This window comes from Aethalodelphis obliquidens, unplaced genomic scaffold (genome assembly GCF_003676395.1).
Source record: "Aethalodelphis obliquidens isolate GAN/ISIS:26980383/991018 unplaced genomic scaffold, ASM367639v1 scaffold2, whole genome shotgun sequence".
Taxonomy (NCBI): Eukaryota; Metazoa; Chordata; class Mammalia; order Artiodactyla; family Delphinidae; genus Aethalodelphis; species Aethalodelphis obliquidens.
In genome coordinates this window covers 92,280,154-92,352,242 of record NW_020837946.1, presented here as the reverse complement: position 1 = coordinate 92,352,242, position 72,089 = coordinate 92,280,154, and positions in this window count along the sequence as shown.

Genomic DNA, 72,089 nt, shown 5'->3' with positions numbered 1-72,089 from the left:
TAGAATAGACAACTATTATGTCTCTTCTCCTATATGTAGTGTGTGTGTAGTGTGTGTGTGTGTGTGTGTGTGGTGGGAACATTATCTTTCCTGTTGCAAATCATTGTAATAATGGGCCATGCCAATGAAGGGGTCTATAAGTAATGAAAATTTGTACATTACATAAGCAAATTTAATATAGAATTTGTATATTCAAAAGAAGAATGTAAAAAAGAAGATATGATTTTGTCTTCAGTCATGGTAGGGTTTAGCTGTCATTTTTATTTGCATTTCTTCTTTTCCATATCTACAGGTATAAATTTAAATTAGGGATCTTTAAATTAAAAAGACTTTTTTTTAATCTCAAAAAGAACTTCTCGAACCTAGGGGCAGGACAGGAATAAAGATGTAGACATAGAGAATGGACTTGAGGACACGGGGAGGGGGAAGGGTAAGCTGGGACAAAGTGAGAGAGTGGCATGGACTTATATATACTACCAAATGTAAAATGGATAGCTAGTGGGAAGCAACCACATAGCACCGGGAGATCAGCTCAGTGCTTTCTGACCACCTAGAGGGGTGGGATAGGGAGGGTGGGAGGGAGACGCAAGAGGGAGGAGATATGGGGATATATGTATATGTATAGCTGATTCACTTTGTTATAAAGCAGAAACTAACACACCATTGTAAAGCAATTATACTCCAATAAAGATGTTAAAAAAAAAAGAACTTCTCTGTTGTCCTGAGTTGATGACAAGTACATGGAATCCTGGCAGAGAGAGCTTCCATTCTTTGGAGACCTCATCCCAGGAAAGACTAAGTCGGGCAGTAATTTCCACCTCCTGTCTTGTTGTTCTCACCTCCTGGAGGCTCCCGGTATAATCCAGTGCTTTGTCTGAACACTGAGCTCCATAAGGCCTATTTATCGCCTATTTATCGCTAGCTCCTACGGAGCTAGAAAGGTTATTCAGAATAGTGTCCAGGCCTCCAAAAGATGGGCAAAGTCTGTGCATTTAAGCCTTGGTTTCTGCTTCAGGCATGAGCCAGGGCAAGAGAGGATGTAAATTAAAAAGGACCAGTCATGTGTTCATCAGTGCATTCCCTGGGCATTGGCCAGGAATTGAAAAGAGTAACTTTGTTTTATTTTCTTCTGAATACTTTTCTATGCTTTCTAATTTTTCTTTAGTGAGCATATATTCATTCATTCACCTCTTTACTAAACAGCTTTGAAGTCCTTACAGTGTGCTAGGCATGTGCTGGGTATTGAGTAAACAATAAGTAAAAAGAAGTTCCTGTCCTGAAGGAGTTTATCATTGGTAGAGCAGTCGTTTTTTTGTTTTTTTTTAAGAGCAGTTCATTTTAGTGAGCAATTACTACATGACAGGCAGGCATGGCACCAAACATTTTACTTACATGATAATTTATATCCTCACAAGAATTCCACGGTGTAGAAATAATAATCCTCGTTGAAAGATGAAGACGCCAAAGCTTAGAAAATATAAGCAACTTTGCCAGAAGCTGTTAAGTAGCTAGGCCAGGGTTGGAACTTGTGCTAGATTGTTTTTCTGATCACTCATATTCGGTGTCCCTTCCCCCATCCTCTTGACTTCGAGCAAGGCCATGTGAGAGACTTTGACCAGTGAGAGGAGAGTGGATGTCCTTTCTGAGCACCTTTAAGATCATCGTGCAGTTTGATTGTTCTCTGCCATGATGACAGTTCCAGGTAGAGGCTGCTATGTGAGTCTGGGTTCCAGAGTGAAGGTGACAGAGAGCATGGCTAGCACCCATCCATAATGGGCATGTAGAGTGAGTTTATTGCTGTTGGAAGCAAATCCTGGGGTCATTTGCTCTGCAGCATGACCTTCTGACTGGCACAGAACCTTTAAACCATTACAGCAGAGTATCTTCTTTTATATCATTTCTATAATTAGAAATCAAAACAGTAGAATTTGGAGAAGGCATTATCCGGCAGGATTTTTCAGTATAAAATATTTATATGAATGTCAAATATTTTTTGTGTGTGTGCCTTATCTGCTACCACTTCTCCACTGTTAAAATCTTCCATAATCAGGGATGTTGACTAATCATCTCCGGGACTCATCCTGCATCTTGCTGTCTTGATGCCCTTGCCAATGCCTCTTCCTGGAATGTCTTATAGTTGAATTCAATCCTACAAGCATTTATTGAGCATCTTTGAAATGTCCGTTATCCTGGTCCTCTGAAGTCCCAAACTCCTACCTCCTTCCTGAAGCCATCCCTGATGACCCCAGGCCCATGTGATCTCTCTCGCTCTCCCCCAGACTCTAATACCATTGTTTACTGTACATGATATGTTGCTCAGAACTGTTTACTATCATTTTTAATTGAAATAAAATTCACAGAAAATCTACCATTCTAACCTCCTTAGGTGGACAATTCAGTGATTTCTAGTGTATTCACAATGTTGTGCAAACATCACCACTGTCTACTTCCAGAACACTTCCATTAACCCCAAATAAACCTCGAACCCATTAAGTAATCACTCCTTGTTCCTCCCTCCCCACAGCCCTTAGCAACTGCTAATTTACTTTTCTTTTCTTCATGGAATAACCTATACTGGGTATTTCATATAAATGGAATAACATTTTCGTGGCCTTTTGTGTCTAGCTTCTTTTTCTAAATTGAAGTATAGTTGATTTATAGTGTTGTGTTAGTTTCTGGTATACAGCAAAGTGATTCAGCAAAGGACAGCAAAAAGAATATATATATTCTTTTTCAGATTCTTTTCCATTATAGTTTATTACAAGATATTGAATATATTTCCCTGTGCTATACAGTAGAACCTTGTTGTTCATCTATTTTATATATAGTAGTCTTATCTGCTAATTCCAAAACTCCTCATTTATCCCTCCTGTCCCCTTTCCCTTTGGTTTGTTTTCTATGTCTGTGAGTCTGTTTCTGTTTTTTAAATAAGTTCATTTGTTTAGATTCCACATATAAGCAAAATCATATGATAACTTGTCTTTTTCTGTCTGACTTACTTCACTTAGTATGATAATCTCTAAGTCCATCCATGTTGCTGCAAATGGCATTATTTCATTCTTTTTTATGGCTGAGTAATGTACCACATCTTCTTTATCCATTCATCTCTTGATGGACATTTAGGTTGCTTCCATATCTTGGCTATTGTAAAGAGTGCTGCTATGAACGTTGGGGTGTATGTATCTTTTTTAATTAGAGTTTTCTCCAGCTATCTGCCCAGGAGTAGGATTCCTCGATCATATGGCAGCTCTATTTTTAGTTTTTAAGGAACCTCCATACTGTTTTCCATAGTGGCTGTATCAATTTACATTTCCACCAACAGTGTAAGAAGGTACCCTTTTCTCCACACTCTCTCCAGCATTTATTGTTTGTAGATATTTTGATGATACCCATTCTGACTGGTGTGAGGTGATATCTCATTGTAGTTTTGATTAGCATTTCTCTAATAAGTATCTAGCTTCTTTTTTAGCATAATGTTTTCAAGATTCTTCTATGTTGCAGCATTTATAAGTACTTTACTTCTTATATGGCTGAATAATATTTCATTATATGGTCATACCACATTCTGTTTAACCATTCATCTGTTGATAGACATTTGGGTTGTTTCCACCTTTTGGCTATTGCACATGGTGTTGCTACTGTAAACACTGGTATACAAGTTTTTGTGTGGATATATGTTTTTATGTATCTTTTTAATATATACCTAGGAGTGGAAATGACTGAGTCATCTGGTAACTCTAGCTTTTTAAGTCTCTGCTTTTTATTTTCTCTAATAGATTATGATTATTCCTGGGATCATTAGATTATTAGATTATTATTATAGATTATTAGATATTATTATTAGATTATTAGATTATTCCTGGGAGCAGAAGTCTTCTAACTCTCTTTATCTGTGCTGCTGCAAACATTCATTCCTTTTGCAAATGTGTGTCGTGTTGAATGCCTACTTTGTGCCTGGTACTTCCCTAGGCGTTTGCAGGTTGATTATCACAGAGTCCAAGCCTATAATCTGAGAGGTCGAATGGTCTGGCTTTCCATCCAGTAGAAGAATCGTATATCTGGATTATCTAGTCTTTGTATAAACATTTATACAGCTCCTTAAAAAATAATTTCTATTGTATTTTGTGATTACAGAAACAGTATATGTTTACTGTAGAGAGCTTGAAAGTACAAGAACATATTTTTTAAAAAAACACAAAAATAACCCATAATTCTGTAGCTCAGAGATACACGCTGCTAGCATATTATTAAAATGCCTTCCAGACTTTTTTTTCAGTCTGAGGCATGCAGTTCATGTTATTAGAATGATCCTATATTTATCAGCTACTTTTTTTTTTTTTTTTTTTGCGGTACGCGTGCCTCTCACCGTTGTGGCCTCTCCCGTTGCGGAGCACAGGCTCCGGATGCGCAGGCTCAGCGGCCATGGCTCACGGGCCCAGCCGCTCCGCTGCATGTGGGATCTTCCCGGACCGGGACACGAACCCGCGTCCCCTGCATCGGCAGGTGGACTTTCAACCACTGCGCCACCAGGGAAGCCCGATATTTCATCTTTATTTTCTCTGCGCCTTCTTCGCTGTTCAATCCTCCTACTCCTCCATTCTTGCTTCCTGGGGTTCTATTCCCGAATAAACCACCCACAGGTCAGACTTTGTTGTAGATGTTACTTTTGGGGGATTACAGGCTAAGGCATTAGATGTGCAGTTTCAAACACAGAGTTTATTTAAACATTATGCCATGAGTTTAAGATGGATATATATATGTAATTTTATGTTAATTATAATGTATATGCATATGTGCATATGTATTAATATATATATACATACATATAAGTTTTATATTTATATATATATTCCTTCATCCCTGCTGTCTTCTAAGATCTCCTTGTATCAGAGGGGCATGTCCCAGAATCCTTCGCCAGCCAGGTTCTGATTTAGACTCTCTCAATGAGAGGACTCATACATGACTGGAAAACAGGGAGAAGCAGAAGAAAGTATTGCTTCTCTAGCACTGATGAGCAAGGGTGTGTAGGTGAATGTGAAGTTCTGCACCATATGGTTATTGTAAAGTTTCGTAGCAGCTTCTGTAGAGTCACATGCAACTGCAAGAAATAGTACAGAGAAATCTTGTGTATAGTTTACCGTTTCCCCCAATGGTAATGTTTTGTAAGATGGTAGTATAATATCACAACTACGATATTGACATTGATACAACTCACCGATACTATTCAGCATTCCCTAGTTCTGCTTGCACTAATTTGTGAGAGTGTGTTTAGTTCTATGCAATTTATTAACATTTAGAGTATACAGTTCAATGGTTTTTAGTATATTCACGGAGCTTTGCAACCTTCACTACTATCTAATTCTAGAACATTTTCATCAATCCCAAAAGAAACTCTGTACCTATTAGCTGTCACTCCCCATCCCTCCCTCCAGCTATACTTTCTCTATGGAATTGTTTATTCTGGACATTTTATATAAATGGAATAATACAACATGTGATCTTTTGTGACTGCCTTATTTCATGTAGCATGAATAACATTTTTAAGATTCATTCATGTTGCAGCAGGTATCAGTACTTTGTTCCTTTTGATTGCAGAATAATATTCCATTGTATAGGTATAGCACATTATTTTATCCATTCATCAGATGATAACATTTGGGTTGTCTCCACTTTTGGATTACTGTAATTAATGCTGCTATGAACATTGATGTGCAAGTTTTAGTGTGGACTTAACATTTTCATTTCTCTTTGGTGTATACCTTTGAGTCGTAATTGCTGAGTCATGTACTAACTCTATGTTTAACATTTCCAATAACTTCCCAACTGTTTTTCAAAGTGGCTGTACCATTTTACATCCCTACCAGCAATGTCTGAGGGTTCGAGTTTTCTCACATGCTGGCCAAAACCCGTTACTGTCTGCCTTTTTGATAGTTCTGTACAATCTTATCACATACGTAGGTTTGTGTATCCACCACCTTGGTAAAGATCCTGAACAGTAGCATCACCACAAAGATCCCTCATGTTGCCTTTTAAAAGCTTATCCACCTCCTTTTTGTGCTGCACCCTCTTCATCCCACCACCTGGCAATCACTGATTTGTTCTCAATCTCTAAGATTTTGTCATTTCAAAAATGTTGTATACAATGGAATCACACACTAATTAACCTTTTGGGACTGACTTTTTTCACTCAGTGTAATTCCCTGGAAATTCATCCAAGTAGTTGCATGTATCAATACTTGGTTTCTTTTTATCCCTGACTAGTGTTCTGTGGTCTGAAGGCCTCCTGGTTTAAGTAGTCACTCATTGAAGGACATCTGGGTTGTTTCCAGTGTTTGGCTATTATGAATAGTGCTTCTATAAACATACATGTACAGGATTTTGTGTGAACATAAGTCTTCATTTCTCTGGGATAAAGGTCCAAGAGTGCCATTTCTGGGTTGTATGGTCAACAAATGTTTAGACTTATTAAAAATTGCTGAATTGTTTTCCAAAGTGGCTGTGCCAGTTTACATTCTCACCAACCATGTATGAGTAATCCAGTTTCTCTGCCTCTTCAGTAGCATTTTGTACTGTCACTCTGTTGTTTATTGTATCTTTACCTAACCTTTGTTTCTTGTATTTTTCTCTATGTGAAATTTCAAAAATTTACCTTGTTAAAAAAAGACCTCTTTTCATTCAATGGCAGTGATCTTATGTTATGGTTAGGAAAGTCTTTTAAACTCTGATAGTATGAAAATGATTTCTTCTGATATTTTTATAGAGAGGCAAGTAGGCTAGAGGAGTTGAGAATGGTTGGAAGGCTCTCTGCAGTGAGATTTGCTCTTTTCCTGTCCTGGCTCCACCACTTGCTGTAGCGCCCACTTTTGTTGACATGCTCCTCCAAACTTTTCTCTTTTCTTGAATGATAACTCCTGTCCTTCAGCTGTTACTTAGGTGATATTTTTTCATTCTGTTTGCATCCTGGTCAATCTCTGCTAGAGGTTCTCCAGTTTGGCAATGTCTATCTCAAGATGACATACCCAGACCTGAGTACTCCACTCCAGATACGTTTTGACAGTGCAGAGAAAGTGGGTCTTAACCTGAGCTGTTCTGCACACCATCAATGTTAGCCAAATTTCCAGTGACTTTTGGAGGCAACTGTGTTAACCGCTTGGCCATTGTTAAACTTATAAAAGCAAAACCTCATCATTTTCACGTGAACTGCTGTTAACCTGAACTCTTCCATCCTACATTTCTGCATATAATTCTGAACTCTTCCATCCTACATTTCTGCATATAATTACTACTGGGGTAGTTCCTTTGATTAATGTATAGGGGTCCTAGTTATTCATATTAATGCTTTTCATCTTAAATTCTATTTTGCCTTATAAAAACATTACTGTATTAGAAGTTTTCTGTGAAGATTTTTCCTGCATTTCTTTTGCTTTTACATTATTGTCAGATTTCCCAGTACTATTTGGGGATTACTCTTGTATATAGTGCATTGCTGTTTTTTTGAAAATACTATTTGATACTCTGAATTTTAACAGGTAAGCTTATTCATTTATATTTGCTGAAAAACTGGTATAATTAGACTCATTTATGTCATCTATTTGGGGATTTTGTCATTCCTTCTTTTCTCCTTTCTTATTTTCTGCTTGATTTTAAAAGTTCCCATTCTTTTCTCTTCCTGTTTGCAAATTACAGATTATATTTCCAGTTTCTAAGTGCTTATCCTTAACAGTGTTAACATTTCTTCCTAATATTTTAAAGCCTAAATTTATTTAATATCTTTATGCTCTTCCCATTCTACATTTCTTCTCTTCTTTCTTTAACCTCAGGGCAGACAGAGCTTTATATTTTTCTAATTAAAAATAATCTTATTAGTTTCGATTCATTCTGCTAGGCTGCTGAGTGATTGTGAGGTCCTGATCCTGTCCTCTAAGTCCTCTTTCTGTTTTGTGTGGCCTTCAATTTTAATATGCATGAGTTTATTGAAGTCAATAATAAAAAAAAACCTTAAACAGTCAGAGCTGGATTCAGGGCCCTTTGTTTCCCATTTAGGAACTCCATGCCTCGCAGATGGAGGAGTGGGGAGTCACACATGAAAATCCACTCTCCTGAATCCTATGAGCTGTGTCTGACTGTGACTGGCTTTCTGTCCCTGGACTAGTACAAGACGATTTCATCACTTTTCCCCACGAAGTTCTTATCACAGACGCGCCATCGTTCAAGGCTGACTGTTGATTAAAATTAATTGAGGGAACGCTGTGCCTCCAGTTTCTCCCTTGGTCTTCTGAGTGATGAACCTGTCAATGATGCAAGGCAGCGATCCATCAGAATCTCAGCCTTTAGTTGAATGAGACAGCTGGCCGATGTCTGGATGAGTCATGTAGCTGTGGTGGGGTGGGGGGGGGGGACTATGTGAGCACAGAAAAGACACAGGTGCCTTCCAGCGTGGTGTGGGCGAATCGTGACAAACGGGAGGCAGGAAACCTGGGTTCTAGTCTTGGCTTCTGCTGATGGTATAAAATATCGGGTGGAAAATTCTGTACACTTACACACATACGGATGCTAGACGTGATTTCGTTACCTTGGAGATTTCCCCCACTTTTTAACCCCTTGCAGTCTCTTTTGTTGTCACTCTTCTGTTGAACCTGTCTTCTCCTCCTTGACCAAAACCCCAGAGATGTTTTGGTTTTTTTTTTCCCTAATTCTAGAAGTTCTCTTTTGTGTTTAGCAGCAGGGACCCTCTGCTTTCTTCCTGAAATTCCTTTCTTTTTTGTTTCTCTGTTACTGCTTTGTCCTGACGTCCCCTGCCCCTTTCCTCTGCTGCTGCCTTCTATTCCTTCCCCTGTTACTTAAATGTGGGCTTCCCCCCGGCACAGCCGCAACTGCCTGCTGGGTGTCTTCCTTCTGCTCTTTAGAAGTCAACATCTGTACCACTTTTTTAGATTCCACATATAAGCAATATCATATCATATTTGTCTTTCTCTGTCTGACTTACTTCACTCAGAATGACAATCACTTGGTCCATCCATGTTGCTGCAGATGACATTATTTCACTCTTTTTTATGGCTGAGTAATATTCCATTGTATATATATACCACATCTTCTTTATCCATTCCTCTGTTGATGGACATTTTGGTTGCTTCCATGTCCTGGCTCTTGTAAATAGTGCTGCTGTGAACACTGGGGTGCAATAAGAACCTACTGTATAGCACGGAGAACTCTTCTCAATACTCTGTGATGACGTATATGGGAAAAGAATCTAAAAAACAGTGGATATATGTATATGTGTAACTGATTCACTTTGCTATACAGCAGAAACTAGCACAACATTGTAAATCAACTATACTCCAATAAAAATTAAAAATAATAAAGGTGTGACTGTGGACAAGCTCCCTAAAAAAAAAAAAAAAAAGAGTCAACATGCCCCACATGGAATTCTTCACATTATACCCAAAAGGAGTTTATCCTTGATTTCTCTATTTTTCTTGAGAGTCCCATCATTTCCTCAGTGATGCTGACTCAAGATCCCAAGTCCTAGAGTTGGATGCTGACCTGTCTCCAGTCTTCCTAAATTAAATAAATAGGTACTGAGTGCTGGGTTGTAGGCTTTCCCACTGAAAAGCTCAGGGTCTGGAGGATTGGTGTGAGAACCATGGCTGCAGTCAGTGGGTTCATGTGTTCTGGTAGCCCAGAGACAGGAGAGAGGGGAAGATGGCTCATATCCATGGGGGGTCCCCTAGGTGCCATTTCCTGAGCCAGGCTCTTCATATAGAGCATCTCAGTTGAAGCTTATGACCCTCTGAGGTAGATATTACAGCCAAGGAAATGTAAGTTCAGTGGGGTCAGGGTTATATGACTAATAAGTACTGGAACCAGGATTCAAAATTAGATCTGTTATTTTTTCAGGACAACATTGTTCTCTGGGCTGTCACAGAGGCGGTGACAAAATGAACTTTTAATCATTTACAGATGAACTCTTCTTAGTAGTTCATATGTGGAAAAGAATTCCTATCATAAGGGAAAAGAATAGATTCAGAGGTGTGAAAGAGTGTGCCTGAGAGTTCTAAGTAGAAATAAGAAACATAAGTGGGGGAGGAAATTAGCAACATGGATGGACATAGAGATTACCATACTAAGTGAAGTAAGTCAGACAGAGAAATATCATATCACTTATATGTGGAATCTAAAAAAATGATACAAATGAACTGATTTACAAAACAGAAACAGACTCACAGACTTAGAAAACAAACTTATGGTTACCAAAGGGGAAAGAGGGGGGAGGATAAATTAGGAGGTTGGGATTAACATATATACACTACTATATATAAAATAGATAATCAACAAGGACCTAGTGTATAGCATAGGGAACTCTACTCAGTATTCTGTAACAAACTATATGAGAAAAGAATCTGAAAAAAGAATAGATATAAATATGTATATGTAAAAATAAAATAAAATAATAAAATTTTTTAAAAAATAAGTGGGGGAGGAAGTTTAGGGAGAGAGACGACATGTCAGCTTTTGGACATGTTGAGTTTGGGGTGTTTATAGGTCAGCGAATAGTAGAAAAGATGAGTCTGGAGTTTAAGAAAGAGATAGGGAATTAGAAATTTAAATTTATGTCATCAGGGGTTAGAGCCATGGAGGCTGTAAAATTATCTAGGTGGGATGGGTAAGGCCAAAACAGAAAATATACGGGCAAGGAACTACGGAGAACAGGAAGATTGAGAGGGAACTGTCAGAGAGGCAGGGGAGCTGCAGGAAACAGCAAATGATGAAAACCAGAGAAGAGTGTCAAGAACGTCAAGGCCAGCAGGGTTCTCACAGGGATAAATGGGATCAAGACTAAAAATGACAATTGAATCTGGCGATTTAGGAGGTCAGTGGAGAAACTGGCGAAAACAGTTTTAATTTGGAGATGGGAGGTGGAATGTAAGTTTCAGGGGGTTGGGACATGAGCAGGGGGTAAAGAGCAGAAAGAATATGGCGGGGGGCTACTCTTTTAGGGTGAGAATGTCCATGTTCTTCTCTCTGTGGTGTCTCCTGCGGTCTTCAAGGCCCAGCTCAAAAGCAATTTCATCTATGAAATTTGCCCCGGCACCGCTTTCCCTCTCTGTGTTTCCAGGTCCTTCTTGCCATCATTGTAACTATAACCACAGTCCGGTCTGTGTTTGTTATCTGAGTCCAGCTTCCAGGACTAGACTGTAAGCTCCTTGAGATGTGAGACCCTCTTCTTGGTGCCACCCATAACATCCAGTCCTGAACACAGTGGGTGCTCACTGAGTGCTTTGTACACAGTAGGCACTCATGAAATGTGTGCTGAATTGAGTTATTTAGAGACCAACACATCACAGAAAGCAATGGAAATTCTCATAATAATTCTGGTGAGGTTTATATACATATGTGTGTGTGTATATATATATATATATATATATATATATATATATATACACATATATATATTTGTTTTTTTGAGAGCAGGGAATATATGCTGAGTAAATGAAATGGAGCTAGGTTTTCTGATTGGTTTATCTTGACTTAGATAGCAGGATCAACGATTGTTTCAGTACTTTAAATATTTGGTCTACACGGAAGCACACAATTAGCATGAAATTTTGTTCGATTGTTGTTTTGTTCAGTTTGCTGAAGTTTGTCAACTGATTTATCTAGGAATTTTGCCTTTGTTGAGACATGAGTTTTCAAGGGTTCCCACCAACCTCAGTGCTCTGGATAGATCTTAGAGGTTAGAGGTTATATAGAGGTTATAAAATGGAGAAGGGATACTAACTGAAAAGAGGTGAGTGTTGGTACACAGTGTTCTAGAAGACGCTGGACTTAGACTCAGGATATTTGATGTCTGGTCCCAGCCCTGCTCACGATTAGCCGTGCCGCCTTACTCAGCTGCTTCTCTGGGCCTCGGTTCCACATATTTACTGCAAGGCAGTTTAGACAAGATGTGTCTAAGATCGCCTTTCCTATTTTAACACTGTATGAATCTGTGAAAAACATTTCTACGGTCATATTCTACAAAATCTTTCCACCTCATGCTTGCTACTTTCCAATATCCATGTGGCAGTGAACATGGAACTATTGAGGGAGTAAAGCTCAAAATTGGTTCCTTGCCTCCCTCCCCACCATCTTAGTCCTGTCTTGCTGTCATTCTAAAGAACTAAATGCAACTTGATCGTCCCAGCTTGGTTGTTGAACTGAAAGCTCTGCAGGGAAAAGGACTATGTCTAATCTCCTCCATGTATCACCCCAGCACCGGTTCTGGATCCCACACGCACTGTTCAGCCTGTTTGCTTAACGGACTGTTTGATTTGCTTGACTGTGTCGAATCTGTGTGGGAACCTCTTGAAGGTGAATCTCTCAGCTTGGCAGGTAATTCATGATTCCTATTTGTTGCTATTGATTTTAATTATGTACTGTATTTCTCTAAATATTCTACATAGACTCAGAAACTTCCAAAAGCACAAGGGATAGATATAGACATAGATACTTAAGATTGAAAATAAAAACCAGAAGAACAGAAGAAAATCCCCAGCAGTGACTCTCTCTTGTATTTTTGCAATCACAATTTGGGTGACAGCTCCTGCTGCTTCTGGCTTCCTGAGTTCTGAGCAATTTCTCAGTTGGCTTCTGGGAGTTAAGTAGGGGTGAGTGGATGGTAAGAGCCTTCTTATCTGATGTGACAGAACTGGTAGTTGTTTTAATGTAAGGACCGGTTAAAAATGGGCATCTGAGGGCTTCCCTGGTGGCGCAGTGGTTGAGAGTCTGCCTGCCGATGCAGGGTACACGGGTTCGTGCCCCGGTCCGGGAAGATCCCACATGCCGCGGAGCGGCTGGGCCCGTGAGCCATGGCCGCTGAGCCTGTGCATCCGGAGCCTGAGCTCCGCAACAGGAGAGGCCACAACAGTGAGAGGCCCGCGTACCGCAAAAAAAATAAAAATAAAAAATGGGCATCTGAAAAAAATGATGCACGCACAGCTCAAACATTTTATTTCAGTCTAAAAACCTGTGAATGGGGGACTTCCCTGATGGTGCAGTGGTTAAGAATCCGCCTGCCAGTGTAGGGGACACAGGTTCGCACCCTGGTTGGGAAGATCCCACATGCCACGGAGCAACTAAGCCCGTGTGCCGCAAATACTGAGCCTGCGCTCTAGAGCCCACGAGCCACAACTACTGAGCCCACGTGCCTAGACCCATGCTCTGCAACAAGAGAAGCCACTGCAGTGAGAAGCCCATGCACCACAACGAAGAGTAGCCCCCACTCACCACAACTAGAGAAAGCCCGCGCGCAGCAATGAACACCCAATGCAGCCAAAAAAACCAAAAGAAAACAAAAAAAAACTTGTGAATGCATATTTCTTTCTCAATCTTTTGACTGAGGGTCAAGGCCTTACTCTTCCATACACATGCTTTCTCAAGGGGGAGGGGAAACCTAGATCGTTGCAAAGCAGTCTGAGCACAGAATCCTGGATATTTATAGTAATTTCACTAGGCTTTTTTTTTTTTTTTTTTTTGCTTTACAATGGTATGTTAGTTTCTGCTTTATAACAAAGTGAATCAGCTATACATATACATATATCCCCATATCCCCTCCCTCTTGCATCTCCCTCCCTCCCACCCTCCCTATCCCATCGCTCCAGGTGGACACAAAGCACTGAGCTGATCTCCTTGTGCTATGTGGCTGCTTCCCGCTGCTTCCCACTAGTTATCTATTTTACATTTGGTAGTATATATAAGTCCACGCCACTCTATCACTTCGTCCCAGCTTACCCTTCCCCCCGCCGTGTCCTTAAGTCCATTCTCTAGTAGTTCTGTGTCTGTGTTCAACTTCATGTAATTAAACACAGCTTGAGAGTCTTTCTATAGTTTTCAACCTAATTTTCATAGAATTAACTCTCTTTTGTAACTCATATTTCATCAATGTTTATATTTAGTTATGTAATTCCCATAGCATTTAAAACTGTTAACAGCAAAGCAATCTACAGATTCATTGCAATCCCTATCAAAGTACCAGTGGCATTTTTCACAGAACTAGAACAAAAAACTTCACAATTTGTACGGAAACACAAAAGACTCCGAAGCCAAAGCAATCTTGAGAAAGAAAAACAGAGCTGGATGAATCAGGCTCCCTGACTTCAGACTATACTACAAAGCTACAGTAATCAATACAGTATGGTACTGGCACAAAAACAGAAATATAGATCAATGGAACAGGATAGAAAGCCCAGAGATAAACCCATGGATATATAGTCACCTTATCTTTGCTAAAGGAGGCAAGAATATACAGTGGAAAAAAGACAGCCTCTTCAATAAGTGGTGCTGGAGGGGGGAATCGGGAAGATGGCAGAAGAGTAAGATGCGGAGATCACCTTCCTCCCCACAGATACATCAGAAATACATCTACACGTGGAACACCTCCTACAGAACACCTACTGAACGTTGGCAGAAGACCTCAGACCTCCCAAAATGCAAGAAACTCCCCACGTACCTGGGTAGGGCAAAAGAAAAGAGAATAAACAGAGACAATAGGGATGAGACCTGCACCAGTGGGATGGAGCTGTGAAGGAGGAAAGGTTTCCACACACTAGGAAGCCCTGTCGTGGGTGGAGACTGCGGGTGGTGGAGGGGGAAGCTTCGGAGCCGCGGAGGAGAGCGCAGCAACGGGTGCAGGGGGCAAGGAGGGGAGATCCCCACACAGAGCATCAGGGCCGACCGGCACTCACCAGCCCGAGAGCCTTGTCTGCTCACCCACCGGGGTGGGCGGGGCTGGGAGTTGAGGCTCGGGCTTTGGTCGGAGCGCAGGGAGAGGACTGGGGTTGGCGGCACGAACACAGCCTGCAGGGGGTTAGTGTGCCACGGCTAGCCGGGAGGGAATCCAGGGAAAAGTCTGGACCTGCTGAAGAGGCAAGAGACTTTTTCTTCCTTCTTTGTTTCCTGGTGCGTGAGGAGAGGGGATTAAGAGCGCTGCTTAAACAAGCTCCAGAGACGGGTGTGAGCCGCGGCTAAAAGTACAGACCCCAGAGACGGGCATGAGACGCTAAGGCTGCTGCTGCCGCCACCAAGAAGCTTGTGTGTGAACACAGGTCACTATCCACACCTCCCAGCCGGGGAGCCTGTGCAGCCCGCCACTGCCAGGGTCCCGGGGTCCAGGGACAACTTCCCCGGGAGAACGCATGGCGCGCCTCAGGCTGGTGCAATGTCACGCCGGCCTCTGTCACCGCAGGCTTGCCCCGCATCCGTACCCCTCCCTCCCCCCGGCCTGAGTGAGCCAGATCCCCCGAATCAATGGCTCCTTTAACCCCGTCCTGTCTGAGCGAAGAACAGATGCCCTCTGGCAACCTACACGCAGAGGTGGGGCCAAATCCAAAGCTGAGCCCCAGGAGCTGTGAGAACAAAGAAGAGAAAGGGAAATCTCACCCAGCAGCCTCAGGAGCAGCGGATGAAAGCTCCACAATCAACTTGATGTGCCCTGCATCTGTGGAATACATGAATAGACAACGAATCATCCCAAATAGAGGAGGTGGACTTTGAGAGCAAGATTTATTATTTTTTCCCCTTTTCCTCTTTTTGTGAGTGTGTATGTGTATGCTTCTGTGTGAGATTTTGTCTGTATAGCTTTGCTATCACCATTTGTCCTAGGGTTCTATCTGTCCGCTTTTTTTTCCTTTTAAAAAATTTTTTTCTTAATGATTATTTTTTATTTTAATAACTTTATTTTATTTTATCTTACTTTATTTTATTTTATCCTCTTTCCTCTTTCTTTCTTTCTTTCCTTTCTTTCTTTCCCTCCCTCCCTCCCTCCCTCCCTCTCTCTCTCTCTCTCTCTCTCTCTGTCTCTCTCTGTCTCTCTCTCCCTCTCTCCTTTTTCTCCCTTTTATTCTGAGCCGTGTGGATGAAAGGCTCTTGGTACTCCAGCTAGGCATCAGGGCTGCGCCTCTGAGGTGGGAGAGCCAACTTCAGGACACTGGCCCACAAGAGACCTCCCAGCTCCACATAATATCAAACGGCGAAAATCTCCCAGAGATCTCCATCTCAACACCAGCACCCAGCTTCACTCAATGACCAGCAAGCTACAGTGCTGGACACCCTATGCCAAACAACTAGCAAAACAGGAACACAACCCCACCCATTAGAAGAGAGGCTGCCTAAAATCATAATAAGTCCATGGACACCTCAGAACATACAACCAGACGTGGACCTGCCCACCAGAAAGACAAGATCCAGCCTCATCCACCAGAACACAGGCACTAGTCCCCTCCACCAGAAAGCCTACACAACCCACTAAAACAACTTTAGCCACTGGGGACAGACACCAAAAACAACGAGAACTTCGAACCTGCAGCCTGCAAAAAGGAGACCCCAAACACAGTAAGACAAGCAAAATGAGAAGACAGAAAAACACACAGCAGATGAAGGAGCAAGATAAAAACGCACCAGACCTAACAAATGAAGAGGAAATAGGCAGTCTACCTGAAAAAGAATTCAGAATAATGATAGTAAACATGATCCAAAATCTTGGAAACAGAATAGACAAAATGCAAGAAACATTTAACAAGGACCTAGAAGAACTAAAGATGAAAGAAGCAATGATGAACAACACAATAAATGAAATTAAAAATACTCTAGATGGGATCAATAGCAGAATAACTGAGGCAGAAGAACGGATAAGTGACCTGGAAGATAAAATAGTGGAAATAATTACTGCAGAGCAGAATAAAGAAAAAGGAATGAAAAGAAATGAGGACAGTCTCAGAGGCCTGTGGGACAACATTAAATGCACCAGCATTCGAATTATAGGGGTTCCAGAAGAAGAAGAGAAAAAGAAAGGGACTGAGAAAATATTTGAAGAGATTATAGTTGAAAACTTCCCTAATATGGGAAAGGAAATAGTTAATCTAGTCCAGGAAGCACAGAGAGTCCAATACAGGATAAATCCAAGGAGAAACACACCAAGACACATATTAATCAAACTGTCAAAAATTAAATACAAAGAAAACACATTAAAAGCAGCAAGGGAAAAACAACAAATAACACACAAGAGAATCCCTGTAAGGTTAACAGCTGATCTTTCAGCAGAAACTCTGCAAGCAAGAAGGGACTGGCAGGACGTATTTAAAGTGTTGAAGGAGAAAAACCTACAACCAAGATTACCCAGCAAGGATCTCATTCTGATTTGATGGAGAAATTAAAACCTTTACAGACAAGCAAAAGCTGAGAGAGTTCAGCACCACCAAACCAGCTTTACAACAAATGCTAAAGGACCTTCTCTAGGCAAGAAACACAAGAGAAGGAAAAGACCTACAGTAACAAACCCAAAACAATTAAGAAAATGGGAATAGGAACATACATATCGTTAATTACCTTAAATGTAAATGGATTAAATGCTCCCACCAAAAGACACAGACTGGCTGAATGGATACGAAAACAAGACCCATATATATGCTGTCTACAAGAGACCCACTTCAGACCTAGAGACACATACAGACTGAAAGTGAGGGGTTGGAAAAAGATATTCCATGCAAATGGAAACCAAAAGAAAGCTGGAGTAGAATTCTCATATCAGACAAAATAGACTCTAAAGTAAACTACTAGAAGAGACAAAGAAGGACTCTACATAATGATCAAGGGATCAATCCAAGAAGAAGATATAACAATTGTAAATATTTATGCACCCAACATAGGAGCACCTCAATACATAAGGCAAACAAAATTGATAAACCATTAGCCAGACTCATCAAGAGAAAAGGGAGAAGACTCAAATCAATAGAATTAGAAATGAAAAAGGAGAAGTAACAACTGACACTGCAGAAATACAAAAGATCATGAGAGATTACTACAAGCAACTCTATGCCAGTAAAATGGACAACCTGGAAGAAGTGGACAAATTCTTAGAAAAGCACAACCTACAGAGACTGAACAAGGAAGAAATAGAAAATATAAACAGACCAATCACAAGCACTAAAATTGAAACTGTGATTAAAAATCTTCCAACAAACAGAAGCCCAGGACCAGATGGCTTCACAGGCAAATTCTATCAAACATTTAGAGAAGAGCTAACACCTATCCTTCTCAAACTCTTCCAAAATATAGCAGAGGGAGGAACACTCCCAAACTCATCCTACGAGGCCACCATCACCCTGATACCAAAACCAGACAAGGATGTCACAAAGAAAGAAAACTACAGGTCAATATCACTGATGAACATAGATGCAAAAATCCTCAACAAAATACTAGCAAACAGAATCCAACAGCACATTAAAAGGATCATACACCATGATCAAGTGGGGTTTATTCCAGGAATGCAAGGATTCTTCAATATACGCAAATCAATCAACGTGATACACCATATTAACAAATTGAAGGAGAAAAACCATATGATCATCTCAATAGGTGCAGAGAAAGCTTTCGACAAAATTCAACACCCATTTATGATAAAAACCCTGCAGAAAGTAGGCATAGAGGGAACTTTCCTCAACATAATAAAGGCCATATATGACAAACCCACAGCCAACATCGTCCTCAATGGTGAAAAACTGAAACCATTTCCACTAAGATCAGGAACAAGGCAAGGTTGCCCACTCTCACTACTCTTACTCAACATAGTTTTGGAAGTGTTAGTCACAGCAATCATAAAAGAAAAGGAAATAAAAGGAATCCAAATCAGAAAAGAAGAAGTAAAACTGTCACTGTTTGCAGGTGACATGATACTGTACATAGAGAATCCTAAAGATGCTACCAGAAAACTACTAGAGCTAATCAATGAATTTGATAAAGTAGCAGGATACAAAATTAATGCACAGAAATCTCTGGCATTCCTATACACTAATGATGAAAAATCTGAAAGTGAAATCAAGAAAACACTCCCATTTACCATTGCAACAAAAAGAATAAAATATCTAGGAATAAACCTACCTAAGGAGAAAAAAGACCTGTATGCAGAAAATTATAAGACACTGATGAAAGAAATTAAAGATGATACAAATAGATGGAGAGATATACCATGTTCTTGGATTGGAAGAATCAACATTGTGAAAATGACTCTACTACCCAAAGCAATCTACACATTCAATGCAATCCCTATCAAACTACCACTGGCATTTTTCACAGAACTGGAACAAAAAATTTCACAATTTGTATGGAAACACAAAAAACCCCGAATAGCCAAAGCAATCTTGAGAACGAAAAACGGAGTTGGAGGAGTCAGCCTCCCTGACTTCAGATTATACTACAAAGATACAGTAATCAAGACAGTATGGTACTGGCACAAAAACAGAAAGATAGATCAATGGAAAAGGATAGAAAGCCCAGAGATAAACCCATGCACATATGGTCACCTTATCTTTGATAAAGGAGGCAGGAATGTACAGTGGAGAAAGGACAGCCTCTTCAATAAGTGGTGCTGGGAAAATTGGACAGGTACATGTAACAGTATGAGATTAGATTACTCCCTAACACCATACACAAAAATAAGCTCAAAATGGATTAAAGACCTAAATGTAAGGCCAGAAACTATCAAACTCTTAGAGGAAAACATAGGCAGAACACTCTATGACATAAATCACAGCAAGATCGTTTTTGACCCACCATCCAGAAAAATGGAAATAAAAAACAAAAATAAACAATTGGGAGCTAATGAAACTTCAAAGCTTTTGCACAACAAAGGAAACCATAAACAAGATGAAAAGACAACCCTCAGAATGGGAGAAAATATTTTCAAATGAAGCAACTGACAAAGGATTAATCTCCAAAATTTACAAGCAGCTCATGCAGCTCAATAACAAAAAAACAACCCGATCGAAAAATGGGCAGAAGACCTAAATAGACATTTCTCCAAAGACGATATACAGACTGCCAACAAACACATGAAAGAATGCTCAACATCATTATTCATTAGAGAAATGCAACTCAAAACTATAATGAGATACCATCTCACACCAGTCAGAATGGCCATCATCAAAAAATCTAGAAACAATAAATGCTGGAGAGGGTGTGGAGAAAAGGGAACACTCTTGCACTGCTGGTGGGAATGTGAATTGGTACATCCAGTTTGGAGAACAGTATGGAGATTCCTTAAAAAACTAAAAATAGAACTACCATATGACCCAGAAATCCCACTACTGGGCATATACCCTGAGAAAACCATAATTCAAAAAGAGTCATGTACCAAAATGTTCATTGCAGCTCTATTTACAATAGCCAGGAGATGTAAACAACCTAAGTGTCCACCATCGGATGAATGGATAAAGAAGATGTGGCACATATATACAATGGAATATTACTCAGCTATAAAAAGAAACGAAATTGAGCTATTTGTAATGAGGTGGATAGACCTAGAGTGTGTCATACAGAGTGAAGTAAGTCAGAAAGAGAAAGGCAAATACCGTATGCTGACACATATGTATGGAATTTAAGAAAAAATAATGTCATGAAGAACCTAGGGGTAAGACAGGAATAAAGACACAGACCTACTAGAGAATGGACTTGAGGATATGGGGAGGGGGAAGGGTAAGCTGCGACAAAGCGAGAGAGAGGCATGGACGTATACACACTACCAAACGTAAGGTAGATAGCTAGTGGGGAGCAGCCGCATAGCACAGGGAGATCAGCTCGGTGCTTTGTGACCACCTAGAGGCGTGGGATAGGGAGGGTGGGAGGGAGGCAGACGCGAGAGGGAAGACATGTAGGGACATATGTATATGTATAACTGATTCATTTTGTTATAAAGCAGAAACTAACACACCATTGTAAAGCAATTATACTCCAATAAAGATGTTACAAAAATAAATAAATAAAACTGTTAACAGGCTAAGGAATGAATTCAACATGCTCTTGGTCGGCACAGGATACAACAGGTAGGCCCAAAGGCATGAGGGCTTCTACAAGTGGCCTCTTAGCCACATGCCTGGATTGTGCCACGGGCATCGGCCACCGTGCTTTGGAGAGCGATTGGACTGTGTTTGTTCATCTGGTGATTTGTTTAATGGAGATCCCTTACAAGAGCATGGGCTGTTCCTTTGAAGTATCACTTCAGCCAAAAACCCAGAGATATTCTTGATCTTGTTGCAGGTCCTGCTCCAAATAGACAAAGCTGATTTTTGTCTGCTGCTTACCCTATTGATTGAGCACACTCAGGGGTTGATCTTCTTCCTCTCATTTGTGTAGTCTGCTCAGGGGCAGGTACAGCTGTCTCAATGCTTCTTAGGCACCGAGGTTATTAAGATCGTCTTGGACAAATCTTTATCATTGTCACTCCGGTGATAAATATTTCACTGTACTTACAAATGGGAGGTATTGTGTAAGATGCTGAGAATGCAGAACATGAATTGTGGTCCCTGCTGTTAAGAAGCATGAAGTCTAGTTGGAGAGGAAGTGTGCTTATGTGTACGTATATACACACCTAGGGAAAGAAAATAGTATGGCTAATATATGCAAGTTACCAAATGAGTTGGATAGATAGTAAAGGCTACAGGAATTCAGATGGACTGAATGTTACAGTCCTAATCATGTTTACAAAAAGGGCATAAATCACGCTTGTCATATTGTGACCTATTTGGACATAGGTAAGAGCACTGGACTTGGACCGGGACATTCCAAGTGGGGAAGCGACAAGGGAATGGACACATCACTGGGTGGGAGCAGATGCAAAGTGAGATCCACATCATGTGCTGGGAAAAGCCCAACCCAGAAGGTAGAAGTCAGTGTTCTGAGCATCTGTGTGCAGGCCGGAGGTGCTCAGGCCAGAGGCGCTAACAGACACGCTATCCTGTCATGGGGCTTCTGGGGGCCAATGTACGATATTGAGGCAGGCAGGTGAGATTGTCTGAGGAGACAGGGATCAAGCCACAGTGCAGGGTTCATGGGGGCTGTGGCCTACATGTAACTTAGCCCCACATATTGAACAAATTGAGCACTCTTGACATTAGACATTTCACCAAGGAAGGGAGGCTGAATTGTTTTGAATCTAGAAAGTGGCACAAACCTTCCACTTGTCACTGTCTCCCGCTCCTGGTCTAGGAAAGAAAACTTTTACAGTTTGAGCTTTTCCCCCTGAGAATGCATGTGACCAGTGGAAGATGTGGCTTCTTCTGGGCCAGTGTTTGTCTGCTCTGGGCTCCTGACAATCTCCTGTTTAAGGAAGAACTTAAGGGAGCTGTCGTAGTCTCAGAGTACCATCTGAAAAGGATGGATGGAGTATGTCATCTCCATAGGCTCGCTCCGTGATGATCAATCAATTCTGTTCAAAACAGGACTGGTTGGCTTCCCTGGTGGCGCAGTGGTTGAGAGTCTGCCTGCCGATGCAGGGGACGCGGGTTCGTGCCCTGGTCCGGGAGGATTCCCCCATGCCGCGGAGCGGCTGGGCCTGTGAGCCATGGCCGCTGAGCCTGCGCGTCCGGAGCCTGTGCTCCGCAATGGGAAAAACCAGGACTGGTCAACCCCTCCTCAGAAGCAAAAGTAAACTCTTTCTTAAGCCTATCTTTTCCTAAGACAGAAGAATGGTTATCTAATTATTATCTTCTTCACCAGTTTACCTTATCCAATAAAGCCTTTGGCCCAAACTAGAAATCGAAATCTGTTTCTAGCTGGGTCTCATTGATTCCTGCACACTTTCTCTGATTCCTTTTATGTTTTAAACCAAATCAGAAACTCAGTATCTAACTGTAAACTGAATGATATTATTTCCAAGGTGAAATAATCATAGCAATATTCAGTGGAAAATGCTTTCACACGAGGTGGCTCCTGGTTTTCTGTCCCTGCATGTCTCCTGAAGGTGATTGAAAAAAGGATATTAAGAAATTCTGTTATTTTAGGAGCAGGTTTGAGATTAGGTTCTGGTAAGGAACGCCAGGCCTGGAAAATTGAATTTTGATTTCTTTTGTCCCACAGTTCACACAAGTAGTTCGTTCCACTGGCCCCTGTTAAGGAGCCGGGCTGGGAGCCCATGGAACCATCTGGATGGCATGTAAATGGCAAAGGAGGCCATTTTGTACCTGCTGGAATCCGTACTTCTCATGGGTGGGCTCACCGGGACTGCACAGTCCTGTGTGGGCTTTGGGGGTCGCATTTCCATGTGGAGTCTGTCATATTGCTTCCTTTTATGTGCCATCTCTGAGTTTCCGTCTTTGCCATTAAAGGAACTCTACATCTGTTTGCTGTCTGTCTTGCCCATGAGAATACAAGTCCATGACTATCACAGACATGCCCATACTCTCTAGAACAGAGCCTGCACATCGAGGTACTCAGTAAATATCTGTAGAGTGAAACATTCTCTCATTGTGGATATTGATATATTCCCATCAACCCACTGTCCCCTTGTGTCAACCACACAGTGGGTAGGCAGTCAAGATGCTAGTCATTGGTGGGGAAAGGGTTAAGTGAGGTCTTTTACGATGGCAACACAGGGCCCTGGTGCCACAGGACCTGGGACCTGGACAAGTTATTGAGGTGGGTCAGCTAGGATTCTGTTACCAGAACCAAAACTAGGGGTTTGATTCTGAATTCCTCCATACTAGGGCTTCAAATCCTAGGTGGGCTCCAGTCTCTATATTAGAGCCACTGACCCCGAACTAAGAAGAGATGACTGTTGAGGGACAGAAATCAAGGCAAAGCAGAGCTTTATCTCCTTAGCTCTTTTGGGCAATGTAATGCCTCTGAGTTAATTGGAATCAGGCGTCTTTGGTCCTTGTGGGGCTGAGGAACGATTTAGTTGCCAAATGGCTGAATTGTGGACAAATAATTGCTTTTTAAATCTCTTTATTAAGAAAAGAAATTTTTGAACACCTCAGTATCCTTTCTGATTGCCTCTGAAAACCGAGTGCTTGATTCCTAACCCTAACCCTAACCCTAACCCAGAATACTGGGAGAAGGGAGCATGCAACCTCCAAATAACTAATTTCAGGCACATAAACAGTCATACTGGCTCATGGCCGCGGGAATATCCTCGTATTTATTCCATTGAATAGAGATTTTTGGTGTCTGCTGTCCTATTGGTCTCCATGGCTCCACAGGAATGCAGTGACAGACACCCCCTTTCTTTCCTCAAAGGTATGGAGTCTTTGGGCCAATGAGATATATCTCCTAGTTGCAGAGAACCCACCCCCTATCATTCTGGCTTGGATTTATTAAACTCCTTTACTAGGAAATTATGTATCACAGGGACATCAAGGCCGTATATAGTGAGTCCTGTCCTATGTTTCTAACCCCTCTTCTGTGTTTGCACTTCTCTCTGCCCAGAAGTTTTGTGTTTCTCTGAATTCCCAAATCACCTGCTATAAAATGCCCATTTTTCTTCCGCAGCTGTTCCCTTGTGTTATTTATAATAGGCCCAGGAGAAAATGTTCATTGAAATCATATAGAGATTATATCAGAGAAGAGAGAGATTTGGCAGTGCTATTTGGAGTTGAAACATTAAAAAATAAAAAGTGCTGAGCAAGGGTGGCAGCAGAAGGTGGGAAGTCCTCTGGTTTGATGACAGGCCTGGGCCACTATTAAATGTATATCCCAGGAGCTTCAGGGGTTGATAATTTTTATGTGATAGAATTGTTTAAGAATAATCAAGTTAAAATTGCTATTGTCCCTTACTTTTTACCAGGGCTAAAATAATTAAGTGAATTATCTTTTGAGAAATACGACACAGTAGACCCTTGGGGGAAATGAAAGCTTTCTGCTTGATCTTGTTCAATCAATACAAACTCCAGGGTTCTCTGTTCAATGAAAAAATTCAAAAGACCTCTGGCATTCCCACAAGCTTTCTGAAAACCGTAACATAAATTCTGTGGCAACTGATGGATTTGTTTGCTCCGGAACACTGGCATTCAGTGTGAATTCGACATTTAAAAAGACCTTGGGACAAGTGTCGTGGACACAAGTGGATAAATCCCTTGTTTCTGGAAGTATTAATGATGCCAGTAATAATTCAGAAATTGCTAGGACTAATATTCTCCCTTCAAATTGGGGACGGCTGGTTCCCATAGATTTGCTATTTTAGTTCAAAGATCTGTGTAATTCTTTATTGCTCTGAAGCTATGTAGTTCCATGATTGTTGGAGAAGTTTCTAAGTTTATCAATGCATTTTGAACTCTAACTGAGCTAAGAACATGTCTTGTTTGCAAGACACCAAGTCTGATGTTCAGTATTGTAACCTGTACTCACCCATCCCTCAGTAGGTGCTTCTGCCTATTTCCTCAGGCCAGTAACCTCTGAGCCCATTTTGCTTCCTCTCTCTCCCTAAATATTATTTCTTCTCCCTAAATATCTCTTGAATCTGTTTCTTCTTCCCATCAGCCTAGGACAAGCTATTTCTCTCTCTTGGACTATTGCAAGAGCCTCTTAGTGTCCTTGCTGCTAATACTGCTCCCTACCTACCCTTAACACAGTCTCCGTAAAGCAACCTGTGTGCTCATTAACAATACAAACTGTTGATGTCCATCCTCGGCCTAAAACATTTTGTGGTTTAAAGCTCTGTATCCTCAACATGCCTTTCAATTATCTGCGTGACCCTACTCCTCCTTGCTTCCCCCAGCTTCGTCCTATTCAGTCTCTCCTTTCTAGCCAGGCTGGCTCTCCTTCAGCCACATGCCAATCTCTTTCCTGTTTTTGGTCCCTGATAGATGTACTTTTCTCTACTAGGAACTCTTTCCCATCTTCCCTTCTCCCCTTCACCTAGGCAACTCCTAGTCAACTTAAAAATTCAGCTTAGACTTGACTTCCACCATAGAGTCTTCCCCATCACTCCAGCTACTCGAGATCACTTGCTTTAAGCCTCTACAAAATGCACTTTGTAGTAGCACAAATCTAATATTTGATTGATGTACACCTATTGGTTGTAAGCTGTATGAAGGCAGGGGTGGGGTCTGTCTCATTCACAGGGCTTGGAACATAGCAGATGCTCAGCAAATACTTGTTGCATGCACAAGGGATCATAGAAATGATTGGTCACCATTCCTTAAATGTGTTTTTCATGTAGAAGAAGCTTAAAAGTATTTTTCGAGGTCTGTGTCTTTCTTCTCTATTTTCGTATGTTTTTCAAACAAATACATAGAAGCTTGTTTTTGTGGCATGGGAATGGGTTAGAGCCATACATCTTATACTGTTAGGGTACTTAATCTCCGAAAAGCCTGTCTTTTAACATGTTGAAATGGACAACCATCCCAAGCCTTTCAGAAATATTGTTGAGTAAAAAGTTCAAGTAAAAGATGAAAAAGGTTGTTGGCCTGCCACCATTCCAGCTATAGAAGCGCTGTTGGTGACTTACCTGAGGCTGAATCTCAGCCTCTGTGTTCATGACACTTTGCTGCCGTAAAAAGAACTAGGTGAGAAATGGTGCTGTGCTGTGGCCACGGGGTTTACTTCAGTGAGATGGACACCGTTTCATCACATAAAACGCCATGGGTCTTGGCATCTCCAGATTAGCACCAGTTCAGCTTTCGACTGTGATACTTGGCATTTTCAAGTAATTGTTATTGCTTTGGCTCGATAGAAATACTAGCCTCGTTCTTGCCATGGCAGCACCTCCTTGGGTTTTACACGAAGGATTCAATGCAGCTCTAGCCTTTTGAACGACAGGTGGCGGCTTCAGATGATGATGTGAAAACGGCACTCATCATGTTCCTGGAAGATTTCAGTGTTTTCATTTATTACCAGCAGGGACATTCAACATCATTAGCATGTCTGAATACCTCAGTAATAAATTTAATCTACATTTTGAGTTGAGAATGATTTGGGAGAGAAATTTTCTTTAGCATGTTTATAATTTTAGCATTTGATTTTAGGAAATATTTTATGTCTACTTACCTGCTCTTCCTGGAAGTACCCTTCATATTAGATTTGCTGAATCAACATTTAATAAATCACCATAGTTCTCAAAACAGTTTTCATGTAAATTGCATTGGTCATCCGTATATTTTCCCTTTATATAGGAAGTAAAGTTTGGATTATTTAGATCATGGTTCACTTGATTGTCCAGTGTCTGGAGTATCAAGATCCCTTGCCTCTCCTTTTCCTTTCTCTTGTCTCTCTCTGCCTTTTGACCTGTTTGCATCTCCACAGGAGGAGGCATAGGACCCTAGAGTCTGTCATGCAGTCAACAGATGCGTATCCTGTGCATGTGCCCAGTACTGTCTCTGCTACATGGAAGCTTGCTCTTCTCCTAGGGAGGTGGTATGCATGAAAAATTGTGATCCATTCACATGGCTTAGGGTCAGGTTGTGAGTTGGTGGTTCAGACTACATGAGAGTGGTAAGAGGTTGGTAAGACCTAGAAGGGAAGGGCAAAGCTGAGAAGAGGCAGCATCTGAGTTGTAAAGGCTTCAAAGGATAGGGACAATTTGAGCAGAAATAAGATAAAGGGGAGTAGAGCGTCATAGACCTTGAAGGGACCAGTTTTTAGCTGGGGATTTTTGATGGACAAACAGGAGAGATGACTTTGGGGCAGAGTGGGCTAGATTACTTTGATTGTTGGATAGGACCTGACTGTAGAAGGACTTGTAAGAGGATTTTTGGCTTTGTGTGCTAGGCAGTGGGAAAGCATTGATTTTAACCCAATCCCTAAAATTTAAAAGAATTAGCATGATTCCTTGTAAGGAGCTTTGGCTAAAGACTTGACAGAGCAAAAACTGAATGAAAGCTTAAAATTGTTTGGGAGATTTGTCAGTCAACTTAAAAAGTTTTAATCCTTCTAGTTGTCAGAGATGACTGAGAATTAGCTTAATGTCATTTTTTTCCCCTTGTTTATCTTGCACCTCTATATGTTCGCTGATGGGAGATTTGCATGTGAAAAGTTTTATTATACATTCCTGTAGGGAAATTGCACATTGTTGATACATGTATCTTTTATAATCCTTGCTGTTATTGGAACACTGCTAATTTTATGAACACCTTCTCAAAGGAAAAATGAAAATGAAATAAATCCCCATGCAACCCCTTCATTATCTTGTCTGCCCTTGCCTTACTCGCTTTGCTGAAATTCTAATGGAAAAAAGGGAGCTGCCCGGTAAGTTTCTTTCCATGTGACATTCCAGCATTCCTCCAGTGCATCACTGTAATGAAAATTGGCAGCTCCTGAGAAGAACAGTAACCATTCAGAGGAGAGCACCTGCTCCATGGACCATGAACAGGAGAGGAAGCTCTCCAGAACAAATACAATGCCATTTTTCAAATGTGTGAGAGGCAGCCCTGTTTAGATGTTCAAAGATTAGTCAGTCGCAGGGCAGGAGATGGGCAGGCCATCCCATCCCAGATATCTAGTCATCCATGATCAGGAGTTTGAATTTTAAAGGCCATAATGCCCCAAGAGCATTATCATTTCTCTTTGGACTTTTCTGCAAATTCAGGCACAAGATACAGCATCAACATCAAAGACTATTAGGTGCTTACCTGTTTTTTGTTTTTTTTTTAATGGAACATTTCTATTTATTTATGTATTTATTCATTCATTCGTTCATTTATGCTGTGCTGCACAGCATGCAGGATCTTAGTTCCCTGACCAGGGATGGAACCTGTGACCCCTGCAGTGGAAGCGTGGAACCCTAACCGCTGGACTGCTAGGGAAGTCCCTGGAACATTTCATTTATCGGTAGTTAAAGCAAGATCAATTGCTTTTATCTGAAGAATGACTAAGATATGATTTTATTGTCACGAGAATGGTGTTTTGACAAATATGCCAGTATAATGTTGAGCTTTGAAGGGGCCATCTTAGGTCTCTGTGTTTACTGCAGTGATGGGGCCATGAATCAGAATCTGCTAGCAACTCTTCTTTGGGAATTTCTCTGAAACAGTAGATAAGGCACACAAAATACTTTTTGCTTAAACGTCAAATGGTGTCAGTGTCCCCCACAGTCTTTAACCAGTTTTGCCCTGACTGACTTTTGGCTGTCCCCAAAATAAACTCCACTCTCAAAGCATGAGGATATGTCATCAACAAAGATAATCAAAAGAGTGTGCTCGAGGCTGTAATGGAAGTTTCAGAAGTGGATCCCCAAGTGATTTTCATCAGTGGATATATCACTGGGACAGTATGATGTCTGGAGATGACTAATTTGAACAAGAAAATAGGCAACTAAGTGTACACATTCTTTCACATTTGTTACAAATAAGCGGTCTAGTAATTAACAGCGTGGAATTTGGAGCCAGACAAACTGGGTTTAAATTCTAATTCTGCTACCTTAGAGAAGTCACTAACTCTGAGAGTCTCGGATTCCTCAGGGTAAAAGAAGGATCGGAACAGGTGTCTTTTAGGATTAAGTTTAGTGAAATGAAGTGAAACTAAATTAAATATATGTATGTATATTTGTATACTTATTTATCCATCTATCCATCCATCCATTCATCCATCCCACACAGCAAAAGCTCAATAAATGGTAGTTATTGTTACTGATGTGAAATTGTCATTGTGATGATGTCTCCTATTCTGTGGTCTAAACTCTTAGATGCCTTCATCGGTTGCTCTCCTCTGCCCTTCTCCTCCTTTTCCTCTGATGCCTTCCTTACCCCTCTGTAAGTCTTCGTTCCCCCAGAAATCATTTCCCTCTCTTTCTTTTGTCTTTCCCTGTTGTACATCTTTTCTCTCTTGTGAATGAAGAGTGGGTCTGCTTCCACAGCACATAGAAGGAGTGAGGGTGAGCAGGGTCTGTGGCATCCCCTCGGGCGTCACCACGTGTGTGCCAAGCTGGACATGTACTCAGCTTCCTTGGTAAACAGGGCCGAGTTCTGACGCCTCTCCTGCGTGCCTTACCACAGCCTTTAGAGGAACCCTGCATCGCTCCTCTGAAGGGAAGGCACACATCCTCTTTCTGTGGCCAGCAGCAGCTCCTCTCTTCGAAGGTACTTTCTTTTCCCATCAGTGGGAGAGAAAATATACCAATTTCTGATGAAATTAGACAATTTCCTCTCCTGTCTTTGGAGTTAATTAAACTTCAGGACTGTGATTCTCACCCAGGGTGCCAGACCTACTAGAGGGAAAAATCAGGATTTTTCTGAGGAAGTGGCAGGTGGATTGTGTGCAGTTTGAGAAGTATAGTCGCTGTTATGATGCAATGTTAAAACAAAGCCCCCCAAAGGCCCCAAACCCTGTTATTTTCTTAAATAAAACTGCAGAAAATAAGCTAGACATGCCAGCCTTGCTTCGTGCTGATAATCTGAAGATAGAGTTTATCTTTGGAGCCAAAGAAATTATCAATAGGAGGGTTTAGTGTCCAATTATTATCATTGTTTTTGAGGGGCGGTACTGCATGAGAATATTATATTCACCAAATGGAGCCTATGCTTTAAAAAAAAAAGTACAAAAACTGTTGAGAAACACTGTTTATGAAGTTAGCAAAAACAATCACAACCCAAGCAAGACAGTCTGACCTGGAGGCTCCTAGGAGACCCATTCCTATGTTTAATGAGAAGCTGGTTTAAGAGAAACCAGCTAAGACTGACAGGCCTTTTGCATTTGTTTGGGGAATTTTAATTTGATGTTAACCCGCTCATCACAGAAAATTCACATGAGGTGTCAATCATAACAAGCACTCATTTTATACTCCAGTAAGTAGAATTAATGATCCCTGCATGAACTGGAGATATGACATTAATGATAACTTCCTTTGGGTTTTTCCATTTACCCCAATGTCATTGACTGTTTCATCATACTTTAGGAAAAATGAAACGCTACTAGTTGTGCTCAAAGCCATAAAAATCTCTACTTTCACTAAAGTGAATCTCCCAGATATTGATACTATGGGTATTTATATCTTAACTTATCCAGTGGCATATAATTAATTGACTATTACTCATTAAGGGGCAGACAAGTATTTGGTATAAGTGTAAACTCCAGAAAACAGCAGCTTTTGATTGTAGCTCTTCTGATTGCCATTGTGAACTCCCCTTCCCATGGGATATCCTGGGGATATCCCATGGGGAGTAACTGGAGAGAAAGCATCATATAATGGAAACCACATTGGATTCATATAGACATGGGTTTGACATTTAATGCTTCTGACATTTAATAGTGGACTTGGGTGATATATATAACTTTTTTTGAGCCTCAGTTTCCTCATCTATTAAAAAAAGATAATGTGACTCTCTCTGCAAGGATTTTGGAGTTTTGAAGACTCCAGGGAACCTAGCAAAATACCTGATATGTTGGACAGTTCAGAAGCTCATTTTTACCATTAAGCACATCGACTAAATTCTCTAGCTAATGTTGAAGTTTAACTCTGAAGTTTAATAGTGTGTATAATATATTCATTGCTAAATATACATTCTTACACTGATCCCAAAGCATCGTCTCATGTGTCCTGAAACCCTTGCCTTACTGATATGTATAGTCTTAACTTCTTACTGAGGAAAGTTTGCACAAATACCCATGCTTTCACAAAAATCAGTTCCACACATTCAGATAATTCTATAGAAATACACATAATCCTACTCCTTTTGCGGGGAGACTGGATCTGTTTTCAGCACCTACTGATAAGACATGGTGCACAAGGAGATGGGAGATGGGACAGAGAAGCCCATGCCACTTTCCACTTAGCCCATTGGTGATGATGCTGTGATACCCAAGCAAGGGCAGCTGAGAGGAGCCCCCGGGCGCAGTCTTTGGCCCTGTTCTTGTGTCCGCTCCATCAGATACAGATGCACTGACTGAGCTTCAGCCCTTTGGAGCCTCTGACATTGCAAAAAACTCTGATCGTTCAACCACAAAGTGCTTAGCTCGATATGATAGGTATTCTGACTTGATGCCTGGCAGAGCTGGGTTTTGACAATTTCGATTTGTAACTGGCACCCACACCTTTACCATGTTCCCTGTGTGGTTTGTACATCTCCTAAGTAGTGTGTAGACTCATTAAGGGTAGGATCCATGTCCGCTGGCTCTGTTCTCTCTCTGGGAACTCTCTGCACTCAGGAGAAACTTGACCAGGAGAGGGGAGAGGAGATGCGGTCCTGTAAGCTGGTGGGTCATTGATTGCCAACTGACTCTGGCTGTCGGGTGCTGATACTAACAGACTAGCTGTCTGGGCTTCTCTTGCTAAGAACCACGTGCCCTTTTTGTGGCCCTTGGTGAGGAAGGCCCTTTCAGTGTCAAGCAAGGGAAGGGAGACCAGGAAGTTGCCAGTCAATTATGATTGTCTTTGTTAATGGCAGAGGAGTAAGGTTTGATAGGGTGATCAATACATCTTTTGTTAAAGGTCATGTGTGTGAATTATCTATTGATTCTTTTTAAAATGAAAAACATTTTTACTGTGCTTTTCTGATTATGTAAATAATACAGAGTCATTCAAAACTATTCACACAGTGCCAAGAAATAAAAGGAGGAAAGTAGAAATCACCTGGCATGCCGTCACTCTGAGATGGCTCCTGTTAATATTTGGTGATCTAATGTTTCACAAAACTTTGTATGCATCTAGATGCAGAAGTAGCTGATTTCATGCAGGTAGTATCATAATGCTGTTTAGTAAATTCGTGAGCATAACTTTTTTGTCTGTCATATTAACATGGTGTGTATACACTTCTCTGCATCTTGCTCTTCTCAGTATCATGTAACTAAGAATGGATCTAGATCATGATTTCTGAGCCTCAGTGCTACCGACACTTTGGGCTGGATAATTTTTTGTCGTGGAAGGGCTGTCCTGTGCATTGTCGGACTTTAGCAGCATTGCTGTCCACTACCCACTAGATCACAGCAGTGCCTAGCCCTCCCAAACGTGTCTCCAGACATTGCCATATGTCCCTGGAGGACAATAATTGTCCCTGGTTGAGAGCCGCTGATCTGATTCTTTTCAATAGCTGCATAATATGTCACGGTATGGATATGCCACTTTTTGTGCAATCATTCCTTTCCTGGTGCTCTTTTGATTTGTTCCCAGTATCTTTCTTTGCCTATTAATTTTATGATTTAGATGGTGCTACCTTTGGTCCCTGGTTATCACTCAGAAAACTGAAAAGTTTGCAGAGATAAAACCCATGCCTCTGCCTTTGCAAACAGCATTGGATGTTCCTGGGCCTCACTCACTTTATTCCCGAGTGAGCATGAAGAGGAACCATAAATGAGCAAAGCTGATGACTGGCCTGTGACACATTGGGAAGCCAGCCCCATCTGTCGTGAGCAGGTGAATTTCAGCCCCAGATGATGGCAGCCAAGCGGGAATAAAGCCCAGTGCTACCAAATATTCTAATCAAGAGAAGCTGGAAATCTGTATTTTTATGTAAAAAAGTCCCACTTTTTTTAAGGTTGGAAACTAGTTTTTTGGAAAACACTGTACAGGTCATATACAGCAGGTCACCAGCCCAAACCTGGTCTACTGGTGACCAGTATGCAACCTCCAAAATAGATATCTATCACTGATTGTGATCCCCGTCTTCCTGGGATTTCAGTCCTTTGAATAGTCACTAATGGTGAGAATCTCATACAGCTTTTTGGCAGTGAGTGTTGACATTTGACCCACCTTGTCTGCAGTGATGCTTTCCTCATGCCAGGTTCCCATCCTCTTTTGGAGAGACCCCATGCTCCAGTAGCCCATGTTGTCTCCAAGTCCAAACGCTATCTGAGCCACCCTTGGTGCTTGGGGGCTGCTGACTTACATGTTCTCAGGAGAAGCAGGGTCAGTGCTGCTTGGTGCCTCAGAATTTTTCTCTCTCCAGCTTCAGAAATTATCTCCACAGTGCTTGGGGTAGCTCAGTGGGAGAGTGTGTTTCCTGGGGCTTGATGCCTTTAGCAGCATGGAAGCTACACATCTTTTTGGAATTTGTTGTTCATTTAGAGAGCATATGGCTAATTTATTTACCTGGTTTTCCTCCCAGATAAAATTTTAGAATCAGAAGGGACATTGGTAGTCTCTCAGTGCGGTACTTTCATTTCACAACTGGGGAAAGCAAGGCTCAGAAAAGGGAAGCGACGTAGCAGGAGCTCTGCAGCTAGTGCTGAGGCAGTGGCAGCCCTCCTGTCTCCTGCCTTCCTCTCCAGGGTGTCTTTACCAGAGCCTCTAAGGAATCTTTCCAAAAAATCCCCTTTTTCGATTTCTACTTTTCAGCTGACTTGTCTGGTTGTCCATGTTTCTATGAGCCATCTCTGGGAGGCGGCGCTTAGGCGTGGGTGTTAATTTGAGTTTTTGCCGAGCTAATTAACCTCCTCCTACCTCAAGTCTTTTAAGACAATAGCCTTGTTCTTCTCTTCAGGTATCGTTTTAAAAAGGAGGATTTTGGCTTGGGAATAGATTAGAGGACGATTTTGTGGTGCTCTATTAGCTGAAAACTAGATGATACCAGATTTGAGATGCTGCCTCAGTAAATTAGATACTGGGCTGGTGATGATTTTGAAGACGCAGCAGCATGTGATCACTAGCAAGCTTTAGGTGGGATTGGGTTGATGGATAACTTGCCCCTTTGGTTGGAAATATGTTGCACTGTGGTTCCTGTGGATTCAACTTGCTGGTTTTCTGCACCCACAGCTGGCCACAGTTCTTAGCTGCTTAAGAAGGCAGGCGTATCAGGCAGCTTGGGAGGAATGCCATGTGTTGGAACGGGCTTTTATCCCAGTGCCCACTCTGCTGCCAGGATGCTGTCAGCACAGTCTGAGAAATGCTTTAGGGACTTCCCACCAGCTTGACACCTGTGTTGGCCAAAGTCAGAACCCTCCGGAATCTGACTGCTTGGCAATGGTTGCAACAGCAGAAGGGATGGCATTGGAAGACACACGCCATTCCAAGGAGGAGAAAATGTGCCGCCTGAGAGTCTAGAGACCTGGATTCCTCTAATGCCTTAAGTTCTCTGAGCCTCAGTAGACTTATCTGAAGCATAGGGACCAAACTAACTTGCCTTTTCCATCCCTCAGAGATGCTATTGAAGGCAGTTGTGTGGACATGCACACATGAGCACATGCACACACAGTGTGTGTTTCTTATGGGTTGAACTGTGTCCCTCCAAAATTCACATGTTAAAGTCCTAACTCCCAGTACCTCAGAATGTGACCTTATTTGCACAAAGAGTTGTTGCAGATACTGTTAGTTAAAACAAGATCATACTAGAGTAGGGTAGACCCCCTAATCCAATATGACTGGAGTCCTTATAAAAGGGGGACATTGGACACAGCCATGCACACAGGGGAAACAGGATGTGAAGAGTCAAATTATGCCACTACAAGGAACTAACAGAAGCTAGGAGAGAGGCCTGGGTCAGATCCTTTCCTAGCACCTTGAGAGAGAGCATGGCCCTGCTGACACTTTGCTCTTGAACTCCTCACCTTTAGAACTGTGAGACAAGTTTCTGTTTACCACTGTTTGTGGTACTTTGTTATGGTGGTCCTAGAAAACTAATACAATATGTATATATAAATATATACATACACACACACAAAGTGACTTGAAATATTAAGGCTCAACAGCAATTTATAGTGTATCTTGGGCTAGTATAAACCTGGTCACGGCAGCGTGGTGTTAATTTGTTCTTAATAGTGGTCTGGGCTGATGGTGAGGCTTAGATAGATGGGTGGACAAACAAGAAAGTAAGATCCCTGAGGGCAAAGACTGTGTTAGTTGTACCTGGCATTTTATGGTTAGTACGCAGCCCAAAAATCCAGCCCCCAATTTTGGTGCTATTTGTTGAATGGATTAAATGTGATCAGAGACATTATCGGGATCATACTTTCTTACTTTTCCATTTTTATTGAGAGAAAATTTATATAACAAAAATTCACCTTTTTGAAGAGTACAATCCAGTGTTTTCTTTTGTTTGTTTTACTATGTTCACTAAATATGTATTCACATATATTCTCATCAATACTTGTTATTTTGTTTGTTTATTTTTGATAGTAGCCATTCTAATGGGTTTGATTGTTGTTTTGATTTGCATTTTCTGAATGATTAGTGGTATAGAGTATCTTTTCATGTGCCTATTCGCCCTCTGCATATCTTTGGAGAAATGTGTATTCAAATCCTTTTCCCATTTTTTAATTAAATTGTTATTTTTGTTGTTTAGGAACCCTTTATACATTCTGGGTGTGAATCCTTTATCAAATTTGTAATGTGTGAATATTTTCTTTCATAGTTTAGGTTATCTTTTCACTTTCTTGATAATATCCTTTGATGCACAAAAGTTTTTAATTTTGATGAAATCCAATTTATTTATTTTTCTTTTTTGCTTGTGCTTTTGGTGTCATATTTAAGAAACTGTTGGCCTAATCCAGGGTCAGAAATAATTACACCTGTTTTCTTCTAAGGGTTTTATAGTTTTAGCTCTTACATTTAAGTATTTGATCCATTTTGAGTTAATTTTTGTATATAGTATAAGGTAGGGGTCCAACTTAATTCTTTTGTTTGTGGCTCTTGGGTTGTCACTCCATCACTTGGAAAGACTATTCTTTCCCCACTGAATGGTGTTGGTGTTGGTGTCAGAATCATTTGGCCATAGACACATGGGTTTATTTCTGAACTCTTAATACTATTTCATTGATCCGTATATTCATCCTTATGCTAGTGCCACACTGTTTTGATTATGGTAGCTTTGTGGTAAGTTTTGGAATTGGGAAGATTGCATGCAATAATTTTTTCTTTTTTTTTCAAGATTGTTTTGGCTAGTGAGGCTTTCTTAACCAGCAGGGACAGCTAGGTCTTGGCCAAGAATATGAGTTCAGCAAATTCATAGTAAGATAGCTATGCCCTTCAGAACTGAAGACTTTCTATCTGCCCTTAATAATAGCTCTGACCTAGAAGAGAACCTGGCCACGCCAGAGCAGTGGAGCTCTTGGTGACTGAAGCAGCTAATCAGTTTCATTCTTTGCCTTGGATTTGTGTCAAGTCACCTTGAAAATCAAAGATGTCATCTCACTTTATTCTTCAAATATATATTTTAAACAGATGGAGAAAATGTGTTTATGCTCAATCTAGAGATGGGGAAAGTGAGTAACAGAGTTAAAAGACTTGTTTAGATGCCAAAGGCATAATATTTACTAGAAGTGGGCCCCCTTATCTCTCAACATTGTATACTTCTTGTGTAAAAAAAAAAGTGTATTTTTAAAAAAATTTCATGAACAGTAGATGTTAACTATAAAAAGATAACTATAGAAGGAGCAAGAAGAGGTGGAGGAAAAGGCTAAAAGGAAGAGGAAGAAGAAGAAGGACAAGGAGAAGGAGGAGAAGCTGGGGGACGAGGAGGGGAGAAAAATTACCTATAATAGCATTACTGAGAAAAGAGCTGGAAATTGGGGATTCTCCATTGGACCATGAGCAGTGATATGCTGGTAAATGTTCAACAATTGCTGAAATGGAGTTGTCCAGAAAAGGTAACGCTTGATTTGTGTTGTTTTCCAATTTCTATTGTGTAAAGTCTCTCCCTATGTCTGGTTTTAAGCTCCCTATGTGACATCACTGAACATGGATTTAGGAAGAGATGCACATAGTCAAGTCTCATGAACCCATGCCAGGACACCACTGAGGGTATTCTAGTTCTTTGCTGTTCAAAATGTAGTTTCATGAACCGTCAAAATTGGCAGGGCTTGAGAGCTTCTGAGAAGTCCAGAATCTCAGGATCTACCCTGACTTAGGGAATCAGAACTAGCATTTTAACAAGATCCTCAGGTTCTTCTATGGACATTAAAATTTGAGTGGCATTGCCTTAGAGCCACACTGTCGTATGTGGTAGCCGCTAGCTACATGTGGTTATTGAGCACTTGAAATGTGCCTAGTCTGAATCAAGATGGTCAGGAGGTGTATAATACGCACCCAATTTTGAACACTTAGTGTGTGTCTTACTCAGTTTAGGCTATGATAACAAATTACCATAGACTGAGTGGGTTACATTTTTAAGCTTAGAGTGACCAGGAGAACTCCTCACCTTCCTTTATAGGAGAAGGGATAATTTTTATCCCTTTAGCCTACTTAAGATTGCCAATGGAAATCCCAAGGTTTAAAGTCTCATCTGCATATTAGTGTAGAAGTAGCAGAGAATAATGGAACAAATATTGGCTTGGGAGACAAAGTTCCAACATTGTCAATGGCCGGCTGTTTATCTTGGGCAGGACACTTAATCTATCTGGGTTTTTGTTTCCTTAACTGTGAAATGAGGGGGCTGGGGATCACACATTTAATAAACGGCAGCCAGCACCATCACCACCCCTCTCCAAGACTGAACTGGAAAGGGAAAGAGCAAGAATCATTTGGTTAAATTAGTTCATCATATTTTGATTGGATGCCTGCCACACATGGGACATAAAAGGCAATATGAAGTTCCCTGAAGCATGTAAATTGGGACATTTTGTACCCTAAGGCGGCAGAACTCTCCAGAGTCCTCGGTGTCATTCTCTAGGACAGATGATGTGTGGCCACACGTCTCTCTGTGGCCTCTGAGATCTCTCCTGTGATGTTTCTTTATTCCACGCAGCAGCACATCCTGGCCACACATTGGGTAGCTGCTGAATGGGGTTGATTCCCCGCCACTGCCAGTCCGAACCCTCATATCCCACTCCTCTGGTTTCTACAAGCACCCAAAGGAGGCAATATGTTTAGTGGAGTGTCACCTTCATCTGATGCCTGAAATATTAAAAATGGATTTGGGATATCCATGGCCTATCAGTACTGTGTTTGGTCACAGATCAAAGTTTAGCTGCTATTTGCCCAAATGTCTAGAAATTATTATATTATCAGAGGGGAGAGTGGTATACCTGTCTGGTAGGAATGGATATCACTTTACGTGCACTCACTTTTCTCAGACAAGGAACTCGTAGTAAGGAATCTGGGTAGAAGGAGCTCAGAGTTCTTTCTTGGGAGCTGACAGCAGTGGATTAATAAATATCAGGTAGTTGATTTATTGCCTTCTTGCCTTCTTCCTTCCTTTTATCCCCCCATTTTGATTTGGGTTCCCCTGAAAGAAGAGCCTTGAGAGTAGGCTGTGGGATCACCTCCCATACAAACCCACTGCAATAAGGGGGCAATAAGTCAATTACCTGATATTTATTAATTGTTTAATCACACATGATTATTAGATATTTAGAGTGCTTCCAATTTTGGATTATTATAATCAAAGGCATGATAAACATCCTTGTACATAATTCTGTGGGCTTTCCATCCAAATATTTCTTTAGAATCAACCCTTAGATTGGGAATTGCCGGGATAAATGATGTGAAAATTACAAGGCTTTTATTCAGTTTGCCAAATTGCCTTTCAGAAATGTTGTATGCACTTACTCCCCTCTCAGCAGTGTATTGGCATGCTTGTCTCACGAAAGTTAAGTATCATGACAATATATACAGAGTATGCATCACGGCTGTAGACCGGCCTGGTCTAAAGTTAGCTACCAAGCAGGGAAATAAAAAACACTCTAGGTATTACAGAAAGAGGGAGTGTAATACAGACACTGGTTGCACAGGTGAAGGGGTAGCTGGGAAGCCAAACGGGATGCTGTGGACTGAATTGTGTCTCTCCAAAATTCATATGTTAAAGACCTAATCGCCAATGTGATAGCATTTGAAGATGGGGACTTTGGGAGGTAATTAGGTCTAGATGAGTTCATGAGGGTTGGGCCCTCATGATGGGATTAATGTCCTTATAAGAAGAGACATCAGAGAGTTTGCTTATTCTCTCTTTCTAACATGGACCAAGGAGAAGAAAGGCCCTGTGAGCACACAGCAAAAGGCAGCCACCTGCAAGCCAGGAAGAGGGCCCTCACCAGGAACCAGATCGACCAGTACTTTGACTTTGGTTTTACTATCCTCCAGAACTGTGAGAAATACGTTTCTGTTGTTGAAGCCATTGTGTTTATGATATTTTATTATGGCAACCTGAGCTGACTAAGACATAGGCTAACTCAGAGATTACAGTTGGAAGGCACTGCACTTCCTAGGTTAGAAGGACGATGGAGAAGGCAGCGTTATCAGAGTCTAGGGCCTGGAGTTACCTGAAAGAGACTGGAACCCTGGCAGCTTGTCTTTGGTTGGTGGAATGACAGAGGAGGTGCGGCCTGAGCAAGAGAGAAGTGGGGAGGAACAGCCTGACCTTTTCCCTCCCTCCTGTTCTCCAGAATTCCATCCGAGCCTTCCACTAGCAGAACAGTGTGAAACAGCTGATGCGGGAGCATGGGCAAGCTTCAGGGCTGTGGACCGTGTGACACAGAGTAGAGCAGGGAAGGGTAGGGATGGATCTGAGGACACGTGTGTCCAGGAATGCAGAGGATGTTTTGTTTGGCCAGCACAGTGTCTTTGAAAAGCTCTGCTCTCTTGCCTGTGGATGGGTCATGGTCTTTCAGGTTAGGCCAGGCACAGTGCCAGTACAAGCTATTACACAGCTGCTTTAACCCTGCTTTCATTGATAGATGATGGAGGGCAGGTGAGGGCGTTTTAAGAGCAGAGACAATATGGGAAAAGGCATGGGGGCTGGAATGGTACGCCACGGATGCCAATTTCTACACTTCTTCTTAGGTAGCCTGGACCTGCAAAGTTATAATTTCTAAAAGACAACAGCCCTTGACTCTTAATATTCCATTGTAAAATCCAGAGAGTGAGCAAGTTGCAACGTGTGTGTGTCTGTGTGCGTCTTCTGTTGTGTGAAAATCTGTTCCCTGTGCATCTGAAGCGGATTAGGCGGTATGACATTCACGTGGGCTCAGCCTCCTTCTTTGTAAATCGTTACAGCTGTTTAGAGAGACGGCGGGTACGTAATGACCCTTGACCCTGCGTCCCATTACTGACGCTCGCTAGTCCGGGAGCCGAACCCGTGCAGCCGCCATCTCTTCGAGCCCCCGGCCGGGGGGAACCCAGCCGATGTGTGATGTCTCACAACGCGGAGAGAGGAAACGCGGACGTCTGAGAACTTTAACCAAGGCCAAGAGAAAGGGCAAGGTTAGTCAGTTTGGCGGGGACGGGCTGGTGAGATCCAAACTGCAGGCTTCGGAGACTTCCTGCCTGTCTGAGCGTGGTGCCGTGGGGACTCGTGCAGGGCTGCGTCTGCCTGGAGAGGCCGGGAGCACCTCGTTCTGAGTTAGGCGGGGTGCTGTGTGGCGGCTCTCCAGTGCCCAGACTGTGGAGATTCTGTCCTTATTTCCACGCCTTCTCGTTAAACTCAGCGTGTCCCGTTCGTACATTTCCAAATGCAGAGATAAGTAGGCATTTCAGCTGCAGGTTGCACCCGTCCTAACTACCTTTTCTCCGCAGGTGGTTCCTGTGCTCCATTTTCACATCCTATTTCGGTCTCCCGTGTTCCCATTCAGTTGTGCTCGTTTGTCTCTATTATTTTTGCAGTAGTCTCTTGCTTTGGGGTGACCTGGGTTGGCTTGAGGAGAGCAAGATGTGGCGATAGTTATTCTAACCAGCAGTGGTTAGGGGGGGCCACAGACACGGATGCCTCCAGGGCAGGGTGGTCCCAGGAGTGGGTTAAGCAGGCGGGGGGAGGAGACCCACCAAGCCCATCTGAAGGGGGGAACTCTCGGCCTGAGTGTCTTACAGGCAGTGGTTGATCAGGGTCCACGTTTCTGGTTTTGATACATTTCAAGAAAACATGGAGACGTCTGTGAACATTTTTAAAGATGAGAAATTGTAAAACTTTTAAAAAACAATGTGTCAGCTATAGAATCCACTTCTGTGGTCAAAATCTGGCCCAGGGGCCAACAGCTTGCCTTCTTTGACTTGGGGAGTATGTCCTGTGCCAGGCGCACGGGGCTGTGGGCAACACCAAGGTGAGTGAGACAGTGCTTGTGTCCCGAAGGGACTTAAGTGGGGCAATGTAACTGGAAAACCCAAGACGTGCTGTAGAGAGAGATTCCAGGAAGTGCTGTGAGTGCCCCCAATGGAAGAGGTTTAATGAAAATATTTGTGTGGTTTTAACATGAAATATTACTTCCGCCTTAAATCATTGAACTTCAAAATAGAGGAAAACCTTCTCTGCTGTTCTTAGTGTTCAGGGTACTTGACGGGCTTAAAGGTGAGATCACTTTAATAATGAGGCTTTTAGTATTTCACTAAATAAATCCCCTTGAGGAGATGACAGACTTTACTGATTTCCACTCTGGAGTGTTCCAGTGAAACTCCTGTGTACCGAGTGACGTAGGATTTTAAAAGATCACTTTTAAAGAGGTAATCCTTTAAGATATGTGCACATGACCAGCAGCCCGACCATTCTAGAACTTCCCAACTGTGGAGCTTGGCAGGTCATGGCAGAGCCAGACCTGAAGAGACATCTGGGGCAGGGCTTTGCTTGGGGGCCGATCCAGCTCGTCCAGGTAGTGAGAGAGAGGCCAGAGCCAGCAGGATTATCCCATTATCCCTGGGCCTCCACGGCACTGGGCTCCTACCTCCTGCCAGGGCTCTTCACAGGCTGTGTTACAATTACCTGTACTTTCCCTCCAGCAGGACCTGAGCATCTCGGGGCAGGGCCAATATTGTCCTATTCTAGTGCCTCACAGACCGCTGGTCTAAAGAGACTTACTGAATGTCAGTTGAATGAATGGGTGAATGATAAATTGAATAAAACCTAAGCAGGTGTATGGCATCAGGGAGGTCCAGCGAGAGGTGGTAGTGCTGGCTGGCAGGTGGTGGGGCGCCATGAAGGGCAGTTTGGAGCTGCAGTGTGCGGAGACCCCAGCCTGTGAATAGAGGGTAACGTCAAGAGCAGTCCCCGGCTTCAGGGCGAGGGCGGGTCACCAAGGCAGGACTCAGTAGGAGACAACACAACCTGGATTTAGGTAATGGGGCTAAGGAACAGAGGACAGCTGTGGGGCAGCGGCGAGCAAGGGTAAGAATGGATGCTCTGACATCTAAGAAATTCAAGTTCAAATCTCGGTTCTACCTTTTCCTCACTGTGACTGTGCAATAGACTTGACCTCTCTGTGCCTCAGTGTCCTCATCTCTTGAATGGGTGTATATCGTTAGGAAGATCAAATGAGATGTTGTGTGTGAAGCACTTAGCGCAGTGCCTGGCAGAGAATGATCAATAAAAATAGAGATAGGGCTTGATTAGTAACAGGATACTTGACACTGAGATGTTCTAGAGGTAACCAGGAGCTAGGGAATCAATCTCAGGTGTTTTGAGACCTTCTCACCCTCACCCCAACCAGGGTTTTGAGAATACATACTGTATTTCAAAAGCTTCCAAGGAGATCCTGATAACTCCCTCTCCATCCCCTCTTCCTTAGATCACTTGAATTTTTGTTTCTTTAGATCACCCTCCCAAAGCCAGTGTAGGTCTCATCATCTTGTTAGGAGATTTTACAGGAGGTGAAGAAAAATAGCCCCAGCTTGTGGGGACTAAAAAGATATCGAGGCAGGTAGAGCTGATGCATCCATAAGACAGAGCACACACACGGCCTGGGGCCCACGATACTTGTAGGGACTCACGAAAGTGTTTCAAGTTCTTTCACAATAAGAAAGAAAATAGAACTTTCAGGTTGGAGAAAATGTTTTAGTAAATATCAATTAATATACTCATCTTTATACTGATGTAGTCATAAAATATACCTTTAACATTTTTTTAATGAAGGAAGTGGCCTACAAAAGCAAGTGAGTAAAGTACACAGAAGCCGTCCATTAAGTCATAGTGCGGTCCTGGGGACAGGGACCCCAGCAGGTTATTACACCGGTAGTTCTCTAAGGGGTATGGGAAGAACCTAGAAAGTTGATTAAAATGCAGATTCCTGGGCCCACATTCCAGGAAGTCAGATGCAGCCTGTGGTGAGCCTATGAATCAGCATTTTAACAGAAAGCTCCGTCATTCTGCAGCATGCTGGAGGAGCCTTGAGAAACCCAGACCCCACTGTCAAGTCAGTTGTGGTCCTGTAACAGGTGGTATGGTTGCAGGGTGCTGGAGGATGGGACCCCACTGTCCAAACTGGCAACTCCATCAAAGCGTCAGTCAACCCAGCAAAAGGTGTTGTCAGTTCAGCGGGCGAGTCCATCTGATTCTGTAGCTGGAATAACTGCTGGATTGATCAGCTGCAAGTGAGGGCCTTTTATCTTACACCTATAAAGAGAAATGGTTGAAGCAGCTTTTCTGTAAACTCATGTGGTAGGTCATTGAGAGATGTTACTTTGCATTTAAAGCCCAGCTTCAAAGGTGATTTTACAAAATCATTGCATGGAACTTCTGCGTTAAACAAGGGCATTTACCTTGGGTGCTGCTGTTGCTCCAGTCTCTAAGAATAAGCAGTTTTCTTTAATTAATATATGATTTCCTTTCATTACAGCAGTTAGTTTGAAAGGTGATAACTAAATAAAATTTTATCCTGCAAAATCTATAGAGTAAAAGTGACATTAAAATAACATTAACGCTGTAGGACAGGCTCAGTGGAGGAGCAAATAGGCAGAAAATGGACGCATCCCTCACCTTAAAGACTTGCAGCCACACGGTGTCAGGAGAGGGGCAATTCTTATCTGCATTTCCTTGTGTTGGTGACTCTTTCCAGTAAAATTCAGTAGTCTTTGAATATTGCTTTGTCACTACTGTTATTGCTGCATGAATGATTCCCTTTACTTTCATGGTTTTTCAGTAGAGTTTATCATTGGGATTTGAGGGTGACTCATCTGAGATTAAAGGCAATTTCCATGAGTTGGTTCTGAAGCTAAAATCTAGATAAGCGGCTTCTCACCTTAACAGTTCTGTCTCTTTTCACAGAAAATATTTTGTAATGACCCCTTCACCACCCTGAAATGATTTTCATAGATGATATCCTCTACCTACTCATATTCATAAAAAATCCATATATAATAAAGAGAAAATATAAAAGATAATTTATAATAAATTAATACATATTTCAAAATGTAAATGCTTAGGCAGGACTATACTGGCAGACATAAAGAAGTTGTCAAGTGCTTACCTCTTTACACACCTTTAAAGAATCACTTTGAATGTGATTCTTCACATTCAAAGTGAAGTAACAAAACCCTACTTGTGTGTTCTATCAATAACTCAAATACCCAAAAGGCATTACTTTCATTCATAGGAGTTTTTTAAAAGGCCTTAATTTTTTTTAGAGCAACTGTAGGTTCACAGAAAAATTGAGGGGAAGGTACCGGGACTTCTTATTTACTCCCTGCCCCGACACATGCATAACCTTCTCCATTATCAACATCCTACACCAGTGTGATACTTCCGTTACCATTGATGAACCTACATTGACACATTACAGTCACGCAAGTCCATATTTACATTAGAGTTCCCTCTTGCTGTTCTCCATTCTGTGGGTTTAAACAAATGTGTAAGGGCTTGTGTGCATCATTATAATGTCATACAGAGTATTTTCACCGCTCTAAAAACCCTCTGGGTTATTCCTAGTCATCCATCTCCCTTCCTCCCAGGCCTGGCAACTACTCATCTTTCTACTGTCTCCACAGTTTTGTGTTCTCCAGAATGTCACATAGTTGGAATCGTATAGTATGTAGCCTTTTCAGATTGGCTTCTTTCACTCTGTAGTGTGCATTTAAGGTTCCTCCATGTCTTTTCATGGCTTGATCACTTACTTTTTAGTGGTGAATAATATAATGATAATAATGTTACACAGTTTCTTTATCCGTTTACCTACTGAAGGACATCTTGTTTACTTCCAATTTTGACAATTATGAACAAAGCTGCTATAAACATCTGTGTGCAGGTTTTGTGTGGACATTTTAACTCCTTTGGGTAACTACCAAGGAGTGTGATTGCTGAATTGTATGGGAAGAGTATGTTTAGTTTTATAAGAAACCACCAAACTGTCTTCCAAAGGAGCTGTACCATTTTGCATTCCTATCAGCAATGTATGAGAGTTCCTGCTGCTCCGCATCCTCACCAGCATTTGGTGTTATCAGTATTCTCGATTTTTGTCATCTAATAGATAGATAGTGGTATCTCATTATTGCTTAGTTTGCATTTCCTTGATGACATACGCTGTGAAGAACCTTTTCATATGCTTATTTTCCACCTATGTATCTTCTTTGGTAAGGCATGTGTTAAGGTCTTTAGTCTACTTTTTAATCAGGTGATTTGTTTTCTTATTGTTGAATTTTAAGAGTTCTTTGTATATTTTGGATGATAGTCCTTTATCAGATGTCTTTTGAAATGTTTTTCTCCTAGCCTGTGGCTTGTCTTCTAATTTTTTAAAAAATTCTTTTAACATTGTTTTTCACAGAGCAGTTTTTAATTTTAATGCAGCCCAGTTTATTAGTTATTTATTTCATGAATCATGCCTTCGATGTTATATCTAAAAAGTCACCATCATTGCCAAGGTCATCTAGGTTTTCTCCCATGTTATCTTCTGGGAATTTTATAGTTTTGCACTTTCCAATCAGTTCTGTGATCCATTTTCAGTTAATTTTTGTGAAGCGTGTAAAGTATGTATCTAGATTCATTTTTTTGCATGTGGGTTTCCAGTTGTTCCAGCACCATTTGTTGAAGAGATTATCTCTGCTCCATTGTATTGCTTTTGCTCCTTTGTCAAAGATCAGTTGACTCTATTTATGTGGGTCTATTTCTGGGCTCTGTATTCTGTTCCATTGATATGTGTCTATTCTTTCACCAATTCCACACTGTCCTGATTGCTGTAGCTTTATAGTAAGTCTTGAAGTTGGGTAGCATCAGTCCTTCAGCTTAATTCTTCCCCTTTAATAGTGTATTGGCTACTCTGGGTCTTTTACCTCTCCATATAAACTTTAGAATAAGTTTGTTTGTATCCACAAAATAACTTGCTGGGGTTTGACTGAGATTGCTTGAAATGTATAGACCAAGTTGAGAAAAATGGATATCTTGCATTTATTCTTCATTCATTTTCTGAAATGATGAAGGATATCTTAGTCTGCTTGGGCTGCTATAACAAAATATCATAGACTGAGTGTCTTAAACAACAGACATTTATATCTCAGTTCTGGAGGCTGGAAGTCAGAGTTGTGAGTGCCAGCATAGTTGGATACTGATAAGGTCTCTCTTTCTGCCTTTCAGGCAACTGCCTTCTTGCTGTCTCCTCACATGGTGGAGAGAGAAAACATGCTCTCTTGCCTTTTCTTATAAGGATATTAATCCCACCAGGAGGACTCCACCAACATGACCTCAACTAAACTTAATTACTTCCCAAAGGTCCCATCTCAAAATAGTAATTGAAGGTTAGGGCTTCAACATAGGAATTTTTGGGGAGACATAATTCAGTCCATAGCAAAGGACTTCTGGTAAAGTTTCAAATAAAGCAGTTTCCCTGGTAGTTGTGTTCCTGAAAATGCAGTGTATGTCAAAAATGGTGCAGAAATACTTGTGTCTCCATAAAAAACAGAATTAGGTTCTAGGCTCAGATAATTTCAAGCAAGATTTCACCTTCATTATGTGAGCTACTGCCCTTAATTTCTCTTCTCAACAACTGCCAGTAGCATCAAAAATGCCACAAGTTTTCAAAACTTACCCTGTTAAGAATCACTGGAATAGATGGAAAAAAAAAAAAAAAAAAGGAACACATTATCAGCATAGAACAGAAAAGAGAAGAGAGAAGGCAGTATGCTAACACTTATTGAATGCCAGGGCACAGATCACAAACTTAAAGATGGAATGAGATTTTGTTCTCAAAAACCATTTATAAAAATTGAATTTGAATGCCAATCTGCCACAGTTTTTATCACCTTTTATGGCTTTACATTTACCATGCTTTACTTATTTGTGTTACCCTCCAGTCTCCTAAAGATATTTGTTTTTGCTGGTCTATGGACTCAGGAGCTGAGTATCCATCCACCTGTTTAATCCCTATAACTACCCATCCAAGGAGGAGTTCTATGGCCTCCATTTTTTTTTGGTGGTACGCGGGCCTCTTACTGTTGTGGCCTCTCCCGTTGTGGAGCACAGGCTCTGGACGCGCAGGCTCAGCGGCCATGGCTCACGGGCCCAGCCGCTCCACGACATGTGGGATCTTCCCAGACTGGGGCACGAACCCGTGTCCCCTGCATTGGCAGGCGGACTCTCAACCACTGCTCCACCAGGGAAGCCCCATGGTCCCCATTTTATAAATGAAGAAACCAAAGCTTAAAGAGATTAAGTAACTCATCCACTATCACACAGCTTGTAAGTGTAGAGTCAAGATTTACACCTTAAAAAAATGTTGTTTAAACTAAAAAAAAAAAAAAAACCTGTACTTTTTTCATAAAACATTCACCAGAGATACATCCCATGTCTTCCTGTGAAGAGGCAGCTCTTTGGTGTTGATGTTGGAGAAATGCCAGCTACATGAGCCTTGAAAATGGTGCCCTGATTTCTGACACTGATATCTGGGATGAGTGAGTGGTGGTCCTTAGACAGGTGACATGTGATCACAGGTTTGATTGTTCCAAGGGAGACCCCCAAAACATTTAACTCACATTGCATTTCTTTTTTTTTTAATGATTAAAAAAATAATAATTTATTTTTTGGCTGCGTTGGGTCTTCACTGCTACGTGTGGGCTTTCTCTAGTTGCAGCAAGTGGGGGCTGGTCTTTGTTGTGGTGCGCAGGCTTCTCATTGTGGTGGCTTCTCTTGTTGCGGAGTGTGGGCTCTAGGTGCACAGGCTTCTGTAGATGTGGCGGGTGAGCTCAGTAGTTGCAGCACATGGGCTTCAGTAGATGCAGCACATGGGCTCAGTAGTTGTGGCACGCGGGCTCTAGAGCACAAGCTCAGTAGTTGGGGCGCACGGGCTTAGTGGCTCCGTGGCATGTGGGATCTTCCAGGACCAGGGATTGAACCCGTGACCCCTGCATTGGCAGGAGGATTCTTAACCACTGCGCCACCAGGGAAGTCTCTCACATTGCATTTCTTACCTGCTGAGTTTATCCACTCCTGTTTAAGCAGCCCGACAGCATCTCTAAAGATTTTTCTCCACAGTGTGCTCCTGTAAAGAAGTAATTTATCAGATTAAACCTTCCAACAAAGAGTTCAAAGACATGCTATATCAATGGCCCCTCACTGAGTGTCTGTTCTACGCAGGGATCCTGGTGAGACAGTCACCTCCTATCAACACTTGCGACTGCTGAGGGTCTTGTGATTTAAGAGGCTTTGGATGAACTTAGGTTTGCAATTCATTTGAACAATCCCAGTCTTCTGACTACATCCTAAGGGTTAATTCTTTGGAATTCAATAATGTACTGCAAAACATGATAAACCACCCATTTCCTTGGGTTTTGCTGTAATTATCTTTGGGAGATAAATCTCACGTGTATGAGAAGGCAAGGTTATAGGATGAATGGATGGTTTTTATTTATCCTGGCATTTGGGGCAGTAATAACTGTAAAGTTCATTGATCGAGCACCTGAGCCGTATCAGGTTCTACAAAGATACTAGAGTGACCATGCTTGTAATTCAGGTCCCTGTGTCCCTGGTCATAGCTGGCTGGACCAGGGATGGACACCTGACCTAACTTGAATTTCCTCTGAGATTTTGCACTCGTGACTGTGAATGGATAGTCAATGTTTATTCTTGAACTTGAAGACATTTGGGGGGGTATGTATGGGAGAGAGGGTATTTTTCACACCTGAGGGAAGAGGTATAGAATGAGGTTCAGGGTCAGAGCGGGTGGCGGTAGGAGCCTGTGCAGCTCCAGAGAGACCAAGAAACTTCCTGAAGCACCACCTTGTTTCCTGAAAGTGCTCCAGTTGCTGGCTTTAGTCCCAGGAGGTTAAGTGAAGTCACTAATATTTAAAATAAATTCACTTTTTTTTTTTTGCTTAAGTCTGAGTCATTTTTCTAGAATGTTCAAGCAGACAATGTCTGACTCAAACAACTAGGTTCTTAAAATACATCATTTTGTTTAATCCTTTCAGCAACCCTGTGAGGTAGGTAATGTAATTTCTGTTTTGCAGATGAACAAAGTGAGGCTCAGAGCTATTAACTTCCCCAAGGTCACACAGCTAGCAAATTACGAAGCCAAGAAGTTAAACCCACAAAAATTCCTTGTACATCTTTACTTATGTTAAAATAAGCCCTTATGCTTGTGTTTATAGTTCCAAAACGTGTGCTATATTGCTTCATCCTCATGTTGCTTTGGGGAAAGGGATATTTTGCAGATGGATATAGTGTGGAACGGTTAAGCAAGCCATTGAATCTGAACTTATATATTTATATATATTTATATATTATATATGTGTATATACATTTCAATTTTTAAAAATTGAATTATCAATATTTCATACATATAAAAACATAGGTAAGTAAGGTGTGAAGCCAAGTGGAATAAAGATCTGTGCAGGACACTATGTATGAAGTGAAATGTTACTAACATGATGGAAGCCTCCCATGTCCCCTTCCTGATCATATCCCTCTCCCCACTGGCACGGGACAACCAATGTTCTCCTTGGAGTTTATCATCTTCTTTCTTTCCATTATAGTTTTATATAACTGATGTATCTTCAATAATATATTGCTTAGTTTTGTTCCTGAACTTTGTGTAAAAAAGTGCTGTATGTATAATTTTCCAACTTGCTTCTTTCACCCAACATTATGTTTCTGAGATTCATCCATAGTCATGCATATAAGGGTATTTTATAAATTTTCACCTCTATAAAGCATTCCATTGGATGAATAAGCACAGTTTATTCATCCACCCCCTTGTCAGTGAACTTTTAGTTTATTTCCAGTTTTTTGCAACCATATACAATGCTCCTGTGAAGAGTTCGAATTTTGCCCTGGGGCATAGGTATGAAAGATTTTCTTGAGTGCATCCCAAGGAGTAAAATTTGCTGTATTGTAGGGAGGTATCTCTTCGACTTTACGATAAACTGTGATCCAAAGTGATTACACTCTCATCAGCGGTCTGTAAGAGTTCTTATTACTTCACATTCTTGCCAACTCTTGGTATTGTTTGGTTTAAAATTTTCACCAATTTGGTGGCTAGGAAATGGTGTACCAGTTTATATCCTTTACCCACTTTTCTATTAGCCTCTTTGTCTTATTCATACTGATGTATAAAAGCTCTTGTATATACAGCACGTCCCCTACATACGAACGAGTTCTGTTCCAAGAGCATGTTTGTAAGTCCAATTTGTTTAAGTCCAACAAAGTTAGTCTAGGCACCCAACTAACACAATTGGCTATATAGTACTGTACTGTAATAGGTTTATAATACTTTTCACACAAATAATACATAAAAACAAACACAAAAATAAAGAGATTATTTATTACCCTTTCCCTACTTACCTGAAATGTTCCTTCCACCGTATATCAAGTTTCCATATATTTGTGGTTTTGTTTCTGAATTTTGAAAATTATTTAATGGGTCAGTTCATCTCTCTCTCTCTCAATATGTGTAGATATAAATGATGAGAGAGAGGAGAAGCTTTGTCTTGTCATGAAATCCAGTAAATTCCCCTATGTTCTTTTTCTTTAGATGTGTTGAGTCAGCTAGCTATTCCCCAAACCTAATTCCACTTTTCCCTGGGCATGCTGCCGGACTTCAGTTCGCAGCCTCTCTTGCAGTTAGATGTTTACAGGTCGATTAATATGTGTCACTGATGGAATGCAGCAGTTTCTCTCTGTACTCTATCCTCATTGGCCAGTTAACTGTGGGGGACTTCGAGTCCAAAGGACCACATGGAAGACTGCCAGCTGGTAAGATCAGCAGGTCCACCCATGCCGGACTCTTACATGAGAAATAAGCCAGCCAGTGAAATTGTGTATCTAATGTGTTTGTTATAGAAACTAACAATACCCTAATTAATTTTTGTATGATGATTGTTTTGGCCTTGATCTTCAGTATAAAACTTTTGAATCAGCTTTACAGATGCATACATACACTAAATCTGTTTGGAGTTTAATAGAATTTTATTAAATCAGTGGAAAGAACTGATATGATACTCTTCCTATCTATGATTATAACTTTCCATTTACTCTTTTCAGATGCCATTCAATAAATTTCTCAACTTTTATTAAATTTATTCCAAGTTACTTTATATTTGGTTGCCATGGCAAATCTTTTTAAAACAAATGATCCTCTTTTTCTTATTTGGTGTTTGTGTATAGAAACACAATGTTTACAAAGTGAACTTTTGTGCTGTAACTTTACCATACTCTCTTACTAATTACAAACATTCTTTTAGTTTTTTTGGGTGTTCTATATAGAAAACCATGTCATTTTCAAAAACTGAAGATTTTGTTTTCCTTCTTTTTGATCCTCTGTTATCATTTTTCCTTGTCTTATTAAACTGGCTAGGACTTTCAACACAGTGTGGGATAGAAACAGTGATGTAGGGCAACCTTGACTTGGTTCTTATTTTAAAGGGAATGTTTCTAAATTTTGAACCTGAAGAATGATGCTTGCTATAGGTTGCTTGTAGTTGTCCTTTATTAGATAAGGGTAATTCCCTTTATTTCTAAGTTTCTAAGCATTTATATTAAAATACTGAATTTTATCCAATTTCCATCATCTATTGAGATAATCATACATCATTTCCCTTTTACTATATTAGTGTAGTGAATTTTTTTGAGTAAACATGGAGGAACATTTTCTTTTTTTAATTAATTTTTATTGGAGTATAGTTGCTTTACAAGGTTGTGTTAGTTTCTGCTGTACAGCAAAGTGAATCAGTTATATGTATACATATATTCCCTCTTTTTTGGATTTCCTTCCCATTTAGGTCACCACAGAGCATTGAGTAGAGTTCCCTGTGCTATACAGTAAGTTCTCATTAGTTATCTGTTTTATACATAGTATCAATAGTGTATATATGTCAATCCCAATCTCCCAGTTCATCCCACCTGCCCCCTTGGTATCCATAAATTTGTTGTCTACATCTGTGTCTCTATTTCTGCTTTGCACATAAGTTCGTCTGTACCATTTTTCTAGATTCCACATATAAGCAATATTATACGATATTTGTTTTTCTCTTTCTGACTTACTTCACTCTGTATGACAGTCTCTAGGTCCATCCCAAATGTGGATGAACATTTCCTAATGTTAAGACAAACTTACAAGATGCCTGACTTGGTCTTGATGTATTATATATTTTTAACTTTTTCTAGATTTGGTTTGCCAATATTTGGTATAGGTGTATTGAGTCTGTGTTCCCGAAGGAGGTTGGTCTGCCCTTTTCCGATCTCATGCCTTCTTGTTCTCTTTTCTCCTTGAGGGACCCTGATTAGACACCCACATCAGAGCTCATCATTCCATCCTCTACGTTTCCTAACATCCCTTTCATACTTTCCATCTCCTTTTCTCTCTGGGCACATTCAATATAATTTTTCCAGGTTTATAATTTTCTGTTTATCTGTGTGTAACCAGCTTTTTAACCCATCTATTTTTAATTAAATGCTTATACATTTTATTTTTTAAAGTTTTATTAGGTTCTTTCCCCAAGTCTTCCTCGCTATTGTGAGTAATCCCTTTTGTCCTTGCTAATTTTTTTTGTATGACATTTTTATTTCTTTAAACAATCTTATACACAATTTTTCTATGTGTTTATGTGGTAATTCTAAGTTATGGTTCTGTGGGGATCATATATCTTGTTTATCTGTTCATTTGTTTGTTATATTGATTGTTACTCATGGAAGCCTGTTTCTTGGTATGTTTGGTCTTTTTGTGTGTGTGTGAATTCCTATGTAGCTGAATTTAATCTGAGTTTCTTGAGAGGCCAAGGTTGCCCTTCTTTCCCCTGAATAGGGCTTATGTTGGATTTCAACAAAAGCCAAGGGGTACTAACAACTTTGCTCTCTCTAATTCTGTGGCTTGCATTTTTCTGGTCATGAAGATAATATAAACTCAATATCCACACCCATGTGGCGGCAGGTCCGTGGTCACCTGTACACAGAGAAGAAGTGTGGTTTTCATTATTATTTCTAACAGTGGTGGCAGAGATGGGTGGATTTCCTTATCACCTCCGTTTGCTGCAGACAGAGTATTTTTTTCCTGGCTTACTCTTCCGTTTTGCAGCTCAGGGGTTATGTGGGTACGTTGGTGAAGAGAGCATCTCAGGTCCTTAGATTAAGCTTTGTTCAAACGTGGGCAGTCCTAATCTCTAATTTCCTTCATGGCCAGCCATTGATTCCAAATTGCTGAGTTCTTGGTAAAGGCGTTTGATTGTTTGCTACTCTCATTTTATTCACAAGCACTTTGTTGTGGTTGTTTGTGTTTGTTTTTGCCCTTGGGGATTTCCATTATTGGGAGCTCAGCAATGTTTTTAACTTCTTGTAAATTTATTCCACATCCATTCAGCATCCATTCGGAATGGGCCATTTATTTTTGTCAGAGTATCTAGTCTCCCTTGTTGCCAGAAAGAGAAGTCCCAGAGCACCCTTTTCTTTTCTCTTAACTCTGCTCACTAGTTAGCAAGTGGATGAAATCCAGTTGTCTTTCCTGAGTCAGAAGATCTGTTTGGGAGTTAATCAACAGTACACTGAGTTTTGGAAGCCACAAATCCAGGTCTGGTTGATTAAAGCACAAACTGGAAGACAGTAAGACTCAGAGTCTACATGGGCCCTCAGCGGATGCATGAAGCAGGTTGTGTTTCAGTACCTTCTGGAAGGCAGCTAGAAGAAGCGCTGTTGTGTTTTCTTTTTTTTCTGGAGGCTTTTAGAGCAGTCCCTGAGGTTGGTCTAGCTGCTCATTGGTTGGTTGGTTGGTTTTGCTTATATGGAGTCCCAGTTATCAACCTACTCACCTAAACCTTTGGTAGCCAATTTTCCTTAAAAAGGAGCAATAAATCTCAGAAATAGCCTATTTGTGTAATATGACCCAGAACTCCCAAAAGTTAAAAGTTCAGGTAGATATAACTAAAATCCAACAGATGACCTAAAATTAGCCTTTTCCAATTTCTTTTTCATGTTGAAGTTCATTTTTAAACATCAGAATATGTACTTACGGTAGCTGATTGTGTTCACCCAGCCTTCTGAGGTGGGGGAAGGTAGAAGGAGGGGGAAACTAGAAGAATAGAGAAGTGGGGTGCCCAGGAGGCTGTGCTTGATTTTTTTTTTTTCCTGATCAAATAGGTTTTCTGAAAACAACTAGCATAAATTTAGAAAACTGTTTTGCAAGGCTGAGTTCATTCTTTTTTTCTCCTTCTTTGAAATATGCTTTGTTACTTCGTGAGATTTTTCCATTATCATTTTTTCACTTCATGAAAAATAGGCCAACAGTACCTTCCTGTCTACCCAATTCCCTTGAAAGTCCAATCCTGATATCCAATAACAATCCAGCCAATTCTAGGAAAACCTTGTGAGGTAAAGATTGAGTTCAGTGGCTAACAAGAGTAAGAGGCAATTTATCAGAAATATAGTATGCAATACCGTATGCTAACACACATACATGGAATCTAAAAAATGCTACTGATGAACCTAGTGGCAGGGCAGGAATAAAGATGCGTGGGGAGGGGGGAGGGGAAGCTGGGATGAAGTGAGAGAGTAGCATTGACATAAATACACTACCAAATGTAAACTGGCTAGCTGCTGAACAGCACAGGGAGATCAGCTTGGTGCTTTGCGACAACCTAGGGGGTGGGATAGGGAGGGTGGGAGGGAGATGCAAGAGGGAGGAGGTAGGGGATATATGTATACATGTAGCTGATTCACTATGTTGTACAGCAGAAACCAGCACAACAGTGTAAAGCAATTATACTCCAATAAAGATACCTTCTAAAAAATTAACTATTAAAAAAAAGAAATACAGTATGCATCTTGTAATTTTACTAAGGAAAGATTCACTATCTGAAGGCTAGCTGAATTACAGATTGTAAGAAAACTTTAAAAACAATGGAATCAAGTGATTCAGAGTATACAATATTAAATCCTGAATTGGAGGAAGCGATTTTCACTATCCTTTATTTATTAAACTCAAGTCTGTTTGAAAACGGGAGATAGCCATGAATGTGGATTTGCTTTTGCCGCCAATTTTAGGCATAAAATCTTTTTAGTACCTGGTAAAAGTGATAATAAAAGTAATTCTATCCAGTGGAAAATGTGAGCATGTGACCCCCACCTGTGGGTGGGTGTTTCCATACCTACATATATGTATCTATGAGTCAGTCCCTGTCACAGGGTCGTCTTGCAGTCTCTGCTATTGCATACAAATCTCACGTTCATCTGTCACCAGGAAGATAATGGTAAACTGCTTATTCTCTGCGTGCATTGCAGTGCTCTGTGATTATGTGCTCCGAGTAACGTACAGTGCACATATCTTTATAGCAGCGATGCAACAGCTGAAGAAAATGGTCAAAATAAAGCTTTCAGTGCAGTGTACATAGCCCACCCACAGAGAACTCAAATAATCTATGACGATCTGGAGCCACCCCTGTTCAGAAAAGTGACTCAGACCCACTCCAGTGGTTTATGGCTAAAGACTCACTTGACCAGTTAGTACCCCTGTGTTAGCTGCATCAGAAGTCCTCATCCCTTTTCCTTCTCTAACACTCTCCATTAGTTTAGCCTGGTCCTAGAGCCCGCTCTCCAGGGATGGTCACTCATCCAAGGGACCACCAGCGTAGGCACAGCGACAAGTTCTCAAACACGTTTTAGAAACAACCCAGGAATCTTAACTTCATGGATGACCCCTCCCCCGTCCCCCTGAAGCCCAAGAACAGTCCAGTCAGGCATCTACATGCATGTTCAAATGTGGGTGCTCCAAAGGTGAGGCAACCTGAGGTTTTAATTCAGTCTTGTCTTGAACTTTCAGTCTTCCTGCAGCTCACTGAACACGCTCTGGAATTCCAGACCTCTCTGCCTTTGCACATGATGTCATCCTGCCAAGAATACCTTCTCGCCTTTTCACGTAGAAAACTCCCATTCATGCTTCAGAGTCCATCCTCTCCTGTAAAGCTTTCCCTGATATTTCTGACAGATAATTACTTCCTCTCTCAAATTCTGTGCCTTATTTATCTCTTACTGAAAACATCATGCTAAATTTTATTTATTAATAACTATTAATAAACAGCTGTCTTACCAATCAGACTGAGCTCCTTGGTGGCAAGGGCTGCTGTCTATAAACCTTTATACCCTTGTCTGTATCACAGCATGTATTTGGCACACAGGTTCTTGAGTAGAATTCAATCCCATGACAACAGTAGGATTGTCTGTGCATCTTGGAGAGTGTGATGTGTGTTCACCAGTTACGGAAAGAGCTGCCCCAGTCCTCAGACCTCTACTCTATCCATCTAAACCTCAGTCCATAGCTCAAATTGAAGGCAGCCCACAGGAGAGGATATATTCTTGCTCTGATTTTCTGTGGCCTCCCAAGGAAGTGCCTCATTAATCTCATTACTTTAAGCTGTAGGATAGGTAGGTAGGCATTATTCATGATCTCGGGTTGAAGTTAGAGGCCATTTCCATTAATTAGGTTGCCCACAACTCAAGTCCATGGCTTTCTAGGGGCATTTTTTTTTTTACCCCAGGAGGACTATGGATAATGATTTCCAAATAGGATCCAAAGTCTAGATTATCTTCAAACAAGGTGAAATTTTCCCAGAGCTAACAGTTAAATAGGTTTACCTTTCTTCTTTCTCCCAGACACCTCTGCCTAAAATCCACTGTGGTTAAGCTGCTGGTTAGTTAGACTTTTAAGATTTACAAGCATTTTGGGATGTTACTGATACTTTTAAAGAGCAAATGATTTCCCCCCGTTAATATCCTCCATGGATTCACAGCCCATTAGATCCCTGGCCTCAGGGACTCAATATTTTATTCTGCCCCAAAAGATGGTTGGGAGAGGTAAAGGTCCGCGTTGGAAAGTTTCTGACGAAAGTGATCTTTAATTAAAAACAGGCAATTAATTGTTGTCGTTTACCAGTTATCCTTAGAGTGCTCCGTATTTTCATTTGTTTCGTTTTTCAGGTGGATTTTAAAAATATTTCATTGAATTTCCAGCGAGATCAGCTATGATGATGATATGGTAGGTTAAGAAGGCAAAAACTTTCTCTTTTTAAACACACTTGCCTGCCTGCCTTCCTCCCTCCATCCCTCCCTCCATCCCTCCCTTCATCCCTCCCTTCATCCCTCCCATCCTTCCTTCTCCCTTCCTTAACTGAGGGCCTTGGACACAAAGAAATCTAGTGCCTGCCAAGTGCTCTCAGTTCACAGTGGGGGTGATGGGGAGGGGGAAGGAAGAGGCCAAGTGAAAGGAAAGCCAGTGATGAGGTTGAGGAAGGGCTTAAAGCATGGATTGGGAGCCCAGGGGATGTGGGGAGAAGTGGTCAGGGGAGGACTTTCTAGATCCCTGACCTTTACCACCCCATCTTCTACCCCCAACAACACACACATCTCAGAGCTGGTGGATCAGGCCTCCAGTGCGTGCTCCAGGCAGGAGGAGTAGCACCTGCAAATGCAGGGAGGCCTGGAAAGAAATAAGGATATCTCTGTCTTGGGAGTGAGAGGTTGACTCCTGTGACAAAATCGGTAGATTCTAAAGTAAGTCCTGAAAGATAACTTAGGAATGGAGGGAGCAGACATTATAAACAGTAACTGAAGCCAGAGATTGGTGAGAAGATTGTTGGACCCAGAGAGTGATTCTGGGGAGAAGAGAGATCAGGACTGCAGGCTGAATCAGGAGAACAAGAGAGCCACATTTAAACGTGAGCTCTGGGTAACAGCCTTGCGCGTCAGCAAGAACGGGATGTCCGTCCCTAGCAGGGATCAGTAAGTCAGGTCTCCTTGGGTCTCTGGATTCCAAGCCCTGGTCAGGTGTTATACACATTTGCCAATAGAGGGAGAGTGTGATGATGAAGACAGTGGATGCATCCAGTTGCTATGAGAAGGTGTGTGTCTTGGGCCTGTGGGTGGGCAGAGGGGTTTAGCTCCCACATAAGACTAAATGACGTAGAAGGCATGGCAACCAGACAGCCTCTGAATGGAGCCCATTTCAAGGATCTAGTGATACTATGTAACACTTTTCTCCCAAGGTCAAATCGATTTGTTATTCTCTGTAGATTAAAAAACTTTTTGGAATAATAATGCTGTGGAGCGATACTAGAAAAAATCTCATTGAGGCCTACCCCTGACAGGGAACTGCCCTTGTGATGTTTCTGGACGCCATGGGTAGGCTTGATAGATGTTTGAAAAAAAGTTGTTTTGCCGTGATAGGTACATTGTATACTAGCAGGAATTGTTAAAACATTAAAATGAGTGAATTTAATTGGTTATAAGTAAATGAAATTGAAACAGGTTCAAGTGCTAAGATCTAGGTTAACTCCCCAGACCTCCACAGGGCAAAAGGATCCTTTTGCCCTATCTAGGGAAGAGAAGCACTAGACTCAATTCATAAGGACTGACAGTAGATTTTTATTTCTAAAGAAGAATATCAATTGTCATCTGCTCCTAAGTCAGATGGAGACCTAGGCCCTGTTAACTGGAGCCAAGAGACTTTTTACAGAAATTATTGTCATAGGGCTCATGTCAACCAGGGGACAGTCTTTTCAGCCTACCTGGCTTATACCCTCCTTCCTAATTCATCCAGAAGTGGGGGCAGTAACACTTACGGAGGATAATGACATGACTGACACTGAGCATAGCTCTACAGTGAGCTGGGGGCTCCAAGGAGGAGAAATGACCTCGTGGCAAAGGCATGCTAACCAAATATATTGTGCTATGCTATGTTATGCTAATTATAATTTATAATGTACCTTCCATTCCCATGTAAGACCTCAACGCAGATTATATCAAAATATTTTTTTAAGTTTATTTTTTTATTGGAGCATCATTGCTTTACAGTGTTGTGTTAGTTTCTGCTGTACAATGAAGTGAGTCAGCTATATGTATACATATATCCCTTCCCTCTTGGACCTCCCTCCCACCCCACCCCCCCAATCCCACCCATCTAGGTTCCCTCTAGCTATAAATTTTACACATGGTAGTGTATTTATGTCAAACCTAATCTCCCAATTCGTCCCACCCTCCTCTTCCCCCTCTGCGTCCACATGTCCATTCTCTACATCAGTATCTCTATTCCTGCCCTGCAGATATGTTCATCTGTACCATTTTTCTAGATTTCCACATATATGAGTTAATATACGATATTTGTTTTTCTCTTTCTGGCTTACTTCAATCTGTATGACAGACTCTGGGTCCATCCACGTCTCTACAAATGACCCAGTTTTGTTCCTTTTTATGGCTGAGTAATATTCCATTGTATATGCGTACCACATCTTTTTTATCCAATCAACTGTCATTGGACATTTAGGGTGTTTCCATGTCCTGGCTATTGTAAATAGTGCTCTAATGAACATTGGGGTACATGTGTCCTTTTGAATTACGGTTTTCTCAGGGTATATGCCCAGTAGTGGGATTGCTGGGTCATATGGTAATTCTATTTTTAGTTTTTTAAGGAACCTACATACTGTTCTCCATAGTGGCTGTATCAATTTACATTCCCACCAACAGTGCAAGAGGGTTCCCTTTTCTCCACACCCTCTCCAGCATTTATTGTTTCTAGATTTTTTGATGATGGCCATTCTGACCAGTGTGAGGTGATACCTCACTGTAGTTTTGATTTGCATTTCTCTAATAATTAGTGATGTTGAGCATCTTTTCATGTGTTTGTTGGCAATCTGTATGTCTTCTTTGGTGACATACCTTCTATTTAGGTCTGCCCATTTTTTAATTGTGTTGTTTTTTTTTGATGTTGAGCTCCATGAGCTGTTCGTGTACTTTGGAGATTAATCCTTTGTTGCTTCATTTGCAAATATTTTCTCCCATTCTGAGGGTTGTCTTTTCATCTTGTTTATGATTTCCTTTGCTGTGCAAAGGCTTTGAAGTTTCATTAGGTCCCATTTGTTTATTTTTGTTTTTATTTCCATTTCTCTAGGAGGTGGGTCAAAAAGAGCTTGCTGTGGTTTATGTCAAAGAGTGTTCTGCCTATGTTTTCCCCTAAGAGTTTTATAGTGTCCAGTCTTACATTTAGGTCTTTAACACATTTTGAGTTTATTTTTGTGTGTGGTGTTAGGGAGTGTTCTAATTTCATTCTTTCACATGTAGCTGTCCAGTTTTCCCAGCACCACTTATTGAAGAGGCTGTCTTTTCTCCATTGTATACGCTTGCCCCCTTTGTCAGAGATTAGGTGACCATAGGTGCGTGGGTTTATCTCTGGGCTTTCTATCCTGTTCCATTGATCTATATTTCTGTTTTTGTGCCAGTACCATACTGTCTTCATGACTGTAGCTTTCTGTTATCGCTTGAAGTCGGTGAGCCTGATTCCTCCAGCTTCATTTTTCTTAACATTGCTTTGTCTATTCGGAGTCTTTTGTGTTTCCATTACAAACTATGAATTTTTTTTCTAATTCTGTGAAGAATGCCATTGATAGTTTGATAGAGATTGCATTGAATCTGTAGATTGCTTTGGGTAGTGTAGTCATTTTCACAATATTGATTCTTCCATTCCAAGAACATGGTATATTTCTCCATCTGTTTATGTCATCTTTGATTTTTTCATCAGTGTTTCATAGTTTTCTGAGTACAAGTGTTTTGCCTCCTTTGGTAGTTTTATACCTAGGTATTTTATTCTTTTCGTTGTGATGGTAAATGGGATTATTTCCTTAATTTCTCTTCCTGATTTTTCACTGTTAGTGTATGGGAATGCAAGAGATTTCTGTGCATTAATTTTGTAACCTGCAGCCTTACCAAATTCATTGATTAGCTCTAGTAGTTCTCTGGTGGCATCTTTAGGATTCTCTATGTATAGTATCATGTCATCTGCAAACAGTGACAGTTTTACTTCTTCTTTTCCAATTTGTATTGCTGTTATTTCTTTTTCTTCTTGCCGTGGCTCAGACTTCCAAAACTGTGTTGAATAATAGTGGTGAGAGTGGACATCCTTGTCTTGTTCCTGATCTTAGTGGAAATGCTTTCAGTTTTTCACCATTGAGAATGAGGTTTGCTGTGGGTTTGTCATATATGGCCTTTATTATGTTGAGGTAGGATCCCTCTATGCCCATTTTCTGGAGGGTTTTTATCATAAATGGGTGCTGAGTTTTGTCAGAAGCTTTTTCTGCATCTATTGAGATGATCATATGGTTCTTATTCCTTAATTTGTTAACATGGTGTATCCCATTGATTTTGTGTATATTGAAGAATCCTTGCATTCCTGGGATAAACCCCACTCGATCATGGTGCATGATCCTTTTAAGGTGTTGTTGGATTCTGTTTGCTAGTTTTTGTTGAGGATTTTTGTGTCTATATTTATCAGTGATATTGGTCTGTAATTTTCTTTTTTCGTGATATCTTTGTCTGGTTTTGGTATCAGGGTGATGGTGGACTTGTAGAATGAATTTAGGAGTGTTCCTCCCTCTGCAACTTTTTGGAAGAGTTTGAGAAGGATGGGTGTTAGCTCTTCTCTAAATGTCTGATAGAATTCTCCTGTGAAGCCATCTAGTCCTGGACTTTTGTTTGTTGGAAGATTTTTAATTACAGTTTTGATTTCATTACTCATGATAGGTATGTTAATATTTTCTCATTCTTCCTGGTTCAGTCTTGAAAATTGTACCTTTCCAAGAATTTGTCCATTTCTTTGTGGTTGTCCATTTTACTGGCATATAATTGTTTGTAATAGTCTCTTATAATCCTTTGTATTTCTGCTGTGTCAGTTGTGATTTCTCCTTTTTCATTTGTAATTTTATTGATTTGAGTCTTCTCCCTCTTGATGAGTCTGGCTAAAGGTTTATCAATTTTGTTAATCTTCTCAAAGAACCAGCTTTTAGTTTTATTTATCTTTGCTATTGTTTTCTTCGTTTCTGTTTCATTTTTTTCTGCTCTGATCTTTGAGTTCTTTCCTTCTACTAACTTTAGGTTTTCTTTGTTCTTTCTCTAGTTGCTTTAGGTGTAAAGTTAGATTGTTTGTTTGAGATTTTTCTTGTTTCTTGAGGTGAGATTGAATTGCTGTAAACTTCCCTCTTGGAATGGCTGTTGCTGCATCTCATAGGTTTTAGGTTGTCATGTTTTCATTGTCATTTGTTTCTATGTTTTTTTTTTATTTCTTGTTTGATTTCTTCAGTGATCTCTTGGTTATTTTGTAGTGTATTGTTTAGCCTCCATGTATTTGTAATTTTTACAGTTTTTTTATTTTACTGTAATTGATTTCTAATCTCATAGCGTTGTGGTCAGAAAAGATGCTTGATATGATTTCAGGCTTTTAAAATTTTTTGAGACTTGATTTGTGACACAAGATGTGATATACCCTGGAGAATGTTCCATGTGCACTTGAGCAGAAAGTGTATTCTGTCGCTTTCAGGTGGAATGTCCTATAAATATCAATTAAATCTGTTTGGTCTGTTGTGTCATTTAAAGCTTGTGTTTCCTTATTTATTTTCTGTTTGGATGATCTGTCCATTGGTGTAAGGGGGGTGTTAAAGTCTCCTACTACTATTGTGTTACTGTCGATTTCCCCTTTTATGGTTGTTAGCATTTGCCTTATGTATTGAGGTACTCCTATGTTAGGTGCATATTTATATTGTTATATCTTCTTGGATTGATCCCTTGATAATTATGTAGTGTTTTTCCTTATCTGTTGTAACAGCCTTTATTTTAAAGTCTATTTTATCTGATATGAGTATTGCTACTACAGCTTTCTTGTGGTTTCCATTTGCATGGAATATCTTTCCATCCCCTCACTTTCAGTCTGTATGTATCCCTAGGTCTGAAGTGGGTCTCTTGTAGATAGCATATATATGGGTCTTGTTTTTGTATCCATTCAGCCAGTCTGTGTCTTTTGGTTGGAGCATTTAATTCATTTACATTCAAGGTTATTATCAATGTGTATGTTCCTATTACCATTTTCTAAATTGTTTTGCATTTGTTTTTGTGGGTCTTTTTCTTCTCTTGTGTTTCCTGCCTAGAGAACTTCCTTTAGCATTTGTTGTAAAGCTGATTTTGTGGTGCTGAGTTCTTTCAGCTTTTGCTTGTCTGTAAAGCTTTTGATTTCTCTGTTGAATCTGAATGAGATCCTTGCTGGGTAGAGTAATCTTGGTTGTAGATTCTCTTTCATCACTTTAAGTATATCCTACCACTCCCTTCTGGCCTGCAAAGTTTCTGCTGAAAAATCAGCTGTCAACCTTTTATGGATTCCTTTGTACGTTATTTTTTGCTTTTCCCTTGCTGCTTATAATTTTTTTTCTTTGAATTTAATTTTTCTTAGTTTGATTAATATGTGTCTTGGTGTGTTTCTCCTAGGGTTTATCCTGTATGGGACTCTCTGAACTTCCTGGTCTCGGGTGACTGTTTCCTTTCCCATGTTAGGGAAGTTTTCAACTATAATCTCTTCAAATATTTTCTCAGTCCCTTTCTTTTTCTCTTCTTCTTCTGGCACCCCTATAATTCGAATGTTGGTGCATTTAATGTTGCCCCAGAGGTCTCTGAGATTGTCTTCAATACTTTTCATTCTTTTTTCTTTATTCTGCTCCTCGGCAATTATTTCCACTATTCTGTCTTCCACCTCACTTATTCATTCTTCTGTCTCCATTATTCTGCTATTGATTCCTTCTAGTGTATTTTTCATTGCAGTTGTGTTGTACATCTCTGTTTGTTCTTTAGTTCTTCTAGATCTTTGTTAAACATTTCTTGTATTTTCTTGATCTGTGCATCCATTCTATTTCTGAGATTCTTGATCACCTTTACTATCATTACTCTTAATTCTTTTTCAGGTAGGTTGTGTATTTTCTCTTTATTTATTTGGTCTTGTAGGTTTTTACCTTGCTCCTTCATCTGTGACATGTTTTTTTGTCATCTCAATTTTCTTTTTCTTTTTCTTTTTTTTTATGGGTAGGATTGTGTTCCTGTCTTACTTGTTGTTTGGCCTTAGGCTTCCAGCCCTGGAGTTTGTAGACTGTTGGGTAGAGCTGGGCCTTGATGCCAAGATGAGGACCTCCGGGAGATGTCATGCTGATGAATATTCCCTGGGGTCTGAGGTTCTCTGTTAGTCCAGTGGTTTGGACTTAGAGCTCCCACTGTAGGAGCTCAGGCCCTGCTCCCAGCTCGTGCACCGAGATCCTGCAAACTGCATGGAGCAGCAGAAAATAAAAAAAGGAGCAGAACAATAACAAAGAGTAAAAAATAAAATATGATAGAAAGCTAACAGATATGTTAGAAAAAATAAGAATATAGGTGAAACACCAATCTGAAGGTAAAACAGAACCAGAATAGCAAAAATGAGGAGAAAAAAAAAAAAGCTGTAAAAGGCCTTGGCTGTTGGGGGCAGGGCTTAGGCAGTGGGCAGGGCCTATGCTTAGGACCCACAGGGCCAAAAAGGCTCTAGGGGGTGATGGGGCTTAGGCTTAACCACATCAGGAGAGACCCAGGAGTGCCTCTGGCCATGGAGGGCAGAGGACCAGGTCCAGAACTGCAGCAGGCTCCCTGGCCCTTACTGGGCAGGGGAAATGCTAGGCACGTTCCCCCTGATCCTAGATCTTGGAGGGTCCCTCCGTGTTGCCCTCTCTTCTTCTTCCCCCACCTCCCTCCCTCCTATGCCCTTAAGACCCACATGGCCAGAGAGGGCCCCCGGAAGGCAGGGGACCAGACCCAGAAGCCCAACAGACTTCCCGGGGCCAAGGGTGGGGGCACTGCCTTCTGCGCCTCCCCAGATCCTCCAGTCTTGGAGGGTCCCCCCCAATCCACCTCTCCTCCTCTTCCCACCTCCTCTCTCCCTCCTACATCCCTAGGACCTACGCGGTCTGGAGGGGGCTGCAAAGAATGGAGGACCAGACCTGGGAGCTCAGCAGGCTTCCCGGGGCCTAGTCGGGCAGAGGAAACACTAGGCTTGCTTCTCTCTGATTCTCCTGCCTCTGAGGGTCCTTCCAGGCGTGGCAACCCCTTCCGTCTCCCAGCCACCCCTCAGGGGCACCGGTATTGTCCGGCTTCCACTCCTCCTCCCCCCTCTCTCCCCCCATGTCCTACCTGGTTGCTCAGGTATTCCTGCCATGACCTTGGGCGTTGAGGTCCCCCAGCAGCATCCGGCAGGTGACCTGGCTGTGAGGAGATGTGAACTACACGTCCTCCCATGCCACCATCTTGCCTCCACCCCTCACAATGTTAAAGCACTGTATCAGAATCTATATAAAATACTGTTGAGGTGAGCAAATCCTTGCCCTCAGGAAACTTACACTCTGGCTGGAGAGATAAGCAGTAAACTACTTATAAAAGTTAAATACTTTGTATTCATTACTATCGATCAAGATATGGTGAAAGCTCAAAATAGTCATTTAAAACATCAGTGAAAGAAATGGATTTCTTATGAATTCTACCATGGTCACAACCTGGCAGACCAGAGCTATAGTTATTTTGTCTGGCATAGTGCTTTTTTTTTCCCCCCGCTCTTTCCTTGTTTTAATTAAATTGGGATGCCTTTAGGGTAGACAAGTTCTCTCCAGTTTTCCCAGTTATCCATTTATGTTGCCTGCCTGGCTTCTGGAGGCATTTGTGTTGCATCTTCAGGTAAATGCCTGTGTTCAGAGGAGAAAAAGTATATTTTGAGATGAGAGAGAAAAGGAAGATACTAAGGCAAATACAAGAAATCTGGGCCCTAAGGAGTGGGTAACATTTTGATGGATAGAGAATATTGGATCATAAATCATCTTCTTCAAATGACTGAGTTTCCTATCAATTGAAATGTAGACGCAAGTATCGGTAGGAACCCAGTTTGAACATTGGCTTTATTACCTATGTGTTAGTCAGGTTAGACTGGGTTATTCTATGGTAAGAAACATCTCCAAAGTCTCAGAGGCTTAATACAACAAACGTTGATTTCTCATTTCTGCTACGTGCCCATTGTAATACCGCAGGACCCAGACTGACAGAAGGATGTAGCTCTTTGAACCTGGGTATGTGTGTGGCAGGGAAACGATTCTTGAGATCCTCAGCCTCCATGTGGCCTCATTCTTAAAACTGGTCTGCCTGAGAACTCACCCCTCCCTTTTACAAGTACCCTTGTCCCCTCTTTGAAAGAAACCATATCTCTATCTTATACTCAATTTTATTACTGTTCTTTTCTCCAGGGTGTAAAAATCTCTTCATCCCTAAAAAAGAGGGGTAATTTGGGAAAGTATAGCTCCTGAGAGAATTTTGGGAAAGAGAGTTCAGCTAAGAAGTATTGAAGGGAGCTGGTTTCAGAATCATGGCCAGACACCCATCCATCTATCCATCCGTCCGTCCGTCCGTCCGTCCGTCCATCCATCCATCCACCCATCCATCCATCCATCCATCCATCCATCCATCCATCCATCCATCCATCTATCCATCTATCTTCCTCCCTCCTTCCCTCCCTTCCTTCCCAGCTCTCTATACATCTGACCATTGCTTGATCCATCTATCTCATCTGTCTTAAACTGAGAGTTCAGAAATGAGATGTTTGTCACAGGGACACTTACTAACCTATTGGGTTGAATTTTTTAAAATAAAGCACACGTTTTGTCAGAATGCAAACTCAATTTGGCTGACTGGTTTGGCAGTGAAGACCCCCTTGACTGTTAGGTTACATGGCAGACATTTTCTGTGAATTAAATGAGCAAAGTCTGCAGCTCCAAGGTTTTAATGAAAATATATTTAAAGCACACACACAATATACAGGCAATCACATACTCTTTAACTGTTAAACATATGATAAACATGTTAAATGTAAACTTAAAACTTTGAGGAGATACGAAATTAAGGGGGAAAAAAGTCCTTTAGGGAGTGTGCTTGCCAAAAAAACCAAATTATTTTTCAAGACCACTATCGTGGCTTCTTGGCCTAGTGACAAGGGTGGCTCCCCTGTAGGTTGAGGAGGCCAGCCTTCTAGGTAGTGGTTTTGCAACTGGCCTTGGGGGAAGGAAAATGGAGAGAACGACCGAGAAAGAGTGCAAGGCATGGGAAGTTGGGGAGAAGGTAAAAACTGAGAGGCAGGTGTCACAAAATGGCCCCAGTGGCTCCTGCTGGGGTGGTGGGTGCTGGGCTAATGAGGCCGGGGTTCCAGGCCTGTTCTCTGAAGCCCAGAGTCCCCCTTTGGCTGCTGACATTGCACCCCAGCTGTCTCACCAACGTTTGCGCTGTCACAGAGAGGACCAGCACAGGTGACAAGTTTGCGTCTTAGCTAAAACCCACCATCGCTAATAGAAGAATTGCTCAAAGCTAGCATTCCAAAGCCAGAATGTCAGGGACATATCTGCGTGAGGAGAGAAGCCCTTGGTAATAGATCTATGGAAAGTGTTTTGCAAACTCTTGTTGAAGCCAAGGATGGGGAGCCAGGTGTCCCTACGGTTCACGTGTCATCCTACCCTGTTCCCTTGGAGTTTTCTAGAGAGCCCAACTCACCCCTTGTTCCCTCAGGGAACTCCCAAGGAGGAGGTCCCCAGGATGAAGACAGCAATTCCAAGTGGAGACCCTATGCAATGTGTTGTCCAAGCCCAGAGGTGCCTGCTTGGGGATAGGCTTTTATTTTTCTAATTTCTGGAGAAAAAAACATTTAGGCGCATTAATGTAAACAAACAGTGAAGGATATCATCGGCAGTGTATTATTGTCTTTTTATTTTCACAAACTAAAAGTAACTGGAACATGTTAAGAAACATCGATACCAACTTCTACTGGGAAGTAAAATTCTGAAAATGGAACAGGACACGGGTGTTGAATCTTAAGTAGTCAGAGCTCTGTGAAAGGGAGAGGCAGTGTTCAGCATGTTTGTTTAGGGTGGGGTTTCTGAGTCACTCTCTCTTTTTTTTTTTTCTTGAAGTATAGTTGATTTACAATGTTGTGTTAATTTCTGCGGTACAGCAAAGTGCCTCAGTTATACATATATATACATTCTTTTTCATATTCTTTTCCATTATGGTTTATCCCAGGATACTGAATGTAGTTCCTGTGCTATATAGTAGGACCTTGTGGTCCATCCATTCGATACATAATAGTTTGCATCTACTAACCCCAAACTCCCAGTCCATCCCTCCCCTGTGATTTGCTCTCTTATTGCCCCACTGTCTGCAGGCCCCAGGTCTGCATCACATCCTTGGCCTCTGCTCCAGGGTTGGCAGAGCTAGTGTGATGGTGGAGGACAGAGCAGGGTTACATTTAGGTTTGAGTCAGCCAGACCACAGTTCAGGCCTCAGCTCTAATGTCACTGGGAACTTATCCTCTTAACAGTACTTATTATTAATAATATCTTAATAACATTTTCTGACAAGTTTGTGGAGCACCTAATATGTACTTAGCACTAGGCTAAGCTTTTCATATCTTATGTTGTTCCAGACAACCCTTTAAAATCAATTCTGTAATAAGGAAAGTGAGATTTTAAATCCCATGCTCAGGGTCCCATAGGTGGTATATCAGTTTCCAAAGCCACACTTTTTTTTTTACCACTGGGCTAGGTTGCCTTGGTTTACTTCACTGTACAGTGGGAACATGAGTGTCTCCGTAGTAGAGTTGTGTGGATTCAAGGAGCCGTGTGTGTATAGTAGATGGCATAGTGACCATTTTAGTGGGTTAACAATAAATACCGATGCCTGGGAAAGCTAATCATTGATGTTTATTGCATACTTAGTATGTCCCAAACATTGTTCTATGCTCTTTTGTGTATTCGCATATTTAATCTTATCCTAACAACCACATGAAGTAGGCACCACTATTATCCCCACTTTACAAATGAGGATCTCAGGGCTTGGAATGATTAAATAGCTTGTCCAAGGTCACAAAGCTAATCAATGGTAGGGCTGGGATTTGCAACCATGCCATCTGGCTAAAGAGCCCAAGCTCTGATTAAGCAACACTGTCTTTATTATTATCAATGTAAGAGGATGTATTTGTCAAGTTTCTCCAGAGAAACAGAACCAACTAACACACACACACACACACACAAACAAACATATATACATATATACATGCATAAATCCCTTGATAAAAAGATTTATTATAAGAAACGTGCTCATGCAATTATGGAAGACGGCAAATTCCAAGATCTTCAGGGTGAGTCAGCAAGCTTGGAGACCCAGGAGAGCTGATGATTAGTTCCAGTCTGAATCCAAAGACCTGAGAACCAGGAAAACTGATGATGTAGTTTGGGTCTGAAGGCTGACACACTTGAGATTCAGGAAGAGCTACTGTCTCCATTTGAGTCCAAAGCCAGGAAAAAAGCCAGTGTCCCAGGTCAGAGACAAGGAGGAAATAACACTCTCTTCCTTGAGGGAGAGTCAATCTTTTTGTTCTATTCAGGCCTTCAACTGATTAGATGAGGCCCACCCACATTAGGGAGGGCAATCTTCTTTACTCAGTCTACAAATTTAAATGTTAGGGACCTCTCTGGTGGTCCAGTGGTTAAGACTGTGCTTCTGAGAACTTCTCTGGTGGTGCAGTGGTTAAAGATCTACCTGCCAACGCAGGGGACATGGGTTTGATCCCTGTTCCAGAAGGATCCTACATGCTGTGGAGCAACTAAGCCCATGTGCAACAACTACTGAAGCCCACACGCCTAGAGCCCGTGCTCCGCAACAAGAGAAGCCACCGCAATGAAAAGCCCATGCACCTCAACGAAGAGTAGCCCCGTCTTGCTGCAACTACAGAAAGCCTATGTGCAACAACAAAGACCCAATGCAGCCAAAAAAAAAAGACTCTGCACTTCCAATGCAGGGGGTGCAGGTTTGATCCCTTGTCAGGGAACTAAGATTCCACATGCTGCGTGGTATGGCCAAAAAATAAAATTAAAACAAAATAAGAGGAGTGGAATTCTTTTTCTTTTTTCCTCTTTTAGATTGGGGTTCTGTTTTACCTTGTTGATTCATTGTTGTTGATTCTTTTATATTCTTATTTTTCCTAATAAATCTTTTATTTTTCTAATTTTATTTTATTCTTTATACTTTGTTAGTGATCTTCCCTTTTGGCTTGTTCACCTTCACCCCCCTGCTTTTTTTTTCTTTTTTCTGTTGTGGATTTATTTTACCTTACTGCAGTTGTTTCAATTATAGTTTTATATTTCCTAATATCTTTTTTATCTTTCTAATTTTATTTTGCTTTTTATTCTTTGATATTGTACTGCTCCTTTTTCTTTCTTCCTCCCCCCCGCCCACCACCATTCCACAAAGCTTGTGGGATCTTGGTTCCCAGGCCGGAGGTTGGGCCCAAGCTCCTGTGGTGGAAGCTCTGAGTCCAAACCTCTGGACTAACAGAGAACCTCAGACCCCAGGGAATATCAGTCAGAGTGAGGCCTCCCAGAGGTCCTCATCTCAGCACCAAGACCCAGCTGTATCCAACTGCCTGCAAACTCCAGTGCTGGATGACATCGTAGGCCAAACAACCAGTAAGACAGGAATACAGCACCACCCATCAAAAAAAAAAAAAAATGAAATGACAAAAAAATTGTTATAGATAAAGGAGCAAGGTAAAAACCTACAAGACCAAATAAATGAAGACAAAATAGGCAACCTAACTGAAAACGAATTCAGAGTAACCATAGTAAAGCTGATCCAAAATCTTGGAAACAGAATGGAGAAAATATAAGAAACATTTAACAAGGATCTAGAAGAACTAAAGAGCAAACAAACAGTGATGAGCAACACAATTACTGAAATTAAAAATACTCTAGAAGGAATCAATAACAGAATAGCTGAGGCAGAAGAAAGGATAAGTGAGCTGGAAGATAAAATGGTGGACATAACTGCCAGGGAGCAGAATGAAGAAAAAAGAATGAAAAGAATTGAGGACAGTCTCAGAGACCTCTGGGACAACATTGAATGCACCAACATTCACATTATAGGGGTCCCAGAAGAAGAAGAAAAAAAGAAAGGGCCTGAGAAAATATTCGAAGAGATTATAGTTGAAAACTTGGCTAACACGGGAAAGGAAATAGCCACCAAAGTCCAGGAAGCACACAGAGTCCCATACAGGATAAATCCAAAAAGAAACAAACCGAGACACATATTAATCAAACTATCAAAAATTAAATACAAAGAAAAAATATTGAAAGCAACAATGGAAAAGCAACAGATAACATGCAAGGGAATCCCCATAAGGTTAACAGCTGATCTTTCAGCAGAAACTGCAAGCCAGAGGGAGTGGCAGGACATATTTAAAATGATGAAAGGGAAAAACCTACAACCAAGATTACTCTACCCAGCAAGGATCTCATTCAGATTTGATGGAGAAATTAAAACTTTTACAGAGAAGCAAAGCTGAGAGAGTTCGGCACCACCAAACCAGCTTTACAACAAATGCTGAAGGACCTTCTCTAAACAGGAAACACAAAAGAAGGAAATGACCTACAATAACAAACCCAAAACAATTAAGAAAATGGTCATAGGAACATACATATC